General features: G+C 37.2%; 4 protein-coding genes and 2 long non-coding RNA genes across 11 annotated transcripts; 5 read left to right on the forward strand and 1 right to left on the reverse strand.

Moving 5' to 3' along the window:
• The first annotated feature begins 870 nt into the window (after nucleotides 1–870).
• LOC110897102 lies at nucleotides 871–1,206 on the forward strand. Its single transcript, XR_002568444.1, has 2 exons — nucleotides 871–940; nucleotides 1,030–1,206. It is a non-coding gene; the product is annotated as an uncharacterized LOC110897102 (long non-coding RNA).
• Nucleotides 1,207–22,747: 21,541 nt separating this feature from the next.
• LOC110895879 lies at nucleotides 22,748–23,334 on the forward strand. The gene has a single exon (XM_022143260.2). It carries the CDS (start codon nucleotides 22,811–22,813, stop codon nucleotides 23,279–23,281), a length of 471 nt encoding a protein of 156 aa, XP_021998952.1. The 5' UTR covers nucleotides 22,748–22,810; the 3' UTR covers nucleotides 23,282–23,334.
• Nucleotides 23,335–23,616: 282 nt separating this feature from the next.
• LOC110895878 (zinc finger CCCH domain-containing protein 5) lies at nucleotides 23,617–34,603 on the reverse strand. 2 transcript variants are annotated; one of them, XM_022143258.2, is made up of 10 exons: nucleotides 34,266–34,603; nucleotides 33,347–33,790; nucleotides 31,662–31,814; nucleotides 31,430–31,564; nucleotides 30,947–31,105; nucleotides 29,397–29,489; nucleotides 28,666–28,782; nucleotides 26,071–26,145; nucleotides 25,325–25,518; nucleotides 23,617–24,531 (listed from the first exon to the last, which is right to left on the reverse strand). In XM_022143258.2, exons 2-10 carry the CDS (start codon nucleotides 33,632–33,634, stop codon nucleotides 23,799–23,801), a joined length of 1,947 nt encoding a protein of 648 aa, XP_021998950.1. In that variant the 5' UTR covers nucleotides 33,635–33,790; nucleotides 34,266–34,603; the 3' UTR covers nucleotides 23,617–23,798. The 2 variants fall into 2 exon arrangements, with proteins under 2 accessions (XP_021998950.1, XP_021998951.1); XM_022143259.2 differs by having other exon boundaries at nucleotides 33,347–33,776; nucleotides 34,266–34,403.
• A 13,141-nt stretch (nucleotides 34,604–47,744) lies between these two features.
• Nucleotides 47,745–54,119, forward strand: LOC110895880. Of its 5 annotated transcripts, XM_022143261.2 has the most exons (11): nucleotides 47,765–47,928; nucleotides 47,985–48,071; nucleotides 48,965–49,039; nucleotides 49,148–49,168; nucleotides 49,404–49,467; nucleotides 51,471–51,540; nucleotides 52,386–52,473; nucleotides 52,775–52,833; nucleotides 52,937–53,114; nucleotides 53,362–53,438; nucleotides 53,798–54,119. In XM_022143261.2, the coding sequence occupies exons 1-8, from the start codon at nucleotides 47,918–47,920 to the stop codon at nucleotides 52,782–52,784; spliced, it is 426 nt and encodes a 141-aa protein (XP_021998953.1). In that variant the 5' UTR covers nucleotides 47,765–47,917; the 3' UTR covers nucleotides 52,785–52,833; nucleotides 52,937–53,114; nucleotides 53,362–53,438; nucleotides 53,798–54,119. The 5 variants fall into 5 exon arrangements, 2 of the variants coding, with proteins under 2 accessions (XP_035844185.1, XP_021998953.1); XM_035988292.1 differs by lacking the exon at nucleotides 51,471–51,540 and having other exon boundaries at nucleotides 47,745–47,928; XR_004889389.1 differs by lacking the exon at nucleotides 51,471–51,540 and having other exon boundaries at nucleotides 47,810–48,071; nucleotides 49,111–49,224.
• Nucleotides 54,120–56,016: 1,897 nt separating this feature from the next.
• Nucleotides 56,017–59,206, forward strand: LOC110895881 (NADPH-dependent pterin aldehyde reductase). Its single transcript, XM_022143262.2, has 5 exons — nucleotides 56,017–56,302; nucleotides 56,441–56,510; nucleotides 58,374–58,567; nucleotides 58,653–58,825; nucleotides 58,941–59,206. The coding sequence occupies exons 1-5, from the start codon at nucleotides 56,078–56,080 to the stop codon at nucleotides 59,008–59,010; spliced, it is 732 nt and encodes a 243-aa protein (XP_021998954.1). The 5' UTR covers nucleotides 56,017–56,077; the 3' UTR covers nucleotides 59,011–59,206.
• Nucleotides 59,207–60,721: 1,515 nt separating this feature from the next.
• Nucleotides 60,722–62,262, forward strand: LOC118490577. The gene is made up of 2 exons (XR_004889390.1): nucleotides 60,722–60,845; nucleotides 61,971–62,262. It is a non-coding gene; the product is annotated as an uncharacterized LOC118490577 (long non-coding RNA).
• The last annotated feature ends 9,827 nt before the right edge of the window (nucleotides 62,263–72,089 follow it).

Raw genomic sequence — 72,089 nt, forward strand, 5'->3', positions numbered from 1 at the left:
AATTGGGATCTCATCTTAATTAAAATTTTGTTTTTGGGTCATAAAATTAAATTAAGATATTAAAAGCATAAAATACTAATTAATTAATTTTGAATTTTGTAGATGTCAACTGAAAACAATTCCTCCCAATTCTCTCTCAAGTCCATCTTAGAGAAGGACAAACTGAACCACTCCAACTTCATGGACTGGCACCGCAACTTGAAAATTGTTCTCAAGGCGGAGAACAAACTGTATGTTCTTGAAACACCAGTCCCTGATGAACCCATCAATCAGCAAACTGTTGCATATAGAAACTATGCAAAGCACTTTGATGACTCTATGAAAGTCTCATGTTTAATGCTAGCATCCATGATTCCTGAACTTCAAACGACCATGGATGACATGATGGCATATGAGATGAATGAGCACCTGGTTGAAATGTTCCAACAGAAGGCTCGTCATGAGAGGTTTGATGTGATGAGATCACTCATAACCACTCGTATGCAAGAGGGTACATCAGTTAGCGCTCATGTGCTAAAAATGAAGGCATATGTTGATCACTTGGCTCGTCTGGAATCCCCCTTGAGTGATGAATTAGCTGGGGATATCATCCTCAACTCATTACCTAAGTCATATGATCAGTTCATTATGAACTACAATATGAATGGGATGGATAAGACACTTGCAGAACTGCATCAGATGCTCAAAACTGCTGAGGTGAATATACCCAGCAAGACTGCACCAGTGCTGATGATCAAGGAGGGTCATGTTAAGAAACCTAACACCAAGAAAAAGGGCAATCAGGGCAAAGGGAACGGCAAAGGCAAATTAGTTGCAAACAAGAAGCCTCAGAAGGATGCCAAGTGTTTTCATTGTAATGAAATTGGGCAATGGAAGAGGAACTGTGCTAAGTATTTAGCTGAACTGAAGCAAGCCAAGGCTTCAGGAGGAGAGTCCTCAGGTATATATGTTATTGAAATCTTTTCTTTTTCTGGCAAAACATGGGTGTTTGACACAGGATGTGGTTTTCACATTTGTAATGCTTTGCAGGGACTAAGAAAGATTAAGAAGCTGAAACAAGGCGACTTGGAGGTCCATGTTGGCAATGGACAAAGAGTTGCTGTGAAGGCGATTGGAGAATATGTTCTTTTACTTCCTTCTGGTTTAGAACTTGTTTTGAACAATGTTTATTTTATTCCTAGTGTTACTAGAAATATTGTTTCGGTTTCTGCTTTGCATGGACAAGGTTTCAATTATCATTTTAATGGCGAATTTATTTCTGCTTATTTTAATGATGTATTTTACTTTGATGCAAAACCAAACAATGGAATCTATGAGATAGAAATCCAAAACAATAACATATTATACAACATCTCCCATAAACGTAATAAGTTGGACTTCAACGATACGTATATGTGGCATTGTAGACTTGGTCACATAAGCGAGAACCGTGTTAAACAACTTAAAACCGCAGGAATCTTAGATTCTAAGGGTTCAGGAACGTTTGGCAAATGCGAATCATGCTTAAGTGGAAAGTTAACAAAAGCACCTTTTTCAAATGTTGGAGAAAGAGCTAATGATCTGTTGGGACTTATACATACAGATGTATGTGGTCCATTCAGAACAATGTCAAGACATGGAGAAAGATACTTTGTTACATTCACTGATGATTTCAATAGATATGGTTATGTTTATCTTATGAAGCAAAAACATGAGACATTTGAAAAGTTCAAGGAGTACCAAAACGAAGTAGAGAATCAGCTAAATATAACTATTAAGATGCTTCGATCAGATCGAGGCGGTGAATATCTTAGTCAGGAGTTCATCGACCATCTAAAGGATTGTGGAATAGTTTCACAGCTCACTCCACCTGGAACGCCACAACATAATGGTGTGTCTGAACGGAGAAATCGAACTCTATTAGATATGGTTCGATCAATGATGTGTCGAACAACCCTCCCATGCTCCTTTTGGAGTTATGCTCTGGAAACTGCCGCAAAACTTGTGAATATAGCTCCAACGAAGAAGGTTGACAAAACGCCTTATGAGATATGGCATGGAAAGAAACCAAAAGTATCTTATCTCAAGGTCTGGGGATGTAACGCTTATGTCACTCTAGAATCTTCGGATAAACTAGATCCCAGAGGCGAAAAAGTGGTTTTCGTCGGATACGCTAAAAGGATCGGTTACCTTTTCTACCACCCCACTGAAAATAAGATTTTCACAAAACGCAGAGGCACTTTCTTGGAGGAAGAGCTTCTGGCAAGAAGGGTTGGAGAAGACCATGTGGATCTTGAAGAAATTCGAGAATCACAAGTGACTGAACCAGTTGTTCAGACAGAACCAGAAGTAACTGATCCAGTTGTTGAAGTTGAGCCTCAGAGGACTCAAGAAACAACAGAAACACCAAGTGTTCGAAGAAGTATTAGGGATCGTCGTGCCCCTGAAAGGTATGACGATATCTTCATGATTGATGAAGCTGAACCTGCTACTTACAAAGCTGTGTAACACCTCGAAAAATTTCGTCCAATAATGTCTTGACACGTGTCATAAGGTTCCGTTATGTGAAAACATACTTTAGAGGGACTAAAAGTGACAAACAGTGAAAACTAGGGAACGTAAGGGTCCAAAGTGTCAACAATGGATAAATAGGCTCTATGATAACCCCACATAATGTTTATAACCTTTAACGGATGGTTCATGGATCATACGACGCGGAAATTGCACGAAAGTGAAGTATTTCAAACTATAGGGGCCAAAAGTGTCAACATGTTTAATTTATACCTCTGAGTGAACTTTTGGCAGACCCGAAGCTTTGTATAGCTAAAATATACTCACTAGAATATGTGGTAAAAATTTCATGAAGTTTCGTCAACGTATGAGAAAGTTATGGCCAAAACCGTACTTAAGGGACTAAAAGCGTCAACGTCGAATTTCAGGGCTTTTCGGTTGAGCGCAAAGTTATCCGAGGGCAATACCATGTTGGTAAAAGTCCTAAGGTTCTTAAAAACCAAGTTTGGGGGTTTACGGGTCGAGAAAAGTAGCCGAAACATCACGTACAAGTTCAGGGGTCAAAGCTGTCAACATTGGAAAGTTGTTTGGCTGAAACAAGGGTCAGGCGACCCGCCTGGGAAAGCCCAAGCGGGCCGCGTGGGACTGCCAGCGACCAGAATTCGGTTTTGGGTCTATTTGAGTCCGAATTTGAGTTGGATACAGTTGTAACTTGCCTCCTCTTGCACCAATAACATGCCATGCATGCCTACATCAACAGTAAACCTCAAAATTACAGCTTTAAATCCGAATTTAGCTCATTTCTTGACATTTACAATAGTGAACAAGAACACCAAGACTTGCAAGAGCTCTCAAAGCTTCTCTGGAGATAATCTGAGCATCAAGGCCGACTTTTAGTGTTCACTAAACCTCTATAGGACTCTTGTAAGCCTTCAATTCGTTCTTTAATCCGTTTTTGCTTTGATTGTTAGTAAAAGTCAAACTGGGTGTTCATAACCTTTGACTTTCTGATTAAACTGATTTCTTTCAGTAATTTCTCGAATTGAAACTTGTTATAGATTGGTATTTATGTGGGAAACAAACCCTCTAAAGGGTACTAACTGATTCCCACTACATGCATGCTTAATGTCGAGTCAAACCTAGTTCTAAAAAGTCAACAGAAGCGATTTTTGTGAAAAATGACATGATTAATGATATAGATGACATGCAACCTGATTGATCATTAAAAATAACTTGTAGTACATATAAGAATGTGTTTTAATCACCATCAACTCGACAATCTATAGTATAGCCACGAATCGGAACCGAAAGTCTTGTAAAACGATTATTTCATAGACTATCGATTCGGATTCATACATGCATGTTCGAGATCTGCATTGGAAAGTATTTTTGACTATTTTTATTTTAGTTAAACTTTCTGGAATTTTCTTTGTTTGAGTCTATGTTTAGCCTATTCGAATGCATGTTTCCGGTTTATGCATAAAGTTGACTATTTTGCCCTTTTTGATTTAAAACGGGATTTTTGGAAAAGTGAAAGGATAGAAATCTTTATTTTTATTATATAAACTTGCACCGAAAGTTTCGGATCAGTTGGTGGTCCAGATTGTGAGTTATGGCCATTAGCGTAAAACTATATTATAAATTTACATAAACGGTCCTTTTTGCGTAGAACCCGTTTCTGGCCACGTTTTGGTACAAAACTTTTTACCAACTGATTATATATAATATTCTGGGAATTTTGATGATTTTTAATTAATTTTTGGCTGAACGGATCCTAGGTCGCCTAGTCATTTCGGCTTATGTCGGTTTTGACCGTTTTAGCCATAAAATGAGTTTTACACATCCTTTTGACCCAAAACCTTTTTCTACTGATTTTATATGATGAATAAATTATTTTAAGTATTCTGGAAATATAAAAATCTCAGATTTTATTTGAAAACCCGAAAACACCCTTAAATCGTATTTTTAGCGTTTTAAGCGCATAGTAAGCGTTGTACTTGTTTTAATCCTATAAAACTTATACCTACTGATATAAATCACATATTTTCATATAATAACAGTAAGTATGATATTTTGAACTCAGGTTTCCAGTTTTGGCATTTTTAGCCCTTGTGAAATTACTAAATTGCCCCTACGGTGCATAGTTTGGTTTTAAATGATATATTTGGTATATGGGTCATACCCTACTGATATAATATGTTATATTAAGTATATTTACTGTCTGAACCAGACCCGAAACTCAGATTTCTAATTTTACCCTTTTATTATCTTTTAAATGACCAAAATGCCCTTCTAAGGCATAAATTGAGTTTAAAATTATCCCGGGCAATATAGAACATAACTTACTGATATAATGTCATATTCTAAGCATATTAATTCAGGGAACTTACATTTGAATCTTTTGGCTACCCGTATCGCCCTTTTCGCGTTCGGTTCGGTTTACGTAACTAGTTTGCGTAAATTGACCAAAACGGGTCAAACGATATCGTTTTTACTTCAAAATCCAGAATGTATTTAGTATACCCATATTATACAAGTATTCAAACTTGCCGGGTCTAAATCACATTCTATCCGGTCTTTCGCTTAATCGTGCGTAAACCGTATCACTCCCAAAAACTAACCGGTCAAAGCTTAGGCTTAAATAAAAGACCCGTTAGGAATCTAATAGGTTAATTATAAACCTTTGTTCCAGATTAGGAAGCCCGGTAAAAGCTACCACCACTTATCGTTTGTGACTTATACTTGCTCAGGTAAATACATTTTGACTTATTTTCCCTATACGGGCTTGGGGTACGGTATTTAAAATACCGCTTGATCGGGCGCACAAGTCCTGCTCCTTATAGGTGTTCAGTCTTGAATAGCTTGTGCGACTTCGTTTAAACAGTTTTGTCTTACTTAAAGGCTTTGGGGGGTTATTGACCATGTCCCGGATATCCTTGGCATTATCTTACGAGATGGCCACGACCAGAGCACGGGGTGTAGGCGTACACTCGTCGTGTATAACTCTTTAATGTGGTGTGTCAATTAAATCTCTAGCCCGGACAGTAGATCCCGGGCCACCAGAGATATAAGTGCATGTAATTCGTTCACAAGTTTATATTATATAATTATCCCAAGTTAATAAAAATATTTATGCCTTGTGCATTTAAATCAATTTTCAATCATTTCAAAATGAGTCAGTCGATTTGTATTTACCAGTGTAAACTGACGTATTTTTCCCAAAAGATTAAGTGCAGGTACTATACGGAAATAGGCTGGCTGTTTCCTAGAGAGCGTCCACAATAGTCTCGCAAACTCGGACGACATTTATCTGTTGAACTATTTATTTCTATTTTATTTGATCCGCCTGTGGATCCATTTCAACTACTGTGATATTTATTATTACACTTTATTTAAAGTTGAAATGTTTCTATTCTGCTTCCGCTGTGCATTATTATATTGTGTTGATTGTCTATGACGATGCCAACTACGTCACTGTACCCCACACCGGGCCCACCGGTGACACGTGGAAATGGGGGTGTGACAGGTTGGTATCAGAGCCAACGCTGAGTGAATTAAACACTATCCTAACGTGTTTAATCTCAGTTACACAATTGCACATTCCTCGATTTTCGAGTCTAGACAAAGAACTTAGGAAATGTTCAACATTTCGTTTAATTTATTTTTATTTATTATTGCATTGTCTTATATATATTGTTGTGCAACTTGTTTGACTTTTGACAGGATCAGGATGCCGCCAAGGATGAGAGGTCGTGGAGGATTTCCTACATCGCACGATCATGAGGCTGGTCCCTCGCACAGGCGGGCTCCATCCGCTACACACCACACAGCCGCCAACGACCTTTGGAGGTCTTTTGCCGAGCCTGCTAGGCATTCGGTTTCCGCGAGCACTTCTCCGTCATTACCCCACTCGTTTGGGCCCCATTCGGAGAACGGGCCCCATGATTCGCTTGGATCGTACATACCATTGCACCAGTCACCGCACCAGCATCCAGCGCCAGCCTACCAGGGTTTGTATAACCCTAATGCTTATGTGGAGGAGCCAGTGGGCCATAACCCACTCGGACCGGAGGACCACTTTTCTGGTGGTCACGAGATGGATGTCGACGAGGATACGGACCCCTCGCTACCTCCATCAGGTACACCAAACCACCCGATTGAGATATCGGATGGGTCGCCATACACAGGATCACCATTTAATGGTGTGGACAGTTTCCAGGAGAGGTTTAAGCAGCATGATTGGTACTTCACCCCTAGCCACAACTCTCTAATGCTTCAATCACTCCATGGTACTCCGATGCTCCAATCGCTCCATGGTTCGCCGGTGCACTCGCAGCACCACTCGCAGCAGCTTCAGCAGCAGCCGCCTCTACCGCAGGACCTATCTGAGGCCCTGTGGCGTGACGTGATCACTCCGTCACCACCGCCGCCGCCAGTTTTACCTCCTCCACCTCAGAGGCCAAGGAGGAACGCGCGCATGTCTACGCGCGGAGGGATTCGCATAGGCACCCCTCCACGTGTTAGTAGCAGCCGCTACACGTCTCTACCCGGGGAGTCTGAGACAGGGGAGTCTCAGCATCCCGTATCGAAGGTTACTTCTGTTCCGATCCCGCCTCTGCCGCCGCAGAATTTCGGGGAGCCGATTCCAGCCTTCGCCAGCTCAGCGCCATTCGACCCATTCGCCCAGCTCTATCCTCAGGGCTACGACTACACGGGAGACCCTTATTGGCAAGCTGCCAACTTCAGCTCACTCCCACATAGTGGTCCACTTGGAGACCCTTGGGCTGCTGGCCCATCTACTTTTGGTTACCCTCCGGGTTACCAACAGCCACCGCAGCCGCAGCCTTACCAGCCGCCGCAGCCGCAGTACTTCCAGCCACCACCACCGGCGCCTATGATGTCGCCGCCGCAGGTTCAGGAGATCCTGCAGGGGATTGATAGCATGCGACGCGAGTTTCAGCACAATATGCGAGAGGATCGCCGACGCACCAGTGGCATGTTTAAGAAGGTATTCGATTTGCTCAAGGGTAAGAGCAAGAAGGATCGTTGAATCCTTCGATTATCATTTCATGTACTCATGTCCCTGCGTGGACATTTATTCCAGTACTCTACCCCTGCGTGGGTATATCTATCTTTCTCTACCCCTGCGCGGGTATGTTATCCTGTTAACCCCTGCGTGGGTTTGTTTTATTTTATTTGTTATTGTTGTACTTGTTTAGCCCCTGCGCGGGCATGTTATTCATGCTAGTTATGTTATTTCAAAGTCCCGTTTAGGGCAATTATGTACTGGTATTTTATTGGAAATTTAAATGGTTAATTTGAATTTATCATTTTATTTGTATGCATGAATAATATTAAAATAATGGAAAATATCAATTTTTATTTGATTTGCCATTTTATAAGAATCTTAGTAAGGTATAACCTAGCCTGAATGCCTTATTAACAGGCCTGGCCCTGATGGTAAAACCTGGTTGAAAGGATTCAACTCCTTGTTAACGTCTGAGAACATGTTAACATTCCTGGCTAAGCGTGATCGGTAGAATCACACAAGCCACCCTTTTTAATAAATTATCTACAGATTTTATCTGTATACAAGTCTATTAATGACTTGATACCTACGGGTTATGACTATGTCATATAGTGGCAGTTGTGGTTTATGACTCCCTGCCTAGTAAAGAAATATCTACAGATTTTATCTGTACACAAGTCTATTAATGGCTTGATACCTACGGGTTATAACTATGTTATATAATGACAGTTGTGGTTTATGACTCTCTGTCTAGTAAAGGATTATTTGTTTAATTATACAATTTATAGTCCTATAAAAATCTAAATTTATAATTTAGTGATTGTCCTTGTGACTAGGCCTATGGTGCCAATATATATATTTTCATTCCTTGATTGCTAATAAGAGCCTGAATGAAATTTACTAAATTAACTGCTAAGGTTTTTGATACCATGGTTAATAAATCGTCTAGGACGATAATACTGTTAGGTTCTAAATAAGACCTTGTCCTTTATTGTAGCTTAAAGCTACGATGGCCAAATCGGAAGAAACCAACAGTCATTCTGGGGAACGCTCAGATAATGCAAAGATTCACGTTACCGGTGCAGAATTGCAAGCACTGATTGATAATGCTGTCGCCAAGGCTATGGATAGGCAGTTCAAAGAATCTAGTGGTACTCAGAGTAGAACCCGCTCAGTGACGCATGTCAAGGCTAAGACTCATTCTGGGGCTCATAGTAAGCCGCCGTCTAAAAAGAGTGAGCCAAAGAAAGTTGAGTATGATAACCATTCCTCCAACCACAGCAGCGTCCCAAAGCAGGAGATTGAACTGAAGCATGACACGTACAGCAGGTCCTGTACGTACAAATACTTTGTGTCTTGCAAGCCCAGAGATTTCACTGGGGAAAAAGGAGCCGTCGACTGCATGACGTGGATCGACGAGATGGACACTGTAGTTGATATCAGCGGGTGTGCTGATAGGGACGTCGTGAAGTACGTGTCCCAGTCATTCAAAGGAGATGCGTTAGCATGGTGGAAGTCACTCCTACAAGCTGCCGGTAAGGCCACACTGTACAGTTTATCGTGGGAACAGTTTGTGGCCCTGATTAAAGAGAACTTCTGTCCGCAGCACGAGGTCGAGCGAATTGAATCGGATTTTGTATCCTTAGTCATGAAGAACCTCGATTGTCAAGCGTATCTTACTACGTTCAACACGTTGTCTCGTTTAGTGCCTTACTTGGTGACCCCGGAGCCGCGTAGGATTGCTCGATTCATTGGGGGTCTGGCACCGGAGATTAAAGCCAGCGTCAAGGCTTCAAGACCCACTACATTTAGATCCGTAGCGGATCTATCCCTCTCCCTCACTCAGGACGTGGTTAGATTGAGAGCCATGAAGAGCTCTGAGGAGAACAAACGGAAACGTGAGGATGACACCTCACGAAGGTCTGAAAAGCGACATATAGGGAACAACGACCACAGGAAAGGGTCGGGGTCTAGGAGAAGTGATCATCAGTCGGGTGAGAAACCCAGATGCAAGATTTGTAGGAGACACCACTTTGGGAGGTGTCGGTTAGAAACAAAATCCCAGTCTTCGGAGAAACGATGTGGAATCTGCAAGTCCACAGATCATAAAGCTGTGGATTGCAAGAAAATGAAGGATGCAACTTGTTTCGGTTGCAACGAGAAAGGGCATATTCGGCCCAACTGCCCAAAGTTTGCCAAGAAGGCCGAGGAAGGGAAGAAGACTAATGCGAGAGTCTTCAAAATGGACGCAAAGGAAGCAGTCCTTGACGATAACGTCATTACCGGTACGTTTCTTGTAAACGATATTTTTGCTAGAGTTTTGTTTGATTCAGGGGCTGATAAGTCGTTTGTAGATAATAAGTTTTGTAAACTGTTGAACCTTCCTGTTAAAACCTTAAGTGTGAAATATGAGGTGGAATTAGCCGATGGAACCATAGAAACCGCCTCGACTGTTCTAGATGGATGTGTTATATCCATTAGGAATCATTCTTTCCCGCTATCCTTGCTTCCCTTTAAGTTAGCTGGATTCGACATAGTAATAGGCATGGATTGGTTGTCAAGTAACCAAGCCCAGATTCTGTGCAATAGAAAGCAGGTGATAGTGAAGACTCCGTCTGGTGAGTCACTTACTATTCAAGGAGATACCCAGCATGGATTGCCTGAGCAAGTGTCCATGCTCAAGGCATCCAGATGTATGCAGAGAGGATGTGTCATTTATATGGCACAAGTCACCATTGATGAACCGAAGCCGAAGATTGAAGATATTCCTGTTATCTCGGAATATCCTGAAGTGTTTCCTGAAGAACTACCCGGATTGCCACCGGATAGACAAGTAGAGTTTCGGATAGATATCATTCCAGGCACTGCGCCTGTAGCAAGAGCACCATACAGATTGGCACCAACGGAGATGAAGGAGTTGAGGACGCAGTTGGATGATCTATTAGCTAAAGGTTTTATTAGACCTAGCTCATCTCCTTGGGGAGCGCCAATCTTGTTCGTTAAAAAGAAGGATGGTTCGATACGTCTGTGCATCGATTACCGTGAGCTTAACAAGGTCACTATCAAGAATCGGTATCCGTTACCCAGGATCGACGATCTGTTCGATCAGTTACAAGGAGCGAGTTATTTCTCCAAGATTGACCTGAGGTCGGGTTATCATCAGTTGAAGGTCAAGGAGGAAGACGTACATAAGACCGCGTTTAGGACTCGTTATGGACATTACGAGTTCCTAGTGATGCCGTTTGGGCTCACTAACGCACCAGCCGCGTTCATGGATCTCATGAATCGCGTCTGTAAACCCTATTTAGATAAGTTCGTCATCGTCTTCATTGATGACATTCTTATCTACTCGAAGAGCCAAGCTGACCATGAGAAACACCTTCGTTGTATTCTCAAACTACTGAATCAAGAGAAGCTTTATGCCAAATTCTCGAAGTGTGAATTTTGGCTTCGTGAAGTCCAGTTCCTTGGACATGTTGTAAGTGAGCGTGGTATCCAAGTAGATCCCGCTAAAGTAGAAGCAGTCATGAACTGGCAGGAGCCGAAGACTCCTACCGAGATTCGCAGTTTCCTCGGATTGGCAGGATATTATAGGAGATTCATCGAGAACTTCTCAAGGATTGCTGCGCCCCTAACTTCGTTGACCCGTAAGAAGATTAAGTTTGATTGGGGCCCTAAGCAGCAGGAATCCTTTGACATTCTGAAGCAGAAGCTGAGCAATGCGCCAGTGTTGACATTGCCCGACGGTATAGATGAATTTGTGGTGTATTGTGATGCATCACATACTGGCATGGGCTGTGTACTCATGCAGAAAGGCAAAGTCATTGCCTACGCTTCTCGACAGCTCAAAGTGCACGAAAAGAACTACACCACCCACGATTTGGAATTGGGTGCGGTTGTATTTGCATTGAAGTTATGGAGACATTACTTGTATGGAACCAAGTGCATAATTTATTCGGATCACAAGAGTCTTCAGCATCTGTTCAATCAGAAGGAATTGAACATGCGTCAAAGGCGATGGATGGAAACTCTCAATGACTATGATTGCGAGATACGATACCATCCAGGCAAGGCAAATGTGGTTGCCGACGCCTTAAGCAGAAAAGAAAGGGTTAAACCGATCAGAATCAATGCCAAGCGCATTGAGATAAGAAATAATTTGAATGAAAGGGTGTTAGCTGCACAGAAGGAAGCTGTGCTGGAAGCTAACTATCCTGCAGAAAAGTTGGGAGTAACTGAGGAGCAGTTATCCCACGACAAAGATGGAATGCTACGTCTAAACGGACGAATATGGGTTCCAGTTTATGGAGGACTTCGGGATGTTATCCTCCAGGAGGCCCACAACTCTAAATATTCCGTTCATCCTGGAGCTGATAAGATGTACCAGGATCTGAAGTCAAACTACTGGTGGATTGGTTTGAAAAAGTCCGTGGCCGAGTATGTGGCCAAATGTTTGACTTGTGCGCAAGTCAAGGCTGAGCATCAGAAGCCGTCAGGTTTGCTTCAACAACCTGAAATTCCCGAGTGGAAATGGGAAATGGTGACAATGGATTTTATCACCAAGTTGCCAAAGACGAAAAAGGGAAATGATACCATATGGGTCATAGTAGACAGACTGACTAAGTCAGCTCATTTTCTACCCATCAAAGAGACGTATAGCTCAGATATGTTAGCTCAATTATACGTCGATAAGATTGTAGCATTGCATGGTATACCTGTATCTATCATTTCTGATAGAGATACGAGGTATACGTCGCATTTTTGGAAGAGTTTCCAACAGTCGTTGGGCACTCGTTTGAATTTTAGTACGGCTTACCATCCTCAGACTGATGGACAGAGTGAGCGTACTATTCAAACTCTGGAAGACATGCTTCGTGCATGTGCGATCGACTTAGGTGGTAGTTGGGATAAGAACCTACCACTAATTGAATTCTCCTACAATAATAGCTACCATTCCAGCATAAAGGCTGCGCCTTTTGAGGCCCTATACGGTAGAAAGTGTAGATCGCCCATTTGTTGGGCAGAAGTTGGAGATGTCCAGTTGTCTGGACCAGATATCGTCTTTGAGACGACAGACAAGATCGTTCAGATCCGTGATCGTTTGAAAGCTGCCAGGGATAGGCAGAAAAGTTATGCGGATCCTAAGCGCAAGGATTTTCACTTCGATGTGGGTGAAAAAGTGTTGCTTAAGGTATCACCTTGGAAAGGTGTAATGCGATTTGGAAAGAAAGGCAAGCTAAGCCCGAGATATATAGGACCTTTCGAGATAATCGAACGTGTCGGGGCAGTCGCTTACAAGTTAAACTTGCCTGAAGAGCTTAGTGCCATTCATAATGTGTTCCACATCTGTAATTTGAAGAAGTGTTTCGCTGACGATTCACTGGTTATGCCGCATACAGATATACACATAGACGAAAGTCTAAAATTTGTTGAAAAACCTTCGTCGATTGAAGATCGACAGGTAAAGAAGCTTCGAAGGAAGCAAGTGCCTATTGTTAAGGTCAAGTGGGATGCCCGTAGAGGTCCCGAATACACGTGGGAAGTGGAATCCACGATGAAAGAAAAATATCCCCATTTGTTTGATTAAATCTCGGGGTCGAGATTTCTTTTAAGGGGGTGAGGATGTAACACCTCGAAAAATTTCGTCCAATAATGTCTTGACACGTGTCATAAGGTTCCGTTATGTGAAAACATACTTTAGAGGGACTAAAAGTGACAAACAGTGAAAACTAGGGAACGTAAGGGTCCAAAGTGTCAACAATGGATAAATAGGCTCTATGATAACCCCACATAATGTTTATAACCTTTAACGGATGGTTCATGGATCATACGACGCGGAAATTGCACGAAAGTGAAGTATTTCAAACTATAGGGGCCAAAAGTGTCAACATGTTTAATTTATACCTCTGAGTGAACTTTTGGCAGACCCGAAGCTTTGTATAGCTAAAATATACTCACTAGAATATGTGGTAAAAATTTCATGAAGTTTCGTCAACGTATGAGAAAGTTATGGCCAAAACCGTACTTAAGGGACTAAAAGCGTCAACGTCGAATTTCAGGGCTTTTCGGTTGAGCGCAAAGTTATCCGAGGGCAATACCATGTTGGTAAAAGTCCTAAGGTTCTTAAAAACCAAGTTTGGGGGTTTACGGGTCGAGAAAAGTAGCCGAAACATCACGTACAAGTTCAGGGGTCAAAGCTGTCAACATTGGAAAGTTGTTTGGCTGAAACAAGGGTCAGGCGACCCGCCTGGGAAAGCCCAAGCGGGCCGCGTGGGACTGCCAGCGACCAGAATTCGGTTTTGGGTCTATTTGAGTCCGAATTTGAGTTGGATACAGTTGTAACTTGCCTCCTCTTGCACCAATAACATGCCATGCATGCCTACATCAACAGTAAACCTCAAAATTACAGCTTTAAATCCGAATTTAGCTCATTTCTTGACATTTACAATAGTGAACAAGAACACCAAGACTTGCAAGAGCTCTCAAAGCTTCTCTGGAGATAATCTGAGCATCAAGGCCGACTTTTAGTGTTCACTAAACCTCTATAGGACTCTTGTAAGCCTTCAATTCGTTCTTTAATCCGTTTTTGCTTTGATTGTTAGTAAAAGTCAAACTGGGTGTTCATAACCTTTGACTTTCTGATTAAACTGATTTCTTTCAGTAATTTCTCGAATTGAAACTTGTTATAGATTGGTATTTATGTGGGAAACAAACCCTCTAAAGGGTACTAACTGATTCCCACTACATGCATGCTTAATGTCGAGTCAAACCTAGTTCTAAAAAGTCAACAGAAGCGATTTTTGTGAAAAATGACATGATTAATGATATAGATGACATGCAACCTGATTGATCATTAAAAATAACTTGTAGTACATATAAGAATGTGTTTTAATCACCATCAACTCGACAATCTATAGTATAGCCACGAATCGGAACCGAAAGTCTTGTAAAACGATTATTTCATAGACTATCGATTCGGATTCATACATGCATGTTCGAGATCTGCATTGGAAAGTATTTTTGACTATTTTTATTTTAGTTAAACTTTCTGGAATTTTCTTTGTTTGAGTCTATGTTTAGCCTATTCGAATGCATGTTTCCGGTTTATGCATAAAGTTGACTATTTTGCCCTTTTTGATTTAAAACGGGATTTTTGGAAAAGTGAAAGGATAGAAATCTTTATTTTTATTATATAAACTTGCACCGAAAGTTTCGGATCAGTTGGTGGTCCAGATTGTGAGTTATGGCCATTAGCGTAAAACTATATTATAAATTTACATAAACGGTCCTTTTTGCGTAGAACCCGTTTCTGGCCACGTTTTGGTACAAAACTTTTTACCAACTGATTATATATAATATTCTGGGAATTTTGATGATTTTTAATTAATTTTTGGCTGAACGGATCCTAGGTCGCCTAGTCATTTCGGCTTATGTCGGTTTTGACCGTTTTAGCCATAAAATGAGTTTTACACATCCTTTTGACCCGAAACCTTTTTCTACTGATTTTATATGATGAATAAATTATTTTAAGTATTCTGGAAATATAAAAATCTCAGATTTTATTTGAAAACCCGAAAACACCCTTAAATCGTATTTTTAGCGTTTTAAGCGCATAGTAAGCGTTGTACTTGTTTTAATCCTATAAAACTTATACCTACTGATATAAATCACATATTTTCATATAATAACAGTAAGTATGATATTTTGAACTCAGGTTTCCAGTTTTGGCATTTTTAGCCCTTGTGAAATTACTAAATTGCCCCTACGGTGCATAGTTTGGTTTTAAATGATATATTTGGTATATGGGTCATACCCTACTGATATAATATGTTATATTAAGTATATTTACTGTCTGAACCAGACCCGAAACTCAGATTTCTAATTTTACCCTTTTATTATCTTTTAAATGACCAAAATGCCCTTCTAAGGCATAAATTGAGTTTAAAATTATCCCGGGCAATATAGAACATAACTTACTGATATAATGTCATATTCTAAGCATATTAATTCAGGGAACTTACATTTGAATCTTTTGGCTACCCGTATCGCCCTTTTCGCGTTCGGTTCGGTTTACGTAACTAGTTTGCGTAAATTGACCAAAACGGGTCAAACGATATCGTTTTTACTTCAAAATCCAGAATGTATTTAGTATACCCATATTATACAAGTATTCAAACTTGCCGGGTCTAAATCACATTCTATCCGGTCTTTCGCTTAATCGTGCGTAAACCGTATCACTCCCAAAAACTAACCGGTCAAAGCTTAGGCTTAAATAAAAGACCCGTTAGGAATCTAATAGGTTAATTATAAACCTTTGTTCCAGATTAGGAAGCCCGGTAAAAGCTACCACCACTTATCGTTTGTGACTTATACTTGCTCAGGTAAATACATTTTGACTTATTTTCCCTATACGGGCTTGGGGTACGGTATTTAAAATACCGCTTGATCGGGCGCACAAGTCCTGCTCCTTATAGGTGTTCAGTCTTGAATAGCTTGTGCGACTTCGTTTAAACAGTTTTGTCTTACTTAAAGGCTTTGGGGGGTTATTGACCATGTCCCGGATATCCTTGGCATTATCTTACGAGATGGCCACGACCAGAGCACGGGGTGTAGGCGTACACTCGTCGTGTATAACTCTTTAATGTGGTGTGTCAATTAAATCTCTAGCCCGGACAGTAGATCCCGGGCCACCAGAGATATAAGTGCATGTAATTCGTTCACAAGTTTATATTATATAATTATCCCAAGTTAATAAAAATATTTATGCCTTGTGCATTTAAATCAATTTTCAATCATTTCAAAATGAGTCAGTCGATTTGTATTTACCAGTGTAAACTGACGTATTTTTCCCAAAAGATTAAGTGCAGGTACTATACGGAAATAGGCTGGCTGTTTCCTAGAGAGCGTCCACAATAGTCTCGCAAACTCGGACGACATTTATCTGTTGAACTATTTATTTCTATTTTATTTGATCCGCCTGTGGATCCATTTCAACTACTGTGATATTTATTATTACACTTTATTTAAAGTTGAAATGTTTCTATTCTGCTTCCGCTGTGCATTATTATATTGTGTTGATTGTCTATGACGATGCCAACTACGTCACTGTACCCCACACCGGGCCCACCGGTGACACGTGGAAATGGGGGTGTGACAAGCTGCAATGTTGGATTCAGAATCCAAGAAATGGCAAGAAGCCATGAATGCAGAGATGCAATCCATGTATGATAACCAAGTCTGGGATTTGGTTGATCTTCCTACCGAAGGTCGGACTGTAGGAAATAAATGGATCTTCAAGAAGAAGACCGACATGGATGGAATGTGCAAACCTACAAAGCAAGGCTTGTAGCAAAAGGATTCACTCAGACTCAAGGAATTGATTATGAGGAAACTTTCTCGCCAGTAGCTATGCTTAAGTCTATTAGAATTCTACTTGTCATTGCTGCATATTATGACTATGAGATATGGCAAATGGATGTCAAGACCGCGTTCCTTAATGGACACTTACTTGAAGATGTCTATATGGTTCAACATGAAGGTTTTGTCGATCCAAATAATCCTAATAAGGTGTGCAAGCTAAATAAATCCATCTATGGATTGAAGCAAGCATCTCGCAGCTGGAATCTTCGTTTTGATCAGAAAATTAAAGAGTTTGGCTTCATTAAAAACGAAGATGAACCGTGTGTTTACAAGAAATCTAGTGGGAGCTATATCACTTTTCTAATTCTGTATGTAGATGACATACTAATCATTGGAAACAATATCCCTATGCTAAAAGAAGTTAAGGCTTGGTTGGGAAAATGTTTCGCAATGAAAGATCTTGGTGAAGCCGCTTATATTCTAGGATTAAAGATCTATAGAGATAGGTCAAAGCGGTTATTAGGTTTAAGTCAAAGTACATATATTGATAAGGTCATACGACGCTTCTCAATGCAAGACTCAAAAAGGAGGCTCTTGCCCATGGCACATGGAACCATTCTTAATGGTGAGCAGTGTGCTAAGACCGAAGAGGAAAAGAAGAAAATGGAAAGAGTTCCATATGCTTCTGCTATCGGTTCCATCATGTACGCCATGTTATGTACTAGACCTGATGTCTCGTATGCTCTTAGCATGACGAGTAGATATCAACAGAATCCAGGAGAAAGTCGCTGGGCTGCAGTGAAGAACATTCTTAAGTACTTAAGAAGGACTAAAGACATGTTCTTAATATATGGAGGACTGGATGAGGAGCTATCAGTTAAGTGTTATACTGATGCAAGTTTCCAGACTGATCGTGACGATTCAAGATCACAGACGGGATATGTTTTCATTCTGAATGGTGGGGCTGTTACTTGGAAGAGCTCGAAGCAAAGTGTGGTTGCTCAATCCACCTGTGAATCAGAATACAATGCTGCATCGGATGCTGCTAAGGAGGCTGCCTGGATGAAGAAGTTCATTACTGATCTCGACGTTGTGCCTAGCATAAAGAAACCAATCGAGATGCTGTGTGACAATATTGGTGCCATTGCTCTTGCAAAGGAACCAAGGTCACATCAAACCACAAGGCATATACTCAGAAAATTCCACTATATTAGAGAGATAATAGAGCGTGGAGACATCGTAATAAGCAAAGTTCATACGGATCTAAATCTGGCTGACCCCTTTACTAAGCCTCTACCTCAAGCTAAACATGAGGAGCATGCTGAAAAAATAGGGCTTAGATTTGCTAGACAGTGGGCATGATCTGTAGTTAGTATTGGTGTTTTAATTTTGAACTACAACAGTTACATTGAAATAGTTATTTGATTTATTGGTTAAATGCAAGTTTAATTATTTTGTAACTGTGTTCATTATTTGTATGTTTATATCCTTGAATAAGCGTATTCAAAAATATCCGTAGTCGATCAAATTACATGGGAATGAATTTGAATGTAAGACTATTGTGAATTGAGATGATTGTATTCATGAGATGAATAACTCAAGAGTTTGAGAATCAAAATTCACAGATATCACTAGGGAATGATATTGGATGTGACTCGCTTCAAAACGATCTCCATGGATCTAAGTCATGAGATGTTTTGATATTGATATGTTCAATTTGTCCTTTTTCCTTAGGCACATATTAAACTACATTGATCAAGGACAATCTTTGATGTTATCTAACACTGTCCTGAAACATGGGTAGTAATCCGGGTAGCGTTGGGAGGAATCCAAGGTTAAGTGGGAGTTGTATGATGCTGATGGAATTCTGTACTTCTATGGGATTAGAAGTTTAGACATTCTGGCGCCCTCGTTAACTCAAACTGGAATAAACGCGTGGCCACGCTCGGACTAAAAGTAGTTCCTTAGACCACTTTGAATTAAAGACGAGAATAGAGAATGGTTGATCACTATATAAGAATGAATGATCCATGTCTTATGATCAACGAATGTTCTATACAGAAGAGACTTATTGATAGAATTATTAGGGCTATAGTATTTGGTTAAGTAAAGTGTTACTTGAACGCAAAGAACTAGTTGACGACTGTAAAGTGTCATGCCGTGTTAAGAGCAGTGCGATGCAGCTAGGCGTCCAACTCTGCACACGTTGACTCATTTAATTAAAATCGTCCAAGTGGGAGATTGTTGGATATATGTATGGCAGACCTTAATTAAAGTCAATGTAACTAACTCGGTACGATCCGAAGAGTTACACGTTGGTACACGAATCGTATATGTTCACGAGTAGGTAGATTATTATTTGTGAAATAATAATAGTTTAAACCCGAGGGACTTAATATTAATTAGATTATTATTAAGAGGATTATAATTGTATAATCTTAAAGGGCCTTAATGTAAGATTGGGTTTTATAAAAGGATGTTTAAGGTGGAAACCCTAGACACACTTTTATAAAACACAAAACCCTAGCCACCCTCCTAAGCTTGGCCGCCACTCTTTTGTCGTCGACCAAGCATCGCCGCCGCCTCCTTCTTGGCCGGTTCTACTCTCGGGTATCTTGTGCTCGGTTGTGAACTTTCTACTAGCGAGGATTCGTTGTAACCCGCGTGTTACAATTCCGGTGTAGTCGTCAAAGGTTGATTACTAAAACCCTCTATGGTTGTTTATTCCGTTTATTTGTTTATACGCGTATAACCTTGATCCTGATTGGGAATATTTATTAATTGGATTAATAAATCAAATTTATATAATCGGCTTTTGGTAAATTATATAAACCGCTTCCGCTAATATTTTGATACCATGATTCCCAACATCGTCTCACTTTCTTAGACTGGCCTTTCTCTCATGATTATGGGATGTAGGTACTGCCATCATTAGTTATGCCCTTTTTGGGTAAAAGACTCAAGTGTCATGGTTTTGGTTATGTTTATTTAGTAAGTAGGTTTTAGGTCGAGTCGTCGCATAAAACCAATCAAAACCGGATAACGAAGCCGATGAAATTTGATAAGGACATGGTGGATGGTTGATTTGAATGTTTGGTTTAACGTTGTGCAAAAATTGTTGGTTTACAGCAACGTTGTCACTTACATGCCCAATGATAGTGAAGAATAGGGATGAGCTCGGTACCGTCCGGTACCGGTACCGAAAGAACCGGTACCGAAAATCCCTAAAAGTGGGTACCAGTACCGGTACCGAATATACCCTGTTCGGTACGGTTCGGTACCGGTACGGTACCGGTATTTGAGGGTAAAAATCGGTAGATACCGGTGCCGAACCGGTACCGTACCGGACCGGTACCGAAAATGTCAAAAGTGAGTACCGAATCGGTACGGAAAAAGCACCCGGTTCAGTACCGGTACCGGGTCTGATTTGCTCATCCCTAGTGAAGAATGCAATAAGGAAATTTAGACAAAAGTTTCTCCCATAATCATTTATCGCAGGTAAAATGTCATCAAAGTACGCCTTCACACCTGGTCTTTTAATCTAGGTTGTCCCTATAAACTGTCTTCTCCATTCAGCCACTACTTTGTCATTCTTTGATGATCTTTTGGTCGTCACGGCGATGTTTCCATTTGGTATACCCGTTAAAGAGTGTATCAACTCCGCATTCATATGTGTCGTATGGTTGCCGACATTTAAATTGTTTGTTTCTGCATTGTAATTTTCCACAAGCCAGTATCCAAGCATTGTTGGTATACTGTGTATCTTCATTTTCAGGGCAGCACCAAATCCCATGTTTTGTACTGTTTGTATTTGATTTGCATTAAAATTGACAAACCAACCAATCAAGTATTTTCCACCCTTAATAAAACTCTAGCCCCACTGAACTGATAATAAGGTTCTTCTTGAACCTCAACATCCTGGCTCAACCTCATCTGTGTGCATCTTTATCTTGACTTTCAAACGGTCTTCGCCTAAAAACAAGATAAAATTCATTGGCGTTTTCACAAACATCTTTACATTAGCTTTATATGACTTATATGGTGTTTTCAAAGTTTGACTGAAAGTATACATGTAAAAGGTAAATTTATTTCAGTTCATTCTTCCATAACACATCCTATATGGCGTTCAAAATTTATACAATACATCATAGCAGTAGTTGGCATTTTTAGGTCAAATATATTTCAAAGTTAGCCTTTATATGGCGTTTACAAATACACAAGATAGTTAACATGTACATGCTTCATAGTAACCATATGTTGGTGTTTTAAATGACACAAAATGTAACAACTATAACCTTGTTTTGATGTTGCCTTCTTCATTTGTTCGTCGGTACTTTGGCGTTTACGATGAGGTGACTTTCTGGTTTCCTTTCCTCTAGAAACTGCACAAATATTCTTGAAATTAAAACGTTAATAACATCAAATAACTAGTATAATCTACAACCCAGTTAACTCACTTTGTTTTCCATTTTTGGATCGTGATTGGTCTTTAGACGCCATAATATAAGTCTTCATGTTCATCTAGGGTTTTCGCGTTTTCCGTAGAAGTTGGGGAGGTTTTGTGGGAAGTTTATATGTTACGGTGTTGTTTGTAAGGTTATGTATATGCACAATTACCTTTTTACCCTTAATGAAGCCCGCGCACATTCGAAAGTTATAGATATTTACGAAAACGCCACCACATCAATTTTGTTCGTATATTGTTTTGTTCCAACAGCTATGAAACGTTCTCACTGTTTTCACACTTTGGGTGTTTTCCCTAGATCTTGCCACTATGTATATACACACACACATGTTAGGGGCTTGGAGAAATCGCTTAAGAGTTAAAAAAAACTCAAGAACCTCAATGGGTGGACACAAACATGCTGCATGTTACACTTTTTGTCTGACACCGTTACACTTTTATGTCAGAGGAGAGAGAACATGTTACAATTTCAGCCATTACACTTTTTATAGGTTTTGATAGTAGTTTTTCAGAATTTATATGAAGTGTACAGATTTTAGAACCTATAATTTACGAAGTGTTTAATTTGCAGCACATGTAACAAATATGTTATATATTTTATAGAAAGATTTTTGTGTAAAAATTACAGACATGTTGAGAAGGAGAGAGAAGGTGTAAAAGTTGTTACACTTGTGTGCCAGAAATGTTACAGTCGTTGAAAACACATTTTTTGTACTCTGTCAATCTCCACCACGGATTAGTTGAATGGGTGGTGAAGATGAAGTTTTCATTTTTTTTTTTTTTTTTTTTGAACTCGACAAGGTTTTTTTATATGATTGTAAGATCTCGATCTAATCTGGTTTGGCTTCAATTATTGAAAGAACCACTTAAAAAAAGTAAATAAAAGTTCAAATTAACCTTATATAGTATAATCTGAATCCCTTAAACCTATTTTAATAATTTTATTTTTACTTTTCAGCGCTCATTGGGTTGAGAATTATTTTTAAAACTATATATTTAAATTCATGCAAAAATAACCAATTACAAACAAGTGTGCCGCACAGTGGCGAGGGTTTTTTGTGGCCTGGGTTGCCCCGGCTCCTACTGATTTTGCGCTCGATGGTATTAATTTTACTGAAAATTTCTGAATTTTTTTATAGTGTAACATATTGGATTTTTTAGAGTGCAGCCCTTACTAATTTAGATTTTGAGAGTCTGACGTCCACTAATTTTTCATTCAAACTCTGCCACTAATGCCACAACCCTTTTTGTATAACAAAACTGAACCATAATTAAAATTGAATAAAAATGATATGATTAACTCATTTTCAAAGCAGCTCCACTACCTTTTGAATTATCCACCCCTCCTTTTAGCAACGGCTATATGATCTGAAAAATGATTACAATTTTGAATTTATAATCTGCATAATCTCAAAAGTCATTCACAACACCCTTTTATCTCTCAAAAAACCCAATTCATAAACACCATGAAAGTGATGAAACACCTAAAATCCCTCAAGTTCTGGTCCAAAAAGAAGAAGAAGAAAAGGATCACAACCATCCACCACCATTCTCCACCACCATGCTGCTGCAGCCCTGCGTTTCAGCCGTCAGCTCCGCCATTACCCTCGCGGTTAGATTACGAACAGCAGACCTACACTCAACATCTGTTGACAGCTGATGTAAAGTTCTCTGTATTGCCAAAAGAACATGACATCAGCAATGTGAATCCATCATCTTCATCTGGTGATGTGGAAACTGGTTGTTCTTATCAGCAATATATGGTTAAGAATCCAGTTTACGGAGTGCCTGTGCTGCAGTCAACAGAAACAGAGAGGTCTGCGGGTGCCGTTGGATGTGTGTTTAATATCGGTGCTCATTTGTTCCGCTGCTTCTTCCCCTGTTTTCGCATTAGGGATGTCCAACATAATTTCAATTTTAAATCCTTTACTAACTAAAGTTTATAAAAATAAATTCCAGATACATGTCAAATATATATGTTGATTTTACTTACACGTGTATACTGTATGATTATTTGAAAAGGTGATAACAGAGTTTATGATCAGTTTTAAAAGTTTTGAAGTGTATAATTAAATTAGGTTGCTAACACAAGAAGTGATAGTGTGGTACGGGTCGCATCACTTTTCCCCCCACCGATACGGTCCATGTCACTTTTTTCGCCCGTGTCACTTTTTCACCCGAAAAGAAATGATTGATGTGACAGTGATAGGACCAATACGGTCTGTATCACCTTTTCCGCCCCACCAATGCGGCCCTATAAGTAAAGGTTGTCAAACTTGAACTCGGAATATTCTAATTTATATGAAAATAAACATAAAACGACATCGTCTCAGATTTGAAAAGTAATTATACGTTCAAGCTAATTCACAAACTCTATGGCCGCAAACCAAACCGAACCGAACATAGCCAGTTCCAGTCTGGTCAGTCAGTTTTGTCAGTCTAGACCGACTTTTCTCAAATTCTTTTTCTCTTCTCCCTTGTTCTGTCGTCACGCTCACGACTACGCTGCATTTCTTTTGATGCGTCTTCCACAACACTACCCGAAGGTGTTTCATGATCTATTATCCTGTCTTTCGGTTTCCTACCATCAGATATCTCATAATCATAATCATGTTCAATGTGCGGCTGCCAACGGTCACTTGCGTCATTTTTGTCTGCACTTTCATGTGACCTGGGCCGATGCTGTCTACGGCCCTCAGCTTTCTTAGATTCTTGGTAGTCCACCTCAACGCGATCATCATGCCGTGATCTTCGACGGGTGGATTTGGTTTTCTGTCTTAACAAGTCGCCTTCACTAGGTTCGGTTTTCACATCTTTAGATGACTCTGCGATGTTCTTTCTGTGTCGTGACTTCCTTTTAGCGTGAGCGTGTGTGCATAAATCTTCATCAGAACTACTACTGCCACGAGAGACAGGAGTTCTCCTATGATGATCTCTCGATTTACTCTTTTTCCTGGTGTGTATTTCTGAACGATCACCGTGCCTCTTCCTGTCCAACCGGTCTCCATCAGAATCAGTTTCCGGGTTGTGATTATTTATATATTCCGTTGCATCTTCATAAACGTTGTCATCTTCTTGGCGTTCACGGCGTCTGCTCTTTCGTGCATGAGTTTCTTCACGGTAGCTTCTACTGGAATTTCCGTTGTGTTGACTCGAGTCAATAGACCGGTGTCTTTTGTAGTGATAACTGTCAACCAACAAAGTTCAAATCTCAGACAAATTCCAATAGAAAGAGAAAACAATAGATACATACAAAACTTGAAACCGAAACTGAAAGAAAACAGGCCAACTGGTCAAAGGTTGCCCAAGTTCTAATAATATTAAAGTACCTAAACTAGCAAAAATAGTAGATTACACTAAACAAGTACCTCAGTTTTTGACCAAATTAAAAGGTAAAGTCATAATTTAAAAATAAAAATCACAAGTGCATTCTAGACAAGTTGGGTTGAGGGAGATTTCCATGTATTTTATGAGTTTGGGGTCAAAATCAGGTTGAAAACATTTTCATGCGAAATAAGAAAGTCTGATAGTTTTTTATCATTTTATTCATATACTACCATTGAAAAAAAATATTTGGATAACTATATTTCCTTTGAACAGAAAGTATTTAGATCATCATCATCGTCTTCAAACTCAGTAAATCCCACCAATAGCAAAGCTAAGGTAGGGTCTGAGGAGGGTAAGATGTAGACAGCCTTATCTCTACCCCGTAGGAATAGAGAGCCTGCTTCCAGTGAGACCCCCAGGTCGATAGTAGTTTTGCATCAAGCCTTGGACATAAGGCACATAACACTCGGCAAAAGGCCGATTAATGCATGTACCCCCTTGTCTTTCAGCTTTCAACGCCACCACATGATGATGCATGGTTAACCGTCCCCCGCTTTTAGCGTTATTTTCACGAAATTAGTAAAATAACATTAAAATTAGTGCACTTTCACTTTTGCCCCCCGAGCGCCCGCACATATATATGTAAAGCAAACCTGTCTCTGTCTGATGTAAATATCGTGGAGGAGTGTTGCTGGTCCTTTGGACTCTCATCTGAATACCCGAACAAAGCAGTCATCTTGTTGACCCAATATCTAGGCGGCGCTTTATCACAATCAGCCCATTCATAGTCTCCACCAGGGTTACTGAAACAGTGTAAAAAGTTGCAAGCAGACCCTCGGGAACATGTCTGGTAACAGGCACAAAACATTAATAAAAATAGAGAAATGAGATTCAGGTTACCACTACCAGATATCAATACTAATCACAAACTTTCAGTTAAAAAACACTGAATCGAAGATACATCAACTTTAGAGGTGGAAAAATGGGGTTTGGGTCAGTTGGGTAATGGGTCAAAACAAAAAATGCCTTGATTCAGGGCATCAGGTCTGGTGGCTTGGGTTGATTCGAGAAACTTTTTCCAATTTTTTTCTCTTTTTTTTTTTTTTTTTGCAAAAAGGTAAGTGTGAAATATGACTATAATAAGTGTGTTATAACAATAAGTATCTAGATATATTGAATAGAACGATTTTAGGGACTGCATGCACTACAAATATGCTTTGGAATTTTTCAACCCATTTGACCTGTTTACATTTTAGCTAAAGTTTTTTTTTTGTTTTTCCCGTTCGACCCGTTAGAGATATAACATAATCCAAATCAGCCCTTTTATGTCTGAATGGGTGGATATTGCCACCTTTAATCAACATACAATAGAAGTCAGTTAATAGATAGATTGACTTACCTTGAGCCTTGATTTCATGTACTCCCCGCATATGGCAACCTTCCATCTAGTTAGACTAACGAACTCACATTTAACCTATCAATAGCAATCCAAAGTAACTAAAGCCAAATCCAGTAGCACATCAATCAATGATTCAGTGATATAGATCCCTTAAATTCATATTGTACAAGCAAATATAAGCTAACACATAAAAAGAGAAACGTTCTTTTGTAATAACTTCAATTGAGCATATAAATGCTGCTACTTCCTCTGCTTTTAGAAAAATATCTTTGAATGTAACAATGGATAGAATAGAACTAAAAGATTAGGCCTGTCACTGGGGAGGATCAGACCAGATTTGCCAATGATCTGACGTCGCCCGTCCCAATGAGGACAGTGGAGTGTCCCAACCAAGTGGTGGGAGTTCGAGTCTTGGGGTTGGCTCAAAATGAGGAATTTTGCCATTCAAAAGACAAATCTGACGTCGCCCATGATCCAACTAAATGAATCTAGATCTGGCCCACTAGCTATTAGATCTTGATCGGACCCATGAACCAACTTATCTAAATTAATGTATCTTGACCCAGATCATTTTCCTCACCCCACCCCCCATTTAAGGTTTTTTTCTTTGCATGTAACAAGACTCGCCCCATTATCTCTATATACCCTACTGAATTTCCACAGACTCCTGAGTGATAAACGATCAATAACCTATAGAAAGAAGAAAGAGAAAAAAACTTGACATCTAGATTCATGTATTCACCGAAGAAAAGTTTAATCTCATTTTTATTTAGGTATGAACAAATCCACATACTCTGTACTCTTCAATAACTACCAAATCTAATGGAGACTAACTTGAGAATTTGCTTCATTAACAGACTAGAACTGGATAAAAACAGCAATATGCATTCATGATTTAGACATGAAAAACAATAGTTAAAGCCAAATATTTCTTTATGAGGTCCAAGTCTATTAGGCCATCTCGTTACATTTCTGACTTTCAATTTTGTGTTCCAAAAATGGCATAAATAGAGAAGTGGCTTTCACCCTAAAATCCTATGATTAGCCACTTTAAGATGAATAAAAATAAGAGTAAATTACAAGTTTTGTCCTTTATGTTTACAGCAAATTGCAGGCGCTGTCCTTTAGCGCTACTTAATGTTTCAAAATCTTGCACGTTATGTCCTTTAGGCCAAACCTAGTTAGATTTTTTAGTTAAATCTGGTCATGTGCCTTGCACATGAGGGCATTGTTGTCGTTTCATTTCTTTATTTCTTCAGGGACTATAGTGTAAAACATCTTATATTTAGGACTAATTTGAAATAAACTAAAAAATCTCTCTAACATAATCTGAACTCTCTCTCTTCTCTTCTCTCTCATAGTTGAAAGTTTCAGATGATGTCATCTGAAATTGTCAATCTCTAATCTCTATCCCTTATATTTCTCAGTGTTTTGTTTTGTTGGTGATTTAATCCAGTGAGGATGCTTCGGTATATTAAGTCGCTATTTTCATAGATCTTAAATCAAAATAGAAAAACAATTTCATCATTACCCACACGCTACATACTCGATCAGTATAAGTTCGTTTATTACGGTACGATATCAAGAATAAGTTCGTGGATGTGGTGGTGGGTTAGTGCGGCGGCAGCGAGTGATTTGGTTGCGGCGACGTTTGGTGGTGGGTGGAAGTGAAGGGGTGGTTGTGGTGGTGGGTTAGGTGCGGCGGCGGCGGTATACGACGTCGTTTCTGTTGCTCCGGTGAGTTTGTAGTTATTTTTTGGGTTTGATCTTGTTTTGCTTCTAGGGTTGTTGTTTGGAAAAGACTGTTGTTTTGATTTTGGTCATAGGTTCTTGTTAGTACTTAGTTGTGTTGATGATTTGTGATTCATTTGTGTTGATGATTTGTGATTCAACATTTAATTTGGTGGTGGTCGGTAGGTGGGGATGGAGGTGATGAAGGCTGAGGTGGGTGGTAAGTTTCAGAGGTGTTTAATGGTGAGTTTTCAGTGGGTTTTCGATGGTGGAGATTAGATGGGGGTAGGTGGTGTATGGTGAAGACGGTGATGGAGTTGGTGGTTACAATAGTGACAAGGTTTGTGGTAGTGTTCACAGGTGAATAAGGGGTTGATTATGGGGTGTGTGGGTGATGGTGGTGGTTGGGATGGGTGGCGGCAGGTGTGCGGTAATGGTGGTGGTGGTTGTGGTGGAAAGTTGGAGAGAAAGAGAGAGTGCAAGGTTTTTTCATTTATACTTTAATCTTTTATTTTTTACATAATTAGTCCCTTAATATAAATCATTTACTCAATAGTCCTGGTGAGGTGAAATGACAAGAATACCCTCATGTGCAAGACACATGATCAGATTTAACCAAAAAATCTAACTAGGTTTGGCTAAAAGGACAAAACGTGCAAGATTTTAAAAGGTTAAGGACACCGCCTGTAAACTTTTGGCCCAAAGGACAGCGCCTGCAATTTGGGGTAAACATAAAGGACAAAACTTGTAATTTACTCTAAAAATAAAGTTGAATACCAGTATCTGCCTATAATAAAAGTTGCATACATATATAAGGTTAAACATAAATTATGCAACTTGAGCATGGAAAAAAATGCATCATACCTGTTTGCCAGCAAAATAACGACCATGTACAGCACTGTAAGCCATCACAGCTGAATCCAACGACTTATAGTGGACATATACGTTGCCTCGCAAATGGAAAGAACCATTTCTGCACACCTGCAAACAAACATCATCAACCACGACATAGTAACCATAAAAAAATCCTGCCATATTTAATGTTTGTTGTTGCCAAAGGTCTCATACATATGTTCTCTGTAGCTGATTCAGAGCTGTTCAACATGATTGAACTTGATTTTTATAACTGGGTCAATTTTCTCATATTGGGAAGAAAGTGATGTATGTCAGTTTATAACTTAGAGGTGGCAAAATGGATGGGTGGATTAACGGGTCAAAACGAATTTGTTGAGGGTCGGTTTGGGTTGACCCAAAGCACTCTTCGTCCAATTTTATTACATACAAGTCATGCGTCAAATATGATTACAAAAGTTACAATATCTCAGTAATAATATAATGATTTTGAATAAAATATTTAGAAAGTTGCTTTATTCATTAAAAAACAGGGAACCTTCAACCCGCAAGACCCAATTCACCTGCGGACCCATTCATATGTAAATGGGTCTGACATGTTAACTATTCAGTACTACTCCAGTTAATCTACTTTTTGTAAATTCAGACATGCTATTAACAAAAATAAATAAATAAATAAAAAGAAAAATCCAAGAATATTAACTACTCCCATGTCGGTTTTAAAGAGATATATTCATTTAGACCTTGAAATTTAAAATTTCTCCAAACTTCAAAAACTCTGTATGCACATCTTCGTAAAATTCTTCATAACTGCGCTCCACTTCCTCCTCTGTATACTGTATGGTCAGAAAATCCAAGGAGTACATTATTAACAATAGTTGATTGTAAAAAAGAAAAGCAAGGAAAATAACAAATGTTCATATGATTTGAAAATAAGCTATTGCAAATTACGAAAACACCACAAAACCAATAGACATCAATAGAAATCATATTCTAAGGCAGTAAGACCAAAAATAAAACTTAACACCATTTTTTATTCTTATGCAAATTTATATCATTACATCACAACTTACTTGGTACCTATATATATAATGAGCATGGTCCAATAACATACAAACCAAATACACATTACCGTTTAATAACAGATTTACCTAACCTAATTCGTTATCACCTTCATGAAAAGTGAAGTTATGTCAAGATCTAAGGGAGTTTTAATTAGACACATCAAGGGTGCATACTCATGAGTAGAACCATCTATACAAGAGAGCTAAAAATCAATCTTAGATACTGCAGATCAAAAGATGGATCAAGGATGATTTCACACGCGTGCACACACTCACACACATATATAAGCACATATGGATGCATATGCAATTATATACATATATATTCAGATATACATATATAGTATCCATTCCATACTATAAGATGTGTCACGTGTGTATGAGGCAAGCACATACAAACTTAAAATATAATTGATAGATCTTCCCACCTTTATAAAGTAGACCTTAATCAATAGCCATTGTACACATAATATGGCAAATATCCATTGAGCTTAACCTAACCATACTGAATTCCATCAGTCATAAACTGTCTTTCTAAGATGTGTCATCACATAACTGAATTTAAGGAAAAACACTATGAAATTTAACACTAAGAAACCGTATTAGGATGGGAAACTCGTATGTTAATTATCCAGAAGCGATTTTAATACATGCACTAGATACAGAAATGACCAGAAGCTTATATGAGCAATTACTTGTACGGTAATGTTATTAAGATCAACGAATCACCAGGGAAAACAAATAAACAAAATAATCAAGTTACACGGTAGGATACAAATTGCTAGTAACGTTTCATCTCCGATCCTCAAACCACGAACCTCCACTGTGGATCTTGGGAAAATTCTGATATCATAATGTCAAGAACAACAGAAGCAAGCAACAGTAAATCACGGTTTGTACTAAAGAATCAAAGTTACACTCAAATTTTGCACATATAACAACTCATACACGCACATATATATATATATATAGAGAGAGAGAGAGAGAGTAATACCAGAAACATGAAAATGTTAACTTATGAAAATGTTCTTTTATGGTTACTGTAACAGATTTCCATATGCATACAGCAACTCTTTTTTTACTTGTGTATATGAATTAACAGTTTTGCATAGCCATGACCCCTTAAGTTAGTTTTATCAGTCACCACTAGTTATAAGAATCCACTCTAATAAAGATACTTATATTTATGATTAGGATACTAGAATCACAGCCTGAACCCAACAACAGACCTCAAGTCCCTCATCTTGTTCCCAAGCAAGGCCAGGTCCATTGTACATATTCTTGATGAGCAACGTGTTAGATTTATCTGGGTAGTAATGAACTCTGTTACAATGCAACCCAAATCTACATGCTCCGGTTTTTATGTGAAATGGACAATGAGCTTTATCCTGCAAAATCAAGAAACAGATGTCCACAAAACTGTTTTCGGTACAATATTATGAACAGACGAGGCGGTAATTTCGACCCATTGTGTTGTGTTTTGTTTCAAAGGTCAAAACAGGTCAAATAAAAATAGCTAAACGGAGAGTGGGTCGAACGGGTGAATTCGCTCGGCTGGCCCGGTCTAATGCATCCAACTTACTAAATCATCTTATTAGATTATTAAGTAACATGGTCAACCCAACCAGTACTAAAAATGACCCACTTCAAACAGAACCTGTTGTGACCCCCCATCTCGTCATATCAACTGAAAGTGGCTACCAAAGACCAACCTGTTCTGTACCAAAGTTTGGGACCTGCTGGGCAACAGTGTTCAGCAACTCTGCTGATGTCATGGGTGCATTCTTGAAAGCAGCATAGGCTTCATGTTGTGGAGGAAGTGGATTTGATGTAGGTCTATTAGGATCCTGCGGAAGAAAAAATAAAATAAAGGCTTAAATTCCCACTTGTGGATAGCAACAAACTCAAGAAAAGGATAACTCAATGGAGGCTTGACTTTCATACCTCTTCTTTCGTTTCTTGATTGGCGTCTTTCTTCTTCACCCTGACTTTATTCTTCTTAACTATTATCTCATTTCCTTGCCAAATGATTTCAGGAGGCCCCTCCTCTACATATTCCCATTCATCATCTTCATTATGACCTTCCTCAGCTCCTTCCTATATAAGTATAAAAATTTTAGATATACACAACTTTATTCACTACCGTTTAAGCAACTTTGCTCTCATATATATATACACACACACATTACTTCACTATAATTATAAAGTAGTATAATCTTTACAGGCTCTGCAACTCAAGAATGCCACAAGCATAGTTATTAAAGGCACTAGGCGCACTCAAGGCGCATAGGCCCCGCCTGGGGCCTAGGCGCAAAGCGCAAAAAAAGCGAGGGCCTGAGAAAATAAAGCGCATAATGAAAAAATTTTAAAAATACATTATGTATTAGAAAAAGAATACTATTCTTCAAATAAAATAAACAAAGTCTATTATGTAATACTTTATATCATCTAATTAGTACCAAAATATTAGTGTAGAAAAGTAGTTTTCCTAGATTAAAAGTAGAAATTTGGCTAGAATCTTGTCAGAATTTAGTCGGAAACTCTCCGGAATCTAGGAATCTTGCCGGAATGTGCGCCTGAACCATCACCTGGGGAGTTAAAGCGCAACTGCCTCGCCTCGCCTGAAAAATGGGACTAGGCGCAAGAGGCGATGGCTTTTAACAACTATGGCCACAAGCGGTCAACACAATGCTAACAAATTGCAGTAAGATTATACATGATAGCTTAGCTTAAACCACATGAAGATTCATTATCTAAGCTTGCTATTTAAGTCAGTCAGTGACTGAAAAAGGAATAATCACTCAAACATCACAATGTGTTCTGCACACGAACATGATAATGAATTGAACTGCAAGCATCCAGAGACATTTGTGTGAACAAGTCAAACAACGGTGTTGGGCAAATCAGACTTCCCCAGGACACAAAAGACCAAGCTTATATTGAAACATTACACAGCATATGAACATCATAACCACAGCAACAAACAAGTTAAACTGTCCATATGGATCCAGGCACTTACATGATTTTACATAGGGCATAGGAGTTATTTTACTTTTTTAATTGTTTGTCACTACTTTCCTTTATCGTATTACCCGTTACGAAGATTACTTGTCCATTATGTAAGCTAGATACTTGTCAAGTTGTAGGCAGTATCCTGTTTATTTTATATCCATTAAAATAAAGTACTGCCCATGTTGTTATCAGGAAGCGTCACATATTATGCTAGACAAATTCATATATTATTTGAAACACCTCAAGCTCATATGCATAAGACATTTGCGGATACCGGGTGTTTGGCACATGTATGTGTGAACGTGTAAGTTGTAATAGTGGCTGCAGAACCAGAGACAAAGAAAGCCCATGACTTAAATACAAGCTGAAGCATATTCATAAAACCTTAAACTTGTTTTGTAATAGATGTTTAGTTGAATTGAGCTTGATCATGAGTATAGACCAGGAACGTAGTATTCAACACAAGCATTGGCCTGGCCCTTCAGAGGCTTCTATACGGACCATGTCTTATTTGGTTGGTCCTAGTTAAAGTTATTAGAAAAAACCCCCCATCCACTCCAGTGAATGTACACATGCTTCTAGAGCTACTTGATTAAATTAGGTCATACGTGACGTACCAGCTGTAGCTTTGATTCTCTTTCGATCCGCTCTAATTCTTCTTCCTTGTTCTTCTTCTCTAGAAAGATCCTCTCTCTCTCCTCAAAGTCCTTTCTTTCCCTCTCTAACCTCTCTTTCTCTCTCTCCTCCTCCATCTGAATCTGTCGTTGCAGTTCAGGATCATTGAGGCGAGCTTCTTCCTGGGCGCGAGCTTTCTCGGCTACCTCCTTCCGTATTTGCTTCCGCTTCTCCTTCTTCAACGCCTTACGCTTCTCCTTCCGGCTAAAGCTTTTCGGCTGTTCCTCCATCCTGGGTTTTTGGTCTCAAACCCGAACAATTAATTATATATGTTTTTGGTGCTGTTTGTTTTTTCAGAGGTAAAACGTCTGCATTCTGCGGACCACATCTGCAGACATCTACAGCAGAAGAGCTTGACCAAAACTCAGCAGTCTGCAAGAAGAAGACTGTTTTTTTACAATTATAAACTAATCACACAATCTTTAATCAACCAATTCATCAAGTTGAACAACTAATCAAACAAACAAACTAACAATTATAAACAAAATTCAGAATTAAATTAACAAAATAATCAACCAATTCAGAATTAAATTAACAAAAATTCAGAATTAAATTAACAAAATAATCAACCAATTCAGAATTAAATTAACAAAAATTCAGAATTAAATTAACAAAATTAAATTAACAAAATAATCAACCAATTCAGAATTAAATTAACAAAATAATCAACCAATTCAGAATTAAATTAACAAAAATTCAGAATTAAATTAACAAAATTAAATTAACAAAATAATCAACCAATTCAGAATTAAATTAACAAAATAATCAACCAATTCAGAATTAAATTAACAAAAATTCAGAATTAAATTAACAAAATTAAATTAACAAAGAGTTGAAAAAAAAATAAAACTTAAAACATACCTGATGGAGGTGGGTGTCGGCTGCCGTGGTGGAGAAGACGGCGGAGGAGGTGGGAGTCGGCTGGAGTGGAGGGAGTCGGCTGAGTGGAGTCGCGATGGAGGTGGGTGTCGGCTGGAGTGGAGGGGCGGCGGAGGTGGAAACCGGCGGAGGTGGAGGGCTGACGTCGAGGGTGAACGTGGGGGGCGGCGGAGGAGGCGGAGCAGGGTCGACTGAGAACGTGGGGGGCGGCAGAGGTGGAGGTCGTGGAGGAGGAGGTGGATGTGCGGCTGGAGAGGTTGAAGTTTGGCTGGAGAAGGAACCTAGGGTTTGAAGATCTGTGTTTTGAAGTCTTGAAAGGATTGAAGATGTACGCTGTGTTCAACAACAACAACAACAACCATACCCAGTATAATCCCATCTAGGGCTGTTCACGAGCCGAGCCGAATCGAGCGGACCTTTGCTCGTGCTTGGCTCGTTTACAAACCGAACCGAGCGGAGCAGCTCATTTAGAATCGAGCCTCAAATCAAGCGAGCATTTTTCGAGCGTTAAAAATTCCGAGCGAGCGTCGAGCGAAGTTCGAGCGATTTGGACAACCGTGTCACCCAATTTAAATTTGCTGAGAGTGATTGTGACAATGTTGGGTCTCAAGTTTTTATGTCTTTAAAAACATGGATATTTCATGGCATAATATTTTTCTTATTAATAACAATGTTGTGACCGACGAGTCGATGATTATATTGCACGAACAATTACGTTGAGAGCAGGAGACGATCGACTTAGGGTAACAACATGAAACATTGAGGCGATGAGCAGACTATCGTTTATCGGTTTAGGGTTTAACTTTTAGATTTGATATTAATTCTTTTATTGGCGTGGTTGGGCTAGTACGTATAGATGTAATTGTAAATTTGTATATAGTGGACCAAAATCTAATAGAGTGGTACATATAATACTCTAAATTTAATTTATATTTAAGTATATATGTATGTGTAATGTGTGTATATATTTAGATGTGTGTATATATATGTATAATTTACATTTGTGTGTAGATATATATGTGTATATGCATGTTTATTATATATGTAAGTTTATATGTATATGTATATGTATATGTATATGTATATGTATATGTATATGTATATGTATATGTATATGTATATGTATATATACTAATTAATAATAATAATTCGAGCCGAACCGAGCCGAGCGGACCTTTGCTCATGCTTGGCTTGTTTACAAACCGAACCGAGCAGAGCGGCTCGTTTACAACCGAGCGTCAAATCGAAAGAGCATTTTCCGAGCAATTTCCGAACGAGCGTCGAGCGAGCAACGAGCGGTGAGCAGTTTGAACGGCCCTAATCCCATCTATAGCAGAGCTATTGATAGGGTCTGGGGAGGGTAGGATGTAGGCAAGCCTTACCTCTATCTCAGGGATAGAGAGGCTGCTTCTAGTGAGACCCCGGCTCTATAAACCATAATCAAAACATAAGCTTCTGGGACATTATATAAGCACACAACTACTAAAAAGGGGGGAATAAAAATAAACACATAAATGAATAAGTACGTGTTAGTAAATTACGACACCGGGACTATGTGAGAACTTATAAAAGCTATATCACACCTTATACAAACTGAAAAATTAAACTCATAAGACGAGAACCTAAACCAAAAACCAGGCCACAATCCTAAAAATCCTTAACCTTAATCCTACGTCTCCACGAAGTTCTGTCCTCGACCATGTCCTCAGAGAGGTGCAAATCTAGCAAATCTTGCCTAATCCGCTCATCCCAAGTCATTTTCGGCCTGCCTCTACTCCTCCTTCCATCTACAGTGAGTGTTTCAACTATTCTACTCGGGTCTGTCGTCTGCCTCCTCCTGACATGCCCAAACCATCTCAATCTCCCCTCCCTTATCTTGTCTGAAATACTAGCGACTCCTAGTCTTAATTATAGAAAGAAAGGAATGGAAGGGAAAGGATTTGAAAGAATTTGATGTTCCGGGAAAGGATTTGAAAGAATTTGATGTTCAAGAGTTGTTGTTTTTTTTTTTTTTTTTTTTTGAGAAAGGAAAAGAAGCTAAGGGGATTTTATGTGTCATTTGTTTCCTTCTAAATCGGAAAGATTAGGAGAGAATGAAAGAGATAACATCATGTGCAGATATGGATCGATAACTGTTACTCGAAATTTGTATTCTGAAATTTGTCAAATAAATGATACATATGCATATGTGCATCGATAACTGTTACTCGATTTTTTTTTTTTTTTTGAGTGAAATATAGCGATTTTTTTTAAATATTAATTTTTTTTTAGTAAACTGCAATTTTACCCCCTGAGGTTAGGGGTCATTGGCACCCTTACCCCCCCCCCCCCTAATGAAATAATTGCAATTTTACCCTCCACTGTTTGAGGTTATGTCGCAATTTTACCCCACGACTTCAATTTTGTTGACTGGTCTGTTGACTTGGGGGTGAAATGACTATTTTACCCTTTTATTTTACCCCCAACGTTTGCTGTTATGTCGCATGTTTACCCCCTGGTATCAAATATGTTGCCTGATCTGTTGACTTGGGGTAAATTACTAAAATGCCCTTTCTTATTACCCCCTATACTTTGTGTTTCGAAGCAAAATTACCCCCTGCAACTTCCAAAACCTTTCCCGCCACCATCCATATTCGATTCCACCACCCTTATAAACACCCTGGCATCAAATATGGTGACTGATTCAATTCAAATTCATTTAAAGGTTGTAACAGAACTCTTACTTTTAACCAAAGCATTTGGAATGCAAAGATTGAAATCATGGTTGGAATGCAAAGGGTGTAACAGAATTCTTACTTCATGGTTGGAATGCAAGGTTGTAACAGAATTCTTACTTCATGTTAGAATTCTTAAAATTGGCATAAAACTGGCATGTTAAAGGACTTCTGTAATGCAAATGCAAATGCAAATGCATCAGAACCATTGCTATATCAGAAGCATTAAAACCATTGCTAAAGGTTCTGTTCTATGATTAAACCAAACAGCAGCAACTTACCATGCCAGTTTTAATGCTTAACAAGGTATCAACCATTAAAACTGGAATCTATATCAGAAGCAACTTAACATGCCAGTTTTAATGCTTAACAGTCAATGCTTAACAGTCAATCTGTTCTGTTTTATGATCAAACCAAACAGTCAATCTGTTCTGTTCTATGATCAAACCAAACAACAGCAACTTAACAGTCAATCTGTTCTATTCTATGATCTAACCAAACAGCAGCAACTTAACAGTCAAATATAACCCACATTAACAGTCAATTTGTTCTATGATCAAACATAACCTGTTCTATGATCAAGCATACCAAAAGATCTTAATATATAAATAGAGTTCAACTACACTACATATTAACCCAAAAGATGCTAGAAGATTAGAGTTTAAGTATCCTACACTACACAACCATTTCCTGCTGAGGGGGAAACTGGAAATGCAGGAACGGGCGGCCTCGCATCTTGACAGCCAGTGAGACCACAATCGATCGTAGTGAAACATGAATCCTCATGTCCACTGCAAATACAGAAACATCCATTACTAGTTATGACCTGATTTTACCCCACAATCAAAACACTTGTTTGATTATACCTGAAAATTGCGAGAAAAGGGAGGATCTCTGGACCACAGCTGGATCGACGGTGGCCGGTGGTGTGGTCGTCGGCCCTGGCTCTGCCGGTGGAGCTAGATGCATATTCTGTTCACTCATCCTCTGAACATATGGTGAAGAAGAAGGAGTGGTGAAGAAGATGGAGTGGAGGTCGCCGGAGGGAATGGAGATCGCCGGTGGGAATGGAGGTCGCCGGAGGGAATGGAGGTCACCGGAGGGAATGGAGATCGCCGGAAGTGAAGGAGAGGAAACTTAGGGGGGTAAGGTTGTGATATTGTCACGGCCCCCGACCCGGGTTGACCCGTTTCAGGAGCCGCGGGACAGAAATCCCGTGGTATTTAATTTAGGCGACAGCGGAAGTCTTTTTAAAACAGGATCTTTTATTATTAAAACTGCTCGTTTACATAATTTGGGGATAAAATCCCATAATTTTACAATAGTGTGATTTCTCCGGGAAATCTTTATTTTCAAAACATGTTTCTTTTATTTATTTACAATGAGCCACTTTTCTAAGCTGGTAGTGCTTCCTGGCACTTTTCTTTGCTTACAACAGATCACCTGAAACATGTTTGAAAAAGGTTTTGTCAGCGGGGAAATACTGAGTGAGTTCATTCAGGTTTTAGGAAATGACCCATAGTTATAATTTACAGCATAAGAGCGATTACAATGGTTCATATCTTATTTTTATCTGGCTTTCTGTCACAATGGTGACAAGTCACAATGGTGACGATGGTCATACCACTATTAGGTCAATGAACTCTAATAGTGACGTTCCTCCCTAGTAGGTCAATGAACCTAACTAGGAGAAGTAGTAATGTGCACAATACCCCACTAACCAATAAATCAAGATATCCACGACTTAGTCCCTGTATTTATAACCTTTTGAAAATAATTTGGAGTATTGTAAAACAGTTGATAAAAAGAGAATGACTCACATTGCAGATTTAACGAGCAGAGTATAAGCCTTACTGATTTGCCTGTGATTAACCTAATTTAAATAATAATGCACACACACAAACGGGTTAGTAACTAATTCAGCAGTTACGTCAATTCACGAGATCAAACCCTCACATCGATTAACAAGTGCGATACTTAATAATTCAATCGGATTCACAACGAATAACAGAGCATAGTCCGAATTCGAACAGCACTCAAATATTCAAGTCGAAATCACGACGAATAATCAAAGTACAAGCTCAATTTGAGCAGCACTCGGACAATCGTTGGATAGTTATAATCGATCGGACGTTGAATCGTAATAGCGATCGAGTTATTACCCTGATTGCAGCAGCACCTCGTGATCGTGTGTGTTAATTGTGTTGTTTTTGAAGTAAATCGACGCACAAACTGTAACTTTACGTTGTTTCAACTCCTCTATTCAAGTCCCAATGTCTGCTATTTATACTAATTTTTGGGACCAGCTTACGGACCGTAAGCTGTTTCCTTTGCGGTCCGTAAGCTAAGTAGTCTAATTCATAGGCTGCCTAGGCTCGGGTATAGCTTGGGTGATTCAAAATTTTGGCCAATCGGAGGCTAGCAACGTTTATTTTAGATAACTATTAAACTAGGGTTTGCCCCCCTCGAGTTTTAGGGGCCCTGATCCTGATTCCGATTGTTCTGAAAATTTTAGGGCTAATGCAGAATTATTTGGGTGTCTCAATTAGGGTTTTCTTATTGACTAATTATCGTCCTAATTATTGATTTTAGTGACAGTTGTTACATCCTCCCCACCTTAAGAAAAATCTCGTCCTCGAGATTTACTGAAATAGATGAGGGTATTTCTGCTTCATCTCTGATTCCAGTTCCCAAGTGTACTCTGGTCCTCTCCCGGATTCCCATTTGACTTTCACTAGCACTAGTCGTGAGAAACTTAATCTTCCGGTCTTCTATTTGTAGGGTTTTCTCTACGAATTTCAGCTTTTCGTTTACCCCTATATCTTGAAGAGGTACTACCAGGGATTCGTCTGATAAACATTTCTTGAGATTGAAATACATCATGTACTCCAGTTAATTCTTCTGGTAGTTGTAAACGATAAGCTACTGGTCCTATGTGTTGGGTCACTGGGAATGGTCCAACATATCTTGGACTTAGCTTCTTTTCTTACCGAATTTATAAATTCCTTTCCAAGGAAATACTTTCAATAGCATTTTGTCTCCAACTCGAACTCCTACGGCTCTTGTTTATTATTTGTATAACTCTTCTAACCGTCTTCAGCCTTTCCTTTGTGATACTAAATATCATAGTCGTAGTCACCGAGGATTTCCTTTTCCTTATGTTTAATTCTTGTTGCTCAAATATGTATCTTAAATTTTTATGCCCCATATGGATAGTAAACTTGCTTAGATAATGTTTCCTAATCTTAAGGGTAACTTGTGGCTTCTAATTTTTTTAAGTTTACAAGTGGTAAGGCTTTCTTCGTGCTTTTGCAATTGCCTTGGTGCATACACAATTACCTTTTTGTGTTGCATTACCATACATCCAAATTCTAGCTTTGAAGCATCCCCGTATACTTTAAAATCTTCTGTTCCTTCTGGTAAGGCTAGGATTGGAATATTTGTTAATTTATGCTAGAGGCTTCTTTTTGTTTAGATTCTTATTTAGAATTAACTGTTTTAGCTTAGGTAAGGATATGTCTATCTAAGAGCATCCTTAATAAACTGCTTATAGTATCTGGCTAAATTTACAAAATTCCTAATTTCCATTTAGGGATTGCGAAATCTTCCATTTTAGTAATATGATGCTATCTTAGCAGGATCTAAGTGAATACCTTCATGAATCATCATGTGACCTTACATGGTTTATTTCCTGTAATCATAAATACTTCTCCAGCGGGTGCCTGGATTTTCTATAAAGTTCTTATCACAGAGAATTCGAGCAGGGTTGGCTACTAACTAATCTATTCCTAATACAACATCAAACTCGGCTAATTTCATAGGAATTAGATTGGCGAAGAATTCTATAACCTGAGAGTTCTATATTTTCCTTTTTGCCTGTTTCGACTGTAAAGATTTACCTAAGTTCGATTAATGATAAGTTAAGAGTTTGACAGAATGAAGTATTTATAAAACTTTGGTTTGCACCAGAGTCAGATAATACTTTTTGTGTAAACGTTGTAACCTAGGACGTACCGGCTATTACATCTGGAATGAGCTCTGATTCCTGAGCAGTCAATTGAAAGGCTCTTGCATTCCTTTTTGCTTCTTCTGCAGGTTGGGCTTTAGTGTCAGATGGTTTGTTTAGTTTTGGACAATTTGGCCTAAGATGTCCAGTTTCTCCACAGTTGTAACAAACTGAAAATTTCTTCCTCCTGCAGTCTTCTTCCTGATGCCCCGGAATTTTTGCAAAAATTGCAGTATCCTTTGCATCTTCCAAAATGCTTTCTTTTGCAAAATGGACTAGTGGAAGATTGCCCATTCCCTCCTTTCTTGAAATCGTTATGGTTATCCGAACGGATTACCTGGGTAATCTTTTGGGCTACTTCCTTCCTTCTATTTTCTTCTCTTGTCCGTACTAGTTCGTTAGTCAGAGTATTGGCTAAATCCACCGCATCATCAATCGTGCGAGGTTTCGCAGCCTTGACGATGTTACGGATTCCAGAAATCAATCTCCAAATATATCGAGAAATAAGTACCGGCTCTGGCGAAGCCAGGGTTGGTACTACTCGAGCATACTCGAAGAATGTCGTAGTATACTTTCGACAATCTACATCCACCATCCGGTGGGTTAGAAACTTGTTTGTCATTTGTTCCTTTTCATATTCAGGACAGAATTTTCTTTCTACCAAGCTCTTAAATTCTTCCCAATTCATAGCATACGCCATCCTTCTTCCTTTTGATTGTAACACCGTATTCCACCATTCTAGTGCCCCTTCTTTGAAAAGATTTGACGCGTACATGACCTGATCATCCTGAGCACATTTACTTATGGCAATTACTGCCTCAGTTTTCTCTAACCAACGTAGTGCCGCAGTCGCTCCTTCATTGCCTGCAAACTCAGATGGTTTACAAGCAAGAAATTCCTTGTAAGTGCAACCAGGCGTTGCAACTTTCATTTTCTTAGGGAGCGGTGCTTGGTGTGGTTCATTGTCATGATTAACATGATCATTGCCTCCGTTTACGCTATTACTGAAGTTATCTTCAGAAATACGTTTGCTAGGAACGAGTTATTGTGGTTCTATTGGATTTTTAACAGCAGCAACGATTGCTGGAATAGCGTTGGCTATCCCTTGAGCTATCATTGTTGGAATAGTGTTGGCTATCCCTTGAGCAATGATATTTTCTATATCCTGCCTAGTCATATATTGATCCCCCGGTTGTTGCTCAGAATTATTAACTGGTTCATTATTCGCGTTTTCCATCTGATAATTAATGTATATATATAAATATATAATTTATTAGTATCAACAATTATACCTAAAATCATCATATAAATTTCACAATACACATATAACCAAATTATCGATTTCTTGATTCCTATTTTTATATTTTATAGGAGACATCAATACACACTTTTACCTTGTAGTGATTTTATAGGTTGATTTTTGCTATTACTATTATACAAGCACAGTTCCATAGATCTCCTATCCTGTGATCAGATGCTATTCTAGTAATGGTGTTCCCTCTCATCGTATTTCCAGGAGATCTGTCCCCCAATCTCTTGGATCCTATTTCCATTGTCCATTAGTTCTTCACCAAGGCGAAGTTCAGCTGTATTCTCGTTACTTATTGGTGGATTTGGTAAAGCTTTTAAATTGAACTGAGGAAAAAGCTTATAGGGATGGTTTTGTAACTGTATTTCGTTAATCAACCATTCGTCTATTTGCGAGTGGATTGAAGGGTTTGGAGTAGCTGGTTCTAAGTTCATTGGTAGTTGTGTTTCAAGAGAGCGATTGAAAATATTTTCATTAACGGACTTAATAGTATTATAGCTTGCCATTATAAAATCTAACTCTTCCTGAGATGGTAACTTTTCAATTTGCCTAGAATTTTCTCCAATTTCTATTTCCTTAGGTTTGGGTTTCTCGAGAGGTAAAGCATCGAATTCTATAGGTTCTTCTATGTCTGGTATATATCGATTGAAATCTCTGGAAACCTCTGGAAACCTCTACTCTTACTGGATAGAGATTTAAATTCTGAAGGGCCTCAGACAAGTTACTCATGCTGTTTAGCAAAATAGACATAGTCAGAATTCCTAAAATTTATAGAAAACTTTTTAAATACTAGTTCCTACTGGGTACTATTAAAATAACTGAAATTTACATCACATGAGGTTTTATTTGTAAATTTTATGATTCCCTTGAAAAGACTTCTAAACTGTAGATAATAAAGGTACTAATACTTGAGTTAAATTATTTAATAATTTGCATTACAGGCTACATTGATTAGCATATAAAGTTTGCTCATACAATTAGTCAGATAAATAAACAAATAATCACAAAATAGCAATTAATGGAAATTTAAGTATTTTCTAAATACTTAATTGGCTTAAATCAGTGGCTTGAGAAGTGGCTCTGATACTACCTTATTTCTGTCACGGCCCCCGACCCGGGTTGACCCGTTTCAGGAGTTGCGGGACAGAAATCCCGTGGTATTTAATTTAGGCTACAGCGGAAGTCTTTTTTAAAACAGGATCTTTTATTATTAAAACTGCTCGTTTACATAATTTGGGGATAAAATCCCATAATTTTACAATAATGTGATTTCTCCGGGAAATCTTTATTTTCAAAACATGTTTCTTTTATTTATTTACAATGAGCCACTTTTCTAAGCTGGTAGTGCTTCCTGGCACTTTTCTTTGCTTACAACAGATCACCTGAAACATGTTTGAAAAAGGTTTTGTCAGCGGGGAAATACTGAGTGAGTTCATTCAGGTTTTAGGAAATGACCCATAGTTATAATTTACAGCATAAGAGCGATTACAATGGTTCATATCTTATTTTTATCTGGCTTTCTGTCACAATGGTGACGATGGTCATACCACTATTAGGTCAATGAACTCTAATAGTGACGTTCCTCCCTAGTAGGTCAATGAACCTAACTAGGAGAAGTAGTAATGTGCACAATACCCCACTAACCAATAAATCAAGATATCCACGACTTAGTCCCTGTAATTATAACCTTTTGAAAATAATTTGGAGTATTGTAAAACAGTTGATAAAAAGAGAATGACTCACATTGCAGATTTAACGAGCAGAGTATAAGCCTTACTGATTTGCCTGTGATTAACCTAATTTAAATAATAATGCACACACACAAACGGGTTAGTAACTAATTCAGCAGTTACGTCAATTCACGAGATCAAACCCTCACATCGATTAACAAGTGCGATACTTAATAATTCAATCGGATTCACAACGAATAACAGACCATAGTCCGAATTCGAACAGCACTCAAATATTCAAGTCGAAATCACGACGAATAATCAAAGTACAAGCTCAATTTGAGCAGCACTCGGACAATCGTTGGATAGTTATAATCGATCGGACGTTGAATCGTAATAGCGATCGAGTTATTACCCTGATTGCAGCAGCACCTCGTGATCGTGTGTGTTAATTGTGTTGTTTTTGAAGTAAATCGACGCACAAACTGTAACTTTACGTTGTTTCAACTCCTCTGTTCAAGTCCCAATGTCTGCTATTTATACTAAGTTTTGGGACCTGCTTACGGACCGTAAGTTGTTTCCTTTGCGGTCCGTAAGCTAAGCAGTCTAATTCATAGGCTGCCTAAGCTCGGGTATAGATTGGGTGATTCAAAATTTTGGCCAATCGGAGGCTAGCAACGTTTATTTTAGATAACTCTTAAACTAGGGTTTGCCCCCCTCGAGTTTTAGGGGCCTGATCCTGATTCCGATTGTTCTGAAAATTTTAGGGCTAATGCAGAATTACTTGGGTGTCTCAATTAGGGATTTCTTATTGACTAATTATCGTCCTAATAATCGATTTTAGTGACAGTTGTTACAGATATAAGGTTGAGTTTAGGGGTTATTTTATTATATACGGTACAATGAAGTTGAAATTACTTTTATACCCTTTGACCCTCTCATGTTTATGTTGACCGGTCAACAAAATTTAAGCCGGGGGTAAAATTGTGACATAACCTCAAATAGTGGGAGGTAAAATTGCAATTATTTCCTTAGGGGGGTAAGGGTGCCAATGACCCCTAACCTCACGAGGTAAAATTGCAGTTTACTCGTTTTTTTGTGTGTCTTTTAGGTATTTTTAGGTTTTTTTTTTGTGTTTACATTGGTTCTCATGGTTATCGCAATAAGAGTGGTTCTCAAATGAACTCTACCCTATATATATTCCAATAACCATACCCATCCTATGCATACATAACTATATACACGTACAAAGCACATTCACAACTATCACATACATATACACGTGTATACAACGTACAATTTTCTTTGTTACAACTTTTATATATGTATACTAGTTTATTGACTCGCGTATTACACGAGTTTGTACAATATAAATGATATAGTTATATAATCTTTAAAAAACTTTATATTACTCATGACCTATGTTAATTAGTAATGAAACTTTATATATACAAATTTCCGTTACCATATAATGGTTCACACAAATAACTTGAATTTATCACAAAAATTGACCCATCTTAATTAGTAATATTGAAAATACCATAATAGTCGTGTATTACAAAGTTGAATATTGAAAAACATTTAATAAACAAATTTATATATTAATAAAATTATGTATTACGTTACATATAACAACGTATAAATAATAATAATTTTTATCATTGTGTATCTTTTAAATATAACTTTTATTTAAAATAAATCTCTAAGACCTCAATTATGTTTACAAAATTCATTATTTAAGTTGTTCTTTTTTCTCTTTATTGGTAAAAAGCCAATTTTATTGGTGTGATATAAATTAGATTTGTTATTCTTACTAATAATTGTTATGCGGATTAAATTAATAAATAGTATTTGTAAAGTTATGATATAAGTTAAAGGTTTATATATGATGAATAAATCTTTTCATTATAAAAGGTTAATTGACTATGTCACAAATGTGTATAAAATGAAATTAATATATTTTTTAGCTCTATTAAATTGAAAACACATCATAAATCAATATAGCTACAAATCTTAATATTATCTCATCTATAAAACTTAAAAACGTTAAGTTCTCTCCGTCTATCATTTTAAAACCGAGTTCAATAAAATTTTAGTCTTGTTGCAAGTTAGTCCTCTGGTTAGTTATTCTTTTTTAGCTTTTATTTATATCTTAGAGAAACTCATATATTGATTTTATAGATAATCTCAGATATGGATAACGGTTTTTGTTTTTTTTTCTTTTGTAATTTAAACTTATTTTATTTTAAGAAGTACTGAAATCATAGCTTTAAATATCATAGATCACTTATGTATATTTTTTAATCATAAAATTTATTATTATATGAGAAAAATGCCAGGATAGTCCCTGTGGTTTCGCCTTTTTTCACCTATAGTCCCTAACTTTCTAAAATTACCTAAATAGTCCCCAAGTTTTCAATTTTTATTCCCGGATAGTCCCTGGCACGGATGGGGGTTAGTTTTTGGTGTTAAATGAGTGTTAAATGACTAAAATGCCCTTATCATAAAACAAAATAAATTAAATAAATATACATACACACAGATTATCCCCCCTCTCTGTTGTCATCACCACCCCCGCTGCTGTCATCACCCCCTCACCATTACCACCAGGGCCGCCATCATCACCACTGCCATTACCACCCGGGAGACGATTATGAAACCCGGAAGACAACCACCCACTGTTTTCCCACCATAAAAAACCCAAAATTCTCAAAACACCTAACTCACCCTGTGTCTCCACATTCCTCTTTTCAAATTTCAAACGCTAAATTTACGGTTCCCATCTTCGATTTTCGTTTAATTTTGTTCAAAAGATCTCAATTTCGTATTTAAATATTTATTATAAATTTTCTAATTTCATGTTTACTTTTTGAATGATACGTGTATATGATGCAGTGTTTATGGATAGTTGGAAAGATCAGGGTTATTATTTTGTGTGATTTAATGTGGCCAAGGACACCTATTACCTGTTGTCTCAACAAACAAACCTTCACTGGCCTTGTTTTCATCAGAAATTCGCTTGCACCATGACCCTAGAGCTGCTACGAAATTAGAGCTTGCCTTTTCATGAGCCGAATGGAGTGATACGAGAACTTCTTTGCTCGTTTCTTGCACAAAATCATCTAACTGGAGATTTACCACCACTCCCTCACCACTAATTTGGGGATTACCAGTTGAATGCCTAACATGGGTGTAGGACGGCACATAAGAATGAGGACGAATTGAGGTGTGGCGGTCAGTGGTGATGGCGGCGATAGAGGTGGAGACTGGAGGTGGTGGTGGTACCAGAAGAGCAGGGAGAGAGAAAGGGATGATCTGTCTATGTATATTTACATACATATATATATATATATATTATATATGTTTTAATAAGAAGTGGGTCCTACAAAGATATATTTATTTAATACTTATTTAATTTATTTTGTTTTATGATAAGGGCATTTTAGTCATTTAACACCAAAAACTAACCCCCATCCGTGTCAGGGACTATCCGGGAACAAAAATTGAAAACTTGGGGACTATTAAGGTAATTTTAGAAAGTTGGGGACTATAGGTGAAAAAAGGCGAAACCACAGGGACTATCCGGGCATTTTTCTCTTATTATATATTATTAATGAGTTATCATAAATTAGAATTAGATATTAATTATTATCTATACAATCTAATAAAAGCCTTAATTAGGGGACACATGTCACCCATCTAGGGCCTCTAAATCTCTTTTTCCCGCCATTTTTCCTATTCCCTTCATTTTCCTCATCTGCAACCCGACGCGGGATCCGAATGAGTGATTCGGGTCATTGTTGTCCGTTCCATATATAAAGCAAGATTTCTTCTCTCATACTCTTTGTGGATTAGGGTTTTTTGGTTTCCATTGTTCCTCTTCATCAGATAATCCCTCATTCGCATTCTGTTTGGAGAAAACCTAGCCGCAGTACATGGAATCAAGGTATTCATCTTCTTTTTCTATCATTCAGATCAAGAAACTGAACATTCTTGACCCAGATCGCACTCTGTTTCCTCTTTCAACAAATCGATCATCAAATCGGAGCTACAACTATTCTCATCTACTTATTCTTCTTCAATCAACAGGTTTGTATACACTCGATCCTTCGTCCTTTTTATGCGGATTTCTCTCAATCATGTATACGATTTCTTCAAGCAAACTAAATATGATTGTTGATTCTATTAGATTTTTTTTTATATTGATTGTAATGGAATGCTCTTGAAAATTTAGGGTTTCGATTCGTTATTTTGATTCCCTCATCAATCACTTGCTCTCTGCCTCTCATTCGCACCTATGTGAATCTGATTCTAATCTTTGTTTTCATCATAAATGTTAGATTTTTTTCCATGAATCAATCAAGTAAGTCATGTGTTTGTTGATTAGTCATTTTTTATCTCATTATTATTGATTTAATTTGTTCTTTGGGGGATTTACAATTCATTATGTTTGTGTTCGTGGACACCCAACTGTTGAACACCGGTTTGAATATTGCATTCCCACTTAATAGTTTCGACTTTCCCTGATGTTCAAACATTTTATGGAATGAGTTTTGATTTATTCGTGATCTAAAAGTTAACTAGGTTGTCTAGATTAGAGGTGTTTTGATTTATCATGATCTAAAATTTAATGAGGGTTATCGAGATTAGTTGATTTTTGATTTATTCATGATTTGATAGCTAATAGGGGTTGTCGAGATTAGGTGGTTTTTGATTTATTCATGATCTGATAATTAATGGGGCTGTCGAGATTTGAACAATACAATGTCATTGATGATGGTTGAATGGTTTATGGGAAATCTTGGTTTCTGGATAAAGTTAATTCGTTTTATAGAAGTTTATGGATAAGATTTGGTATTTTTTGCTGATTGTGTTCTTGAGTGCTTAAAGATTTCATTTTTAATCTGTTTTTTTGTTCAACGTGTTGTTGATTTTGTTTATTTGAGTTCAGCATTTTATGTGTTTGTTTGTGGATTTCACAGGCGCCAGTTGTTTGCAGCCCTGTTTCGCATGGATTATCCAATTTTTGGTGCGAAGTTGAGGAAGTTATCGCAGAGGTAATAGTTTTGTAAACCCTATACTTCCATCATTGTTTCTTTCATAAGTCATTGATATCAAATGGTATTAGGAGATTCATGCCTCCGGTGGATTCGCAATGGTATTAGGAAATTCTCCTCCACATTCAGGTTCACTTCCTCCCTTTGTTACTCTTTGTACGCATATGTAGTGGGGTATATTGCAGGTTAGTAGTTGGTAAATAATCGGTAGTTCTTAGTTATTGGAGGACTTTTAATCAACAATCACTTAGATTCCTCATGAAAATGTACTTGCTATGTTTTCTCAATAGATTGGATTTATGTGTCTTATCTGACTTTTTTGATTGATCATAAATGTTTGTTTGTATGTTTTTGCTCTGATCAGGGTGATTTTTATACTCGCGTTTTCTTTCATCAGCAAGGCCAAAAGTGAAAATATCTCTATAAAGGTGATTTGGTCTTTCACTCTTTTTTACATTCCTTTAATTGTACGACAAATAACCAATTTTACAACTTATAGTCACAGTAACAATAAGATAGTAAGTTATATATTTTTTGTCAATGGTACCCTCTTCACAATGAAATATTGTTGCAACTTATACTTGGGTTGGAGGGTTGGGGGTTGATCATTTTGTGGGCTGTAAACTTAATGCTAAGAGATCTTTATGAAGGCTGCTTAGATTATTTTGTTTCTTTCATATGTTCTTGCTAAGCGTTGAGATAAAGTGGGCATTTTTAGTATGTTCTTTCTAAGCGTCGGGATAAAGGGGTCATTTTTAGTGTATTATAGCTTAGATTTTTATTTTATTATCATGAACCAAAAAATAAGTATCCCTAAACTTAAAAAAAATGAAAATAGCGTCTGAATTTGTGTAAAAAGTAATCGTTTGCATCAAATTTGATTAAACTTCTAATGTATACATAATAGATACAGTATTTTTTATGTGAATTGACGTGTTTGTGATCTAGGGTTGTCGCTTGCCGTTGATTTTATGTATGACATTATGTTTGATTAACTGAATATGTATCATATTAGTCTTTGATTTATTAAGTGTCTTTGTTGCTCCCGTTGTAAAAAAAAATGAATAATTAACACTATGGTAGGGCAGCTATTGATCAACCCCAATTAAATCCATCACCAGTTGCATGCACTTGCTTGCTGTTGTGATGATCTAACATTTTCTAATTGAATATTAGTTTTATTATAGTTGTGGATGCCATGTTGTAGTTGATTTTAGTTTGATTATTTTATGATGTTGATATTTGATGCAGTTTTTAACCTTTGATAGTAAATAGAACATCCCATTTATATGTCGAACCTACATAGCAATTTCTTTGTATATACCAATTTCTTACTCAAATTGAATAAATATATTTTATTCTTAAGTAATGACTCATGAATGAAATATTAATATCATTATGTTACTATAGAGCAATTTCTTACTCAAATTGAATAATAATATTCCCTTTTTAAGTTGAATGAAATATTAATATCACAATGTTACTTTAGAGAGGATCCTGCTGGATTTTTTGAATGGTGAAAAAGTTTCGGACAAGGTTTGTCAATGCATTAATTATTGATTAATTTTATTTTAGTTTTTTGAATGGTGAAAAACTTTGGGTCTTTTAGCAGGCCCTTATATATATATATATATATATATAAATTTAAAAATTTGTCGGGCCCTGTATTGATTTGGGCCCTGATCGCAGGCACCTCCTGCACCCCCTGATAGACGGCCCTGCAATCTAAAACATATAAAAAAGATGAGAACGGCAAATGGTGATTATTCAAAGGAAAACTAAAACTACGAATCTTTATGTGAATCCAACGAGCCGAAACTTTGACACCATTTGTTAGGTTTAAGTGGCGCAGCGGAATAACACTGATATGAATAGCGAACTTGATCATTGGTAACATTATAAAATGACAAAAAAAATCTACAATTAAAAGTGTTTAGTAAGGCCCCACATTTCTATTTGTTTCAAAAGCTTATTTGTTTACAGTGTTTCAATATGAATTCATGTTAATATAATATGTTTATTATATTCATGTCTTTGGATTTTGGATGTGAGGTTGAGTTGGCAATTGCAAATAAAGTATAACATTGCCAATAAATGGGTCAAAATTGCCAGCTCTAAATGTGGTGCATATGTACTTTTCTACTTATGTATGCACTATGCATCGCGCCTTTGTGTTTAACTATTTAATGTTACATACTTACCATGTCTTACCATAGTATGTCATTAAAGGGTACAAATCGAAATCGTAACTTTATCGCATCTAATGGTAAATATGTTGCATGTATCTGTAAAACGTGATCTGTACATTGCATCGTATTGTAATTTACCCTATTTTTTAGTTCTTTTGTGACATGTTTCTATTTCCAATTAGGACTAATTTTTAAACATGCTATATGGAAAAAATGTTACATATTTTGGCTAATGTTTGCAGGTAATAGAGCTACAACTGCCTTTATTCTTTGACAACTTTGATCCACGTGCTGCTGCTAACTTTCCTTCAAGTAATTAAAATTAAATTCCATAATCTTCCATTATTTATCTATTTTTATTTCTCTCATGTTTGTGAGATGCAATCTGACAACCAAACATATCACTAATTTCTCAGGTATCCAAGCATATTTGGTTGGTCTTAAATTTGCTTTAGACTATGGGGTATGGGGTCTGGGTTGGGGCTTGAGTTGGGGCGTGGTGTTTGAGGCGTGGGATTTAAGCCGGGCGTGGGGCGGGCTTGGGTTTGATGTGGCGGCCTCCTATTCGCCTTTGGTTTTAAATTTTATATATATATATATATATATATATATATATATATATATATATATATTATTAATAACCTGCCAACCCACGCCCCAAACCCCCGCCCCACCATACCGTGTTGAATGTGAGTCACCCCATGTCTGCCACCCCCCCCAAGCCACGTGTCAACTCATGCCCCAACCCAAGCCCAACCCAAGCCCCACCATACCCCACCGTCTTAGCTGCATCACCTTGCAGTACACCTGTGCTTGCCAACCTACTTGAATATGTTGCAGCATCCAAGGTAATATAATTATACATTGTTTTTAGTGCACAGTATACACAAAATAAATAAACAAAAAAATGACCCGTTTCATCTCGAACCCAATTCCGACCCGCCCATCTTGCCACCACTGCTTTTTAGACAACTTAGGAACACTTGATGTATTGATCAGAATAATGAAACAAAAGACTTATGACATCTTTCTAGGATAGTAATAATTGTAAAAGTAACACTATTTAGTTACTTTTTAATATGTTTATAAAACAATATAACAATCATGACCCTTTTTACTTGATTACAGATTGTAATATTTAATTTATATTGCAACAGGATTCGTTAATAGGCGGCAGCTTACTATTGACTTACACAACTGGCTATGTTGCTCCTCTGCTCTGCTTCTTTTGTTGGAGCGTTGGAGGTATATTTACATACACCAACATTTATACACCAACATTTCTTTTTAAAAATATTTAGTGGTCAATTAGTAACAAATTGTTGTGTAAAGTGTGTCATAAAGGTCATTTTGGCATGTCTTGAAACGGGTCGGGCCCACCCCAAGCAATTTTTGTCCAGTATCTTCTTTTAAATTTCACCATGTATTGTTATGTTACTTATAAATATTTAGTGGTCAATTACTAATGTTTTTATTTAATAATTGGAGTCATCTCTTATTTTGTTTTGTTTTCGTCAAAGAATTCTTTAATTTCGGTTAACCGCAGTTTATATTAGCTAAAAAGGGTGCGTTAGGGACGGTATGGATCGCGACGCATCTGGATAGGTAATATATTGTTTTCCTTAATTTTTATTTGGAAATTATCGTATGTTCCTATATGTGGTTGTTGTCTGATTTATATTTACATGCTGGTAACATGGTCATTCAGCTGCATAATTGGTGGCCATTCAATGCTAGAAGATGCTAACATTAAGGATATGAAGGATGTGGAATGTTTAATCCGTCCCCCAGTCAAAGATAACAACAGTCCACCAACCCAGAAATCAAATTGATGTGCTGTCTGTTGAGACTAAAGCTCTTCTTTACCCGCTCAATGGTTTGCCCAAGTAAGAAGAAATTTTTTATTTAATCTGTTAACTAAATGGAATATTCTGAGTATGAATTGACACCCATATTTAGTATAATGTAACCAAACATGTTTTAAGATAACAAGTTGTTTAATTAATCTATTGGCCGGTTGATGTGAATGATTTTCTCTTCAACTCAAATTCAGGATGAAGAGTTAGTTTCGTCTGCAAATGTTGATTATTAAAGGGCATAGTATTAATGTCGTGGATGATTTATTGGTTGCAGATCATTCGATTCTAAACGAGCGTGTCAAGAAGCGTAACACCGCTTTTCATATAGCCGATAGGAAATGCCGATAAGAGGTATTGCAAAAGAATTCAGAGAAGAGTTGTTTTTCATTTGTTGCTCATTTCGTCTTTATCATCAATTAAATGCTAAACTTAGAGGTGATGAAATGGGTTGCTTTATGTCAGTTTGGTATACGGGTCAAAACATGTTAATGCCAAAATATGTCTTTATTAGGGCCTGTTGACCCGTTTAATTTTCTTTTGACTGTTCAACCTTTATCTTTACCATAGTAAAAACTTAAAAAGTGCCCATTTAAACTTCAAAAGTCTTGACCCGTTATCCAATCGACCTATATGCCACATCTACTGAATCTTTATACGGGTTTTTGACGAGATAAGCGTTCATATATTCTTGACTTGGTTATTATTTTCAGGCTGATAAAGTAAAAGGGGAAAGCTAATCATCTCTAAAGTGCAATTCATATGTAGTAAGACAAGATGCGCAACACTAGAGTCGGAATAGGGAGCGGCATAAGAGACTATATTAGCTGGTGGCCATACAACTAGCTACAAACGGTTGTTGAAAGTGCAACTACATTGAAGGTGCATCTGCAAATTGGGCAATTGCGTTTGGAATTGTACTCTCATCATAAAATAATTCACTAATTGGTTCATAATCTTAGTTGGGATATACTTTTTTTACATTTATAAGTAACTTTTCTATTTATATGAATAACACATGATGTGTTGGTCTCATGGTTGGAACGTAAGGTTTTGGTATGAGTCATGACAATTTTATAATTTACTATATTTATTTCCTTCGGAAATCTCGTTATGATCATCATAAACATATAATGTTCTTTGAATCTATACCTTGAAATATATTACTTTGTCCAATCCATGAAGTTTGCGGGTATTAGCACTATTTGGTAATATAAAAGAGGGTGGTTAAATTTCAAACGTCAGATAAAGTTCACGTTTTGTTTTAGAAATGATGTTTTTACCTATGTTATCTTTTCTTTTTACAAGTTAAAAGATTGTATATTAAATTTTGAGTTTTTAAGTTTTAAACGTCGGTGTGTTTAGAAGCACATGTTACTTTCAGTTAGATAGTAATTAACAAGTTTACAAATACATTTTAAATTTTGTATACTAAGTAGTATAAACGTAATTTAAAAAAAATAAAAAACATATCATTTCTCAACACCGCGAAATTCGCGGGTATTAGCACTAGTATATTATAAATGAATTAAAGATGAAAATGGCATGTGGCATTAATTGGAGGGATGTTAGATGAGAAAATGTCATGTGACATTAAATGTATTTATTTATTAGTATTAGATATATCTATACGCATACATCAACGTACTGTTAACTATCTACAACCCATACACACAATAACATCACATAAGACAAACATATGCAGAAGAAGGGTGAAGGAATACCTTTCTGTAGCTAGGGTTTTGCAAGAAATATCGCCAATAGAGAGAGAGAGAGAGAGAGAGAGATCAATTAATTCGTAGAGAATGAGGCGAGTTAGGGTTCAGGTTAGTATTTATAACAAAACTTTAAGTCGGTAAGAGTTTGATCCGAGTTTGTATAAGAATATAAATATCAGAGTTTAGGAAACTCTAAGTTCCGAGTTTATACATAAAGGGTGTTCGAATTTAGGGTTTAGGGTATTCTGAATTTAGGGAATGAGGGGGGCCGAATTTTTGTGGGGTTTAAGAATAGTCTGAATTTATGTGTCTAGAGGTATAGGTTGGTCCGAATTTGTGTAGTGTAGATATAGGAAATCCCGAATTTTTGAGAGGTTAAAGAATATTCCGAATTTGTGATGTAGTTTTCAATTTATACATAACTAGTCCCTCACATATTAAACCTAGTATCTTGCATTGAAAGCTAGCAACTAACTTTAAGTGTGTAATCGAAACTAGTCCCACTAGTTTATGTTAAGTCACGTGTTATAACCTACACGTATAACGTGAATGCACGTACGTATATGCTGGAAGATCAAAAAGATTTAACATAGAGAGTTAACAGTAAAAACCTGAAAATGCGAGTTGTCACACCATCCCCAAGTTGAAAGAAATTTCGTCCCGAAATTCGGTAAGTAGTCACTGAAGAAATCAAAGTGTATGAGGATTTTCCCCATGTATCAGATCATCCCCAAGTTGAATGGGAATTTCGTCCCGAAATTCGCTAGTAGATTCGCTAGTTGGCGTGACAGTTTTAAACAGTTTTGAGGCTAAACTTGTGCTCCGATCATGGAAGAAGGAGCCGGTGGACTCAAATCTCATTTTCAAATATGTAATGTATACTCAGATCTATATAAATATATAGTAGAAAATGATGGAGCGGTGGAATTTACTAATTTGTCCACATGTGGAATTTACGAATTTGTCCACATGTGAGAAAGGTCAGGAAAAAAATGTAGTTTATTTTAGTAAAAAACTAATATTTGAAGAAGCCCTAACATGGTGATTTAACTAAGAAATCTAACGTCGTTTGTGTTAAAGGTTATACTCGTAAAATATGAACATAAATATTGGATAGGAGTGATTTTATAGTGAAAGGTATAAAGTGTAATTTAGGTATAAGATAAAGGTTGATTTATGTAATTTTTTATAAAAAAAAAGGTGTATGGATGAAAAGGGAGATAAACGCTATACTGACTGGTGGGCAGACACATACATACATACATATTTATATGTATGGTGGGAATGATGGGTGGTGGTGTTGTAATGAAGGGCGGAGGTGGGCAAAAGACGGTGCTGATAACAGGCGTTAGCAGAGGACTGGGAAAAGCCTTAGCCCTAGAATTGGCCAAGAGAGGCCATTTCGTCATCGGCTGCTCTCGCTCTCAGGATAAACTCAAATCTCTACAGACCCAACTCTCTTCCGACGACGACAAACACCTCTTCTTCAATCTTGATGTCGTTAGTTTCTTACTCAAATCCCCCCCCCCCCCCCCAAACTTACTATTATTCATATTCACTTTGTTTTATGTGAAATTGAGCCCTAATTTACGAAGGGAGGAAGGAACCCTAAATAATAATTATTATTATGCTGTTCAGTGTTCAAATAGCAGTGTTCAGGATTTGGCACGACTTGTCATGGAGAAGAAGGGGGTTCCCGATATTATTGGTAATTCACTTTTTAGGATTATGTGACTCCTTTTTTGGTTGTTTAGGATTATTATGTGACACCTTGTACTTAACATTCTCTTAAATTCACTTGTCACCTGTCTGTAAATGAACCATTTTTCGCTTATCTTTTGAATCCACATGAACAAGTTTTTTTTGTTCATTTAATTGAATGAACCAACACGGACATGTTTATGTTCCTTCATTGAAATTTGTTTTTGTTTGTTTGTTTATGTTCACTCATTTATCTTCGTTAGTTTCCTTTACGTATCCATCTAAGTTTTGTAGGCCCATTACAATTTAGTCTACTATCAGCCATCACAATCCAACCTAGTTATATTAAATTGTGATGCATTTGATAATAAACACAACTACACAAGTGCAATAGCATCCACATTTCCATCTCATGGTTTCCTATAAAGCATAACTGCATAAGCAATGGCAAACACTCTAAGGTGCTGTTTGTTTTTGAAGAGGTAAAACGTCTGCAGTCTACGGATCACATCTGCAAAAGAAGAGGTGGACCAAAGGTCTGCAGTCTGCAAGGAGAAGAGTGTTTGTTTTTTTACTTATACAAAAACCTCTTCTCACAACACAGACACAACACACAACACTCCTCTCTCTCTCTCTGCCTTCATCCCTGCTGCCATTGTTGCAAGATCCGACCTCCGGCGACCATCTCCTGCTGCTGACGTTGAGCCGCTGCCATGAACCTCGAACCAGCTGCTGCTCTTTCTCTCTCTCTCCTCGGTCCCCTTCTCTTCCATCGTCTCTCTCTCTCGTCTCTATGTCCCATCGCCGCCGCCGCCACCAGACAGTGGTGGTGGTCGGCCGTTTTGTTGAACAAGGGAGGAGGTGGGTGTGGTAAGGCTGTCGTTCAGGATATCGGAGAAGATATCGGAGAATGGAGGAGAATAGGGGTTTGTTTGGGTGTGTATAGTGGTAGCCGGAGATGGTCGCCGGAGGTCGGTTCTTGGTCGCCGGAAACTCGATTGGACAGGAGAGGGAGAGGTTTCGGGTGACCGTGATGTGGTGGAGGTTGAAGAGGAAAGGAGAGGAGAGAAGAGGTTTGAAGACATGGGTATAAGTCTGCTTGGTGAAGAGGTGAGGCAGAGGTAAAAGGTCTGCAGATCTTCAAGAAAACAAACAAGCTGCAGACCCTTATGTCTGCGCGCGTCTGCGCGACGCAGACATAAGTGCTCAGAAGAGCTTTTACCCAAAAAACAAACACCACCTAACTTAGAGTTTGTAAAATACTAGTGTGTACCTTCTCTCATGTATGTTCATGCTAACTTCTTATACCTTTATGACCGATGTTTGGATATGGTTATATGTAATATGGACTGAGATTGAAAGGGTTAGCTTTGAGGGGTTTTCTTTCAGAGAAAATCACGAAAACAACCATTTTTTGGGTATGTGTGTACGCCTGACAAGGTTATACCTCCATTGCCATAAAAACGCTAAGTTATGTCACCTATCGATATTTGTTAGAAATGTTTTGGAATATACAAAGTTGAGCCACTTATTAAGACAAACCATATATTTAAAAATAAAGTGGATATGTGAAAAGCATATAACTGAGAGTAATTTAATAGGGGGGGGGGGAGGGGGTCATATATTATACTTTTAAAGAGAATCTGAGCATACGTGAAACTAAAGTAGATAGACGAAATTTGTTCGCATAACTCATACCTAGAGATGTGAAAACTTGTCTGACATGCTCACGTGCGTATAAATATATCAAAAATGGCTAATTTAGTGACATTCTTAAAAAATTATACCGCAAGCAAGTGAATGCTCATTGTGATGCGCTATTTGTGATCCTGGTAGCATTTTGTTTGCTTATAGAAGCATATCTGTGCAGTTAATAATGCAGGTACCATAAACAAAAACAACAGACTATGGGAGGTTCCAGAGGAGGAATTTAATGCTGTGATAGATACTAATCTAAAGGGAATAGCAAATATGTTACGACACTTTATTCCGCTTATGATTGAGAAAAAACAAGGGATTATTGTGAATATGTCATCTGGGTGGGGAAGATCCGCTGCAGCACAGGTAAAAAACAAAATAAATATTTTAACAATTCTTCTTGTGAATATGTCATCATGGCTCTTTTTCTTGTATAAAAATGGAACAACAGGTGGCCCCTTACTGTGCCTCAAAATGGGCAGTAGAAGGGTTGACCAAGTCGGTGGCAAAGGAGTTGCCAAGCGGCATGGCAGCCGTTGCACTTAATCCGGGTGTCATAAACACCGACATGCTTGCATCATGCTTTGGCTCTTCATCCAGTCTGTACCAGGCACCTGACGCATGGTACATACAGTATAAGTATATTTGTAAATCTGCATTAGAATAATCAAACAGTCTGAGTCTTGGAAATCAGGGTTGCAATTGTTGTAATTTGTTTTGTTACCTTTTCTGTTTTCAGGGCTCCCAAGGCTGCTGATATGATACTAAATCTCACAATGGCTGATAATGGTTCATCTCTTTCAGTATAAATATCAGATCAGATCATTGTAGCATCTTTTTTTCCATATATAAATATGCATAGCTGTGTTGTTGAGAACCCAAAAATCGTTTGCTTTATCCGAGTTGAAAGGCCCGGCCCTTCTAGTTTAGTTAATTTAGTCTTTTTAAAACGATATGAGTTGTTTTTTATGGATATCCAATTCCAATCCCAACTTAAGTTGTTTTTATTGGAAGCACTCATCAAAAAACCCCCCAAAAAACTAAACCACCCCCCCCCCCCCTCCCCAAAAAAAAAAAAAAATCTAAAAAAACTAAACACCCACCCCCACCACCACCCAAAAACCTAAACTCCCACCCCTCACCCCCTCGGCAAAAAAAAAAAAAAAATGTTTTTGGGGTGGGTGATGGGGGAGGGGGGGGGTGGGGGTTTAGGTTTTTGGTGGTGGTGGATGTTTAAGTTTTTTTTTTTTTTTTTTTTTTTTTTTTTTTTGTGTGTGTGTAGTGGGTATTTTTAGGTTATTGAACACTTGTCACTTTATAAATTCTTCTTACACTTCTTACAATTAGGATCCTTTGTATTTGATCCTAATCCCAATACTTGATTCTGATTCTACCAGTTTTCACTTTTGCTACTTTACATCATTTTGTAGCAACTCTTGTTTCAAACCAACACAACTTTTACGATACAATCCCTCTATTTATTCCAGTCGTTTACTTGGCAACTTCTTTTTATTTGGCTAGAAATTCCACTTTGACGTTGACCACTTCGTTGACTTTAACTTTAGTTAAGATAAGAAGAGTAAATTACAAAAATCGTCCTTTATGTTTGTCGCTTATTGCAAACTGTGTCCTTTATCTTCAAAAATTACAAAAAAACGTACTCGATGTTTGCAAACCCTTGCAAAGTTATGTCCTTTAACACTTACTCAGTTATTTTTTATGGTTATATCTGATCTAATGATCCTCACATAAGGGTATATTGGTCATTTTACTTCAATTAATAAAATAAATAATTCAGATCACCCACTCTCTCTCTTTCAACGATTATCTCTCTCTCTCTCACTCTAACTTCACAGTCGGCTAAGAATAATCTTCCACCGCCGTCACCACAACTTACCACCCACTTGCCGCCGACTACCACCAACTCCTTCCCTTCAAGATCTCCGGAACCACCACCCTTTCCCTTCCAACACCCATTCGAAACCCCAACTACCCACCGTCTACAACCACCACCGCACCTTGAAACCCTAACGCCGTCGGGATCTTCAGCAACATAGACCAACACAAAATAAAAAGGCTCATCATGTTATGTGGGCTAATTTTATGGATCATTGGGATTTAAATCAACATATATATGAAACAGAGCAATAAATACCAACAAGTGGTGGAGATCTTAATTGTGGCGGAGCTTGACCAAAAGTTTCGAGTGGGCGTAAAGTGATGGGACCCAAATTTTTTTTTTCCTATCGTTATGTTTTGGGTTAGGTCGGGTTGGCTATTCGATTCAAGTCGGGTCAAATAATAATAGCTCCAAATAAAACAAAGTGTATATTTACAAAACCACCCATCATTTATATACAAAGTTTATAAATATTTAGGATATACAATTTAGGAAAAATAATCGGGGGGCGATCCTATATAATTTTAAAATTTTCGGACAAAAAATCGGAACTTATACACTTCTAACCGAAACACTGGGGTGGGCGGGTGCACCCCAGACATCCACAATACTTCGCCAGAATACGATTGTGGAAGATGAGAGTGCCGAGAGCTTGGAAGAATCATCATCACTTTGTTTTAAGGGTGCATTGACCCCAAAAAATGGTGTTTTTGAGAGGTCAATAACAGAGGGGTTAAAGAAAAGGTTTCTGGATCCAGTTGTTGGAGAGAATAAGACTACATGGTATGGTGATGGACCATCCTTGGAGGATGATCCGCCACGTAGGCGCCACATCATAGTCCTCCCAAGGATGGATCATCCTCCAAAACTAGGGGGCATGGGAGGATGGTCCTAGTCATCATCCTCCACCACTTTTATATATTTTTTTTTTTTAAATCTCCATCTTTTTTTAAACATTTAACAAATAAAGTAATAAAATATTTTAATTAATATTATAAAACATCCTCTTCCGAAGATGATGAATACCACTCGGACGAAGACGATGAAGACATTGATGAAATTGAGGAAATTGAAGAAACGGGTGAAGCCATGATATTTTTTTAGCGAGAAATGGTGTGGAAGCGGGTAAAAAATGATGCAAAATATGAAGACTTTTTATAAAAAGAGATGAGTGGTTTATAAAATGTGAGAGAGATGGGGTGGTATTGGGTGAAAAGTGGTGAAAAAAGGGGTTAAGGGTGTGAGTATTTATAAAAATGGTATTGAAATGGGTGTTTATTTGAAAAGTAGCCGTTAGTTTTTTTTTTTTTTTTTTTTTTTATTAATATTCAAACGGTCATATGGGGGGCCCACATCTTTTTGCTTCGTCGAGAACGTCCGAAAAGGGACGGAGAGGACGGCGACGTATGGGGGCGGCACGGTGTTTGGACCGTCGCCGACCCGCGACGGGCCGGGGCCGACCCCCGTACCGTATAGCCTAAATACTTTGTTTGTTTTGAGTCCTAAAATTCATGCACACAGTTTTGAGTCCAAATGCCATTCAACCGCCAAGCATCCACCATTTCTTCTTTTTTGACTCCATTATTGGCAGCTCTGTTTAAGAAAACATGGAATTTGAAACTGATTGAGTCTGGTCTGTTGTGAACTGAATTGATTGAGTCTGATTTGGAGCTAATTTCACTGTTTGTTAATGATTTTATGTTATTAGAGTCTATTTTTGAAGCTAATTTCACTGTTTAGTGATGATTTTTATGTGATTGAGTCTACTTTTGGAGTTAATTTCAGTGTTTTGTGATGATTTTTATGTGATTGTGTCTATTTTTGGAACTAACTTTATTGTTTACTGATGAATTTATATGTGATTTGTAGAGGACGAAAAGGAAACGAAGTCCCCTGCTGCTGCATCCATCTCGATTGAGAGAGGGAGAGAGAGAAAAGAAGTAGAAGAAGAAGACAGTGGAAGGAGACCCTCTCAGGCGGTGGTGGTGGATGGTGGTGGGAGGTAGTGGTAGCGGCGGCAGGTGGGTGGTGGTGGTCGGTGGTCAGGTGGTTGTGATGGTGGGTTGTTAGAGTGAGAAAGAGTGTAGAGATAGAGAGAATGTATGTATTTGTTTAATATATAAACAAAATTCTTTTATTTATTATTTTTTATAATTTTTTATTTTATTAATTAAAGTTAAAATGACCAAAATACCTTTATGTGGGGATCACTAGGTCAGATTTAACCATAAAAAATAATCGAGTTAGGGCCAAAGGACATAACTTGTAAAGGTTTGCAAACATCGAGTACGTTTTTTGTAATTTTTAAAGATAAAGGACACAGTTTGCAATAAACGACATACATAAAGGACGATTTTTGTAATTTACTCAGATAAGAATTAGGGATGACAATGTGTCGGGTTTGGGACGGATTTAAGTAATCCCAACACCAAACCCGATTAGATAAACTTCTCCCAAACCTGTTGCGTTTCTAGCCGGTAAATACCATTCGGGTATCAGGTAAATCTATTATTAATTTAAAAATTTACCCGTTGAGTATATCTGACCCAGAACTAGAGGTGTACAAATCGGTTTTTTTTGGAAAACCGGTTACGGTTAATAACCGGTTCGTTTTTTTCAGCAAAAAAAAAAAAAAAAAAACCGGTTACGGTTAATAACCGGTTTTAATATGGATAAATTGTAACCGGTTGTAATCGTTCCTAACCGGTTATAAAAAAAAAACCGGTTTTTTTGTTTCGATTAATAACCGATAGGATTCAAACCGGTTAAAAAAACCGGTTAACAAAAACCGGAAAAATAACCGGTTCTGCAGAAAGATGCAGGAAGTTCACAGAATGTTGTTTTTTTCATTTTTTTCAGCTTTTTGGGCTGTTTTGTTCACAATTCAGCTAGTTTTGTTATTTTTTGAAGTGTAAATGCAGTTTTTTATACAAAAATTAACAATAAACTCATAAAAAGTTAAACACATAATAATATCATTAGTCTTGGAACAAACGGTTGTACATAACAATGAAATACGAACGATAAACATAACAAACGAAATGCGTAAACTTAAACTATTAATCCGCAAGAACGTCCACTAATATATATATTTTTTTAGTGGAACTACAATACTAAAATATATCTTGAGAAGCCTCGTTTAATCTTCTTCGCCCGAACCCGAAGCCGAACTATTGCGTAGGAATTCATCTAATTCTGCTTCTTCGTCGGTCATTGGGGTTGTCAATTCGGCTTCGACCTCGTCCTCGTAAACTTCTTCTTCGTAATCTAATTCTTCCTCGAGTGAGCGTGTGTCTTGACATCTCTCCGCCGCATCCAAGTAATCTTTTAAGCAAATCGACATCTCAACCGCCTTAGGTGTTAGTCGAGTCCTCCTTATCGAAATCACCCTACCACTAATAGAAAAAGCACTTTCCGAAGCTACCATGGAAGCTTGGACCGTTAGTAAATCTCGGGCCATTGTGGCTAAGATCGGAAATTGATCTTCCTTACTTTTCCACCAAGCCAACAAATCAAAATTTTTAAAGTCTTGTGAACTCATCATTTGTAGAAAGTTCGACCCACCATACCGACCGAGTTCATTACTACTAGTGTTACCACGATGCATTTGACTCGACTCATCATACAGTTGGTTATAAACATACAAATCGGTATCTTCCATTTGACTTGAACCTTCACCGAAAGCGGCGTTTCTCATTGACTCGTGAATGTGTGACGAGGTTGTACCATATTTTGTTACATAAACATCAAAAAATTTTGAAAGTTGATCGTTGAAACGAGCTTTTGCGGCTTCACCAAAGTTTGGGTCTTGAGTGGTGTTTAAATTCAATTGGTGTGCAATTTTTTCAGTCAAAGACCCGGTTCCAAAAATATTAAAACAAGGGTTTAGAGCGGCGGCACAAGTGAAAACCGCCGGTAGTTCTTTAAAATATTTTCTTATTTTTTCCTTCATTGTATCCGCTATGTCATAATATGGTCCACCTCTAACCGACAACTCGTTTACTTTCAAACACATTTTAAACAAATTGTAAAGTACCAATGAACTTGTTGGATAATAAACCCCCGATAAAGTCTTTGTTGATGTTTTGAAAACTTGAAACATTTGTGTAACCGTTTCAATTGTATCCCAACCCGATGTGTGGTAAGGCGAACACTTTCCACGACTAGCCAAAAGATATTGAAAAAACTTTTTTTTTCCAATTTGTATGTTGTTATACATTTGTCGATTACTTTATATATAGCTTCACCGGTGTGAGGGTAATCGAATAATTTAAACAAAATCGTGCGTTTCATCATTTGCCACGTCGCCGGTTCAATCCAATGGGCGGTGACACAAATATACGAATCGGGTGAACCGTGCGGTGCGGACCAAACGTCGCTAGTCAAGTTAACACCGGTTTCTAATTTTTCAAAATAAGAAATTAATTCTAGTTTAGCTTTTTTCCACAATTTTAAACAATCCCTCCTAAGAGTAGCACGACTTACATGGGTGTATCGTGGTTGGAGAGTTCGTTGAACCATCTCTATATAGCGTTGGTTGTCGAAGTGGTTGAACGACAAACTTTCTTGGATTACAAACTTCACCATTTCATCCCTAACCATATTGAAATTGTAGTTGAAAATATTAGCGCCATCACTTGCCATGGAAGCTTGACCACCAATGTGTTGTTGTTTCAACGCCTTGCAAAACGGTTTTTCAATGTGTTGTTGTCACAACCCCTGATCCCTAGTTCCCGGGAACGGGCGGCCGCGAGCCAGTTTCGGTGGTATCGGTGTTTATTAATTAATTTGGCAGCGGAATTTTTTCATCAGGACCGTAGTTAGGAAATATTTTATCAGAGTAAAACCACCATATTTTATTTTTATAATCATAGGGGTAAAACCCAAGATTCTTACTACAATATGTTTATAGGGATAACCCTTATTTTAAAACATCGTCTTTTAGGTAACTTTTATAGCCACATTTTTCCAAGCCGTCAGTGCTCTCGAGCTGGCTTTATTCTAATTGGCTTTCACATTGTGTTACCTGAAACGCGTTTTAAAAACATTTTATCAGCAAGAAATACTGGTGAGTGAATCCCAGTTTAATCAAGAAATATTAATTTAATTTAAACAGTATTGAGGGCGATTACAATGTTTATATCTACCCAATTACTCATTCAGTAGTGTCAAGTCTGACTGAGGGTCATATTACACATTGGCTAACTCTTCGTCCAATGGTAACGTTACTCACATTTTGTATACAAAACCCCAACATACCGGCAGTAATTGTAGAATTACAAAGACTCAATCACTGCTAAATTGCATTGCAAAACATTTAAGGTTTTGTAAAAACAGATAATAAAAAGGAGATTACTCACATTGTTATTATAGGGCTTTCCTTTATGATTCCCTGGTTATATTCTAGTTAAATAAACAATGCACACGCGTTAGTATAATAACCCATTTTAACATTAGTAATACCCTCCCCGAGACGGCATTCCAACGACTACGTCGGGCAGAACCACGACAGCCGTTACGGAACCCTAGATCAATCGGGCAGAGTATCTAATACGTATCCAGGGGTTATGATACTTACAACGAGGCAGAGCTTCGCTAATTAGGGGGTATAATGCCCGGGTATAGGGCCTACTATTTAATTTTGAGAGAAAGAAGGAAAGATTTGAACGAAACAGACTGAAGGCCGATGCCCTCCTTATATAGGGCCTGATCTGGGTTTTCTCGCGGCCCGCGTAAGGGTAGACCAAAGTCTACGCGGCCCGCGTCAACTCTGGTCAACAACGTAGGTGATCCGGGTCACTATCTAGTTTTGACATGTGTTGGGCCACGTGGCGGCCCAGAGCTGCGCCACCTTTTGGAACTCTCGCGGTCCGCATAAACTTAAACGGGGTCGTACGCGGCCCGCCTGAACTAATGAAATTAAAGGAATCCGGTTACACCTTAATACGGCCCGCGTAAACTAAGGGTGAGGGTTGTCGCGGCCCGCCTAAACTTATATTTTCTTGTTTTTTATTATTTTTAATAATATATTGTATTTCAGGGTCGGTTTTCACATACGGGGTATATTTTAGGAAGTGTAGGGTGTCAGAAAAATATTTGGGAGGATTGTTATATTTTGGGTACAACTCCTGGATTATTTAATAAAATATATAGTGTACTCACATTAAGTATAGTAACCCAATTCCATATTATCCCTACGTCACGAGACAGAACCCCAACGAATTTAGACGGAGCCTTGACATACGTTACGGGGCCCTACGTCAGTCGGACATGGTATCAGTGATCAAGGGTTACAATACTTAAAACAGGGCAGGACTTTATTATTAAAAGTAGAATTCTAAAGAAAATTATAGATTATACTGAGAGTGAGAAAGAATGAGCAATTTGAAAAGCTGTTATTGAACTGCTTATTTATACTTCATAAACTTAGGGATCACGAAATCCCTGGACACGTAACTTTCATTCATATATGTTGGATATCAATTTTAGTGTCCACGTACAAGATTCCTTTAGAATTCATTTGTTGAGTTTTAATTTATTATTACATTATTATATTATTATTTATTTTAACTACCTTACTCATATGGTGTTTATAACTTTTAAAATATGGCGTTTTACAAAATAATGAGTATGTCATTGGAACGAGAATAATTTTATCTACATTTGGGTCTAAGTTTCATTGAAAATAGAGTAGGTTCAAATATAGAGTATTTTTACAATTTAATTATTAAACGGTTCCTAGGCTTGCCCAAAATACCTCATATTTCTATTGGTCAACTTACCCATGATGTATCCTTTTATTAACATAATTTTTTTTTATAAATAAAAATTTTGGGAATGTTACATCATCCCCATCTTATTTTAAATCTCGTCCTCGAGATTCCCTGAAATATAGAAAAATACTTTTAGTTTGTTATGATCCTAGTTTATTCTGGTCTTTGCTTTAAACTTTGACCAGAACTATTCTCTATGTTGTGAGATTTTTATCTTCTCAAGTTTTCTTAATGAAAGTAAATTATTAGCGTAAGTGTTTTAGATGTGTTGTGTCTTCGCACAACTTTTAGTTACAGGTTTCCTAATGCGTCAATAATTGCAAGGGAATTTTTATACTTTTGATGGCGTCCTAACTTATAGGGTTCCCGTCGTTTATCTTGTCGCACGAGTTTCGAGACTGATGATCAAACGAAATAGTGTTTGATATCGGAATTTAGAGATGTATACGAGAGATTCCTGATAAATAAATCTAAAATTATCATTGACACACTTGTTCATAATTTATCCCTAATTGTCAATCAATATAGTCTTTGGATTTCCTTATCTATATACTCATATATTTCATATACTGTAGTATGCACATTATCCACACTGTAAACAGACTCACAAGTCAGACAGCAGGTCATGGTACTATTTAGGGAATTCCATTATTATCACACATACCCCATCTTACCCGGTCTTGCCGGAGAGGTAACCCCATCTCACCCGGTCTCGCCGGAGAGGTAACCCCATCTCACCCGGACAAGCTGGAGAGTCTACCGCACCATGCCCAGTTTTACCGGAGAGGTAGTTATCATTGTATTTCCCATAATTAGAATTTTCTCAAATAATGATTTCAGAAGTACATCATTTATTATAGTTTGCATCAAGAAACAAGGAAATCAGTATTCCCATGATGGATCATATTCTAGAACCGAGTAGTATCAATAAACAAGAAATAACAGTGGCCAGTTGTTATTGCTTATTTATCATACAAGCACTGTTCTAGTTATCATCTTCACGGGATACCAATAATCATCACACTTTATCTATGCAAGTAATTGGCTTATCTCAAAGCTTTATACTAAGGCATTCTTCTTAGGTTCAAGTCTAAATACTATACTGGTTGTTACCAGTAAATATCAATATCCAAACTTTTTCATTTACGCATAGATATTATTATGGTTATGGTTTTCTTTTGAATGAAGTTTCAAATATATCATTGTCTCCATTGACACTATAACTAAGTTTGATGTAATAAGTATACCTACAGCTAACTCTATTTATGTATATACTATCTTAGATTCCGTTACAAGAAATATTTTATTGAGACAGATAGCATTTTAAAACATAGTAGGTTTCATGGTTTATTCTTATAATAACTTTATATTTTCATATAAATTACCAATGACATTTTCTCTTATGTTTATCTTACAGAAGAGATTATATTGGATATACCATTAAGAAACTCTATCAGGTATATGCATATATGTGTATAGAATTTTTAAATTTCTAGTTAATATTAAACTTACGTAATATTTACACACTTATATATAATACTAAATTATTTTATGAAATAATACTACACATTCGATGGTACTCATCATCAAGCTTATTTCCATGACTTTATTTTATCCTTTGATAAAAGTAGTACTTTGAAATAAACTTCTATTTAAATTTCTTGAACACAATATTTTGGAGTTTTAAGGATGGATTAATAAAAGATTTAAAGAAATGAATTACTCAAAATATGAACTTTCTGGACTCATGGGAATAATTTTTTTTTTTTTAAAGTTTTATAAAGAACAAACGTACTAAACACATATTTGAGTCAACTATTCTTATGTGGGGCATTAATGTTTATTTCTAGTATGAGAAAATGAATGTTTTTAGGAATATTTTAACGTGCCATGTAAAATAAATAAATAGATACTAAATTATTGATTTAAGTAGGGATAAGGAAAGATATTTTCACTGTTGTAATATTCCTACTTTAAAAAAAATTAATTATCTGATCTTTTACCATAAGTAAATATGCAAGGATAAAAAAAAAAATATACAGTATATTATTTTCGTATAGTATAATATACTTATACTTATGAGAAAATAGGATTTGTATACATATTCTAGTAAAAGATCTAATAACCTTGTTACATTTTAATGAATCCGTGACGGACTTATAACATAAGTGCATATAATATTCTATATACTATATTACACTTATTAGAATTTATTACACCATGATATTTTATTAAAAGTTTAGATATAAAATATATCTTTTACTTACTGTACTATCTTATAGTAAAATATATTATTCATATACCATTGTAAAATGTTTTATCATTATACTAGTAATATAAAAGGTACGGATGAATTCAAATACTATGAGTTATAAGATTATAAGTGTAATACATAGATCAAAAAAATATATATTTGACTTACTGTACGAGTCGAATATTTGAAAAAAAAATTTATATTAGATTCTAGATATCAAATTATTTTCCAACCGAAAAACGTGTAGGATAGATAACCATATGTACTAGTGAATTTCTATCTTTGGTCAAACTTTAACAAATAAATATTTTCCTTAAGTATTTTGTTAAAGATACTCCAAAGATGTACTATAAAATAAATTTAAGTTTAAACTAATAAATTATTTTGAGAAATAATATCTTGATAAAAATAATTAATTTATGGTTTTAGGCAAGCCAACAAGCCATGTGCTAATATAAAAAAAAAACAAAATTAAAAACTTCGCAACTACTTAGGGTAAATTTAACATCCAATTTATCAACTCCACTCATTTACTGATATTGTATTAGAGTGTATATATATACATTTCAAATGTAATAGTATTTTATTATTTAACTATTATATATTAACCAGCTGACTTGAATATATATATATATATATATATATTTTTTTTTTATAACTTAGGATACAAAATCCTATAACAAATATGGCTGGTAAATCTTATAGTCTTATATTAATTATTTTCGGGCATAAGATCTATCTTGGACATATCTTAAAGATTTGTAGAAATGTTTTCAATATTTAGTTAGTCCTTTCTACATAGTCCAACCAACCCAAATCTAAAAAAAATAATTGTTTTTATTGAATCATGAATACCCATCATATTCATTTAATCATCTATTTTATTACTAAGTATTTTAATAGAAACTTTTACAAGTAATCCCAACATCAATTATTTCATAAAAGTATGAAGTATTTTGGTCAACTAGTTATAAACCAGAAATGATAAAATAGAGTGAGAAATTGGTACACCTGGGTTTCAAAACTTGCTTTGGCTAGATCCACTAAAGCAATCTTTTAAAGATTTTATCACTTCTTTAAAATCCTTTCGGTTACTTTAATAGCTTCGGTTTTATTTATTGGAATATAAATTATTTTGAAACAATATTATTAAAATCACAAAGTTTTAAAGCTTTATACCATATATTTCAATATGTATTTTAAACCAAAGTAATGATTGGTTCCAAAAAGAGAGTCATAAATATGACTGCTTTGTTAATAACCAACTTATTATAATATTATTGGAGTAGGTGGTATTAATTATCACAGACAAATTTATAGTACAAATATTTGGGTACAATAAAAATATATTGATTAAAAACGACGAGCATTGCAACTTATATATATATATATATATATATATATGTATTTATTACAAACTACAACTGGAATTCAAAATAAACTAGGGATTATGCATCTGTAACTTATTTTAGTCTATCTATGTTATAGAAGTATTATGCTCAACATGCCTTTATGTAAAGTTTATTCTATCTCCTGTCTCTACTAAATTGTTAGCTAATAGGCAAAGTTCCTTTTAAAGTTTCTAGCTCATAGGCGGCATGGGTACTAGTACTGGTTTGGCCATTTGACTATTTAATATAAGTTAGCATTTACTGCTACAGTGGCTAACATATGTAGATTTACCCATTGTCCATCTAATTCATCTTCCCCTAGTAAATTATTGCTTGCTTCCTGAGGTTGTGCATTTATTTCCTTATTAATTTTCACTTCCTTTGGTTGTGATTTCTTTATTTTCTCTTGACTTTTGCTAATAATCCAATTTCTTTTCTTAGTGGTAAATGGTTTCTTAGACTGTGCTTTACGAATAAATATTCCTTCCTCAATATCTGCCGAGTATCCTAAGGGATTTGGTTGAAATGATGTTCCCTTATCTTTTGGTGAACTATATAGTTAACGATAGATTTCTGAAATTATTTGCTTTCCTATACTGTAGACTAACAAATAGTCAAATAATATAAAACACATAATCACATAAGTTATTTCCTAACACAAAATTAAAATTTAAGTGTCAGCAGAACACTTCTTTGGCTTGAACCAGTGGCTAGGCTCTGATACCACCTTCTGTCACAACCCCTGATCCCTAGTTCCCGGGAACGGGCGGCCGCGAGCCAGTTTCGGTGGTATCGGTGTTTATTAATTAATTTGGCAGCGGAATTTTTTCATCAGGACCGTAGTTAGGAAATATTTTATCAGAGTAAAACCACCATATTTTATTTTTATAATCATAGGGGTAAAACCCAAGATTCTTACTACAATATGTTTATAGGGATAACCCTTATTTTAAAACATCGTCTTTTAGGTAACTTTTATAGCCACATTTTTCCAAGCCGTCAGTGCTCTCGAGCTGGCTTTATTCTAATTGGCTTTCACATTGTGTTACCTGAAACGCGTTTTAAAAACATTTTATCAGCAAGAAATACTGGTGAGTGAATCCCAGTTTAATCAAGAAATATTAATTTAATTTAAACAGTATTGAGGGCGATTACAATGTTTATATCTACCCAATTACTCATTCAGTAGTGTCAAGTCTGACTGAGGGTCATATTACACATTGGCTAACTCTTCGTCCAATGGTAACGTTACTCACATTTTGTATACAAAACCCCAACATACCGGCAGTAATTGTAGAATTACAAAGACTCAATCACTGCTAAATTGCATTGCAAAACATTTAAGGTTTTGTAAAAACAGATAATAAAAAGGAGATTACTCACATTGTTATTATAGGGCTTTCCTTTATGATTCCCTGGTTATATTCTAGTTAAATAAACAATGCACACGCGTTAGTATAATAACCCATTTTAACATTAGTAATACCCTCCCCGAGACGGCATTCCAACGACTACGTCGGGCAGAACCACGACAGCCGTTACGAAACCCTAGGTCAATCGGGCAGAGTAT

Source organism: Helianthus annuus, chromosome 3 (assembly GCF_002127325.2).
Source record: "Helianthus annuus cultivar XRQ/B chromosome 3, HanXRQr2.0-SUNRISE, whole genome shotgun sequence".
Lineage (NCBI taxonomy): Eukaryota > Viridiplantae > Streptophyta > Magnoliopsida > Asterales > Asteraceae > Helianthus > Helianthus annuus.

Bases quoted from the DNA above. Each gene is read 5' to 3' on its own strand.
- LOC110895879 (XM_022143260.2), top strand. From the start codon at position 22,811: ATGAAAGTGATGAAACACCTAAAATCCCTCAAGTTCTGGTCCAAAAAG.
- LOC110895878 (XM_022143258.2), bottom strand. From the start codon at position 33,634: ATGGAGGAACAGCCGAAAAGCTTTAGCCGGAAGGAGAAGCGTAAGGCG. The intron at 31,565-31,661 runs GTATGAAAGTCA...TTTCTTCCGCAG, and splicing joins ATCAAGAAACGAAAGAAGAG to GATCCTAATAGACCTACATC. The intron at 26,146-28,665 runs GTATGATGCATT...TGCTATTGATAG, and splicing joins GTTATTTTGCTGGCAAACAG to GTTAAATGTGAGTTCGTTAG.
- LOC110895880 (XM_022143261.2), top strand. The intron at 49,040-49,147 runs GTAATAGTTTTG...CAATGGTATTAG, and splicing joins TTGAGGAAGTTATCGCAGAG to GAAATTCTCCTCCACATTCA. The intron at 51,541-52,385 runs GTAATTAAAATT...ATATTGCAACAG, and splicing joins TGCTGCTAACTTTCCTTCAA to GATTCGTTAATAGGCGGCAG.
- LOC110895881 (XM_022143262.2), top strand. From the start codon at position 56,078: ATGGTGGGAATGATGGGTGGTGGTGTTGTAATGAAGGGCGGAGGTGGG. The intron at 56,303-56,440 runs GTTAGTTTCTTA...TATGCTGTTCAG, and splicing joins TCTTCTTCAATCTTGATGTC to TGTTCAAATAGCAGTGTTCA. The intron at 58,568-58,652 runs GTAAAAAACAAA...ATGGAACAACAG, and splicing joins GAAGATCCGCTGCAGCACAG to GTGGCCCCTTACTGTGCCTC.